At 35.6% G+C, this 72,089-nt stretch overlaps 5 protein-coding genes across 7 annotated transcripts in view; 4 read left to right on the top strand and 1 right to left on the bottom strand.

Annotated features, from left to right (window-relative positions):
• Positions 1 to 2,457, top strand: part of znf592 (zinc finger protein 592) — a 14,438-nt gene extending 11,981 nt beyond the window's left edge. The window contains exon 9 of the mRNA XM_056478140.1: positions 1,220 to 2,457. Coding sequence (XP_056334115.1) covers positions 1,220 to 1,684 — 465 coding nt within the window. The 3' untranslated portion in view covers positions 1,685 to 2,457. The remainder of the gene's footprint in view (positions 1 to 1,219) is intronic.
• Positions 2,458 to 4,548: 2,091 nt separating this feature from the next.
• On the top strand, positions 4,549 to 14,009 carry sec11a (SEC11 homolog A, signal peptidase complex subunit). Its single transcript, XM_056478879.1, has 6 exons — positions 4,549 to 4,743; positions 5,158 to 5,267; positions 6,973 to 7,122; positions 11,048 to 11,167; positions 13,507 to 13,564; positions 13,642 to 14,009. Exons 1-6 carry the CDS (start codon positions 4,693 to 4,695, stop codon positions 13,690 to 13,692), a joined length of 540 nt encoding a protein of 179 aa, XP_056334854.1. The 5' UTR covers positions 4,549 to 4,692; the 3' UTR covers positions 13,693 to 14,009.
• Positions 14,010 to 17,638: 3,629 nt separating this feature from the next.
• Positions 17,639 to 18,570, top strand: nmba (neuromedin Ba). Its single transcript, XM_056478822.1, has 3 exons — positions 17,639 to 17,878; positions 17,963 to 18,159; positions 18,253 to 18,570. The coding sequence occupies exons 1-3, from the start codon at positions 17,722 to 17,724 to the stop codon at positions 18,307 to 18,309; spliced, it is 411 nt and encodes a 136-aa protein (XP_056334797.1). The 5' UTR covers positions 17,639 to 17,721; the 3' UTR covers positions 18,310 to 18,570.
• A 2,531-nt stretch (positions 18,571 to 21,101) lies between these two features.
• On the top strand, positions 21,102 to 31,683 carry kti12 (KTI12 chromatin associated homolog). The gene is made up of 9 exons (XM_056478443.1): positions 21,102 to 21,326; positions 21,527 to 21,578; positions 24,187 to 24,239; positions 24,423 to 24,478; positions 24,572 to 24,651; positions 28,166 to 28,325; positions 28,421 to 28,483; positions 28,633 to 28,703; positions 31,450 to 31,683. The coding sequence occupies exons 1-9, from the start codon at positions 21,176 to 21,178 to the stop codon at positions 31,589 to 31,591; spliced, it is 828 nt and encodes a 275-aa protein (XP_056334418.1). The 5' UTR covers positions 21,102 to 21,175; the 3' UTR covers positions 31,592 to 31,683.
• Positions 31,684 to 43,960: 12,277 nt separating this feature from the next.
• On the bottom strand, positions 43,961 to 71,319 carry alpk3a (alpha-kinase 3a). Of its 3 annotated transcripts, none has more exons than XM_056477819.1 (15): positions 71,057 to 71,319; positions 70,310 to 70,591; positions 68,239 to 68,262; positions 67,617 to 67,738; positions 67,249 to 67,366; positions 63,290 to 64,721; positions 54,371 to 56,804; positions 52,124 to 52,271; positions 50,669 to 50,796; positions 50,512 to 50,547; positions 48,824 to 49,098; positions 48,194 to 48,282; positions 46,159 to 46,376; positions 45,970 to 46,018; positions 43,961 to 45,894 (listed from the first exon to the last, which is right to left on the bottom strand). In XM_056477819.1, exons 2-15 carry the CDS (start codon positions 70,444 to 70,446, stop codon positions 45,552 to 45,554), a joined length of 5,553 nt encoding a protein of 1,850 aa, XP_056333794.1. In that variant the 5' UTR covers positions 70,447 to 70,591; positions 71,057 to 71,319; the 3' UTR covers positions 43,961 to 45,551. The 3 variants fall into 3 exon arrangements, with proteins under 3 accessions (XP_056333794.1, XP_056333795.1, XP_056333796.1); XM_056477820.1 differs by having other exon boundaries at positions 70,310 to 70,586; XM_056477821.1 differs by lacking the exon at positions 68,239 to 68,262 and having other exon boundaries at positions 71,057 to 71,318.
• Between the last annotated feature and the right edge of the window lie 770 nt (positions 71,320 to 72,089).

Here is a 72,089-nt window from a genome sequence, read left to right as displayed (position 1 = left end):
TTGAGATGTTTCAACAGCTTAATTGGAGTCTCAGGGTTGACAGTGCATGGCAAAGCACAAACCAAGCATGAAGACAAAGGAATTGTCTGTACACCCCCGAGACAGGATTGTTTTGAGGCACAAGGCTGGTGAAGGTTACAGAAAAATTTCTGCTGCTCTGAAAGTTCCAATGAGCACAGTAGCCTCCATCATCCGTAAGTGGAAGATGTTTGGAGTGATCAGGGGAGAAGGGCTTTAGTCAGGGATGATACCTCAGACTGGGGTGATGGTTCATCTTCCAGCAGAACAGTGACCAAAGCACACCGCCAAAATATCAATAAAGTGGCTTCACAACAACTCGGTGAATGTCCTTGAGTGGCCTAGCCAGAGCCCAGACCTAAATCCTATTGAACATCTCTGGAGACATCTGAAAATGGCTGTACACCATTGCTTCCTATCCAACCTGATAGAGCTTGAGAGGTACTGCTAAGAGGAATGGGCAAAGATTCCCAAAGACAGGTGTGCCAAGCTTGTGGCATCATATTATTAAAAACTTGAGGCTGTTATTGCTGCCAAAGGTGCATGAACAAAGTATTGATCAAAGGCTGTGAATACTTATGTACATGTGATTTTTCAGGTTTTCTATTTTTAATAAATTTGCAACAATTTAAAAAAAAATCTTTTTTCACATTGTCATTATGGGGTATTTTGAATAAATGAAGTTTAATTTATTTTGGAATAAGGCTGTAACATAAAAAAATTTGGAAAAAGTGAAGCGCTATGAATACTTTCCGGATGCACTGTAACGTAAAATACATTGCTCAAGGTACATTTGGTTGCACATTTCCAATGATTAATCTACTAGAGTGCACTGTCTGCATTTTTCCTAATCTTAAATATGTTTCTTAAGGTACTTTTTGTTGTACATTTCAGATACATGTCCACTAGAAGGTGGGGCTTGTCAACTAAAAATGTACTCTATTTAATAAAGAACTATTCTAGAGAAAAAACTACTCAATTATAGTGATTTCAGTATATCAAATTTATTAGTGTCTGCGTTTCTGTATTTGCACCTGGTGAACAATTGTGTGAAGGAATGATATTCAGAGCCAATCACAGTCATATCTGTTGAGCACAGAAACTCCAATTAACTCCTATTTTGATGTTTTAAAAATTGTAGTACCCCATGTTTTGTTTTAAATCAATGCATTTACACTGAAATTACATTTTTCATTTTTAGAGGCCAAAAAAGAGAAGAGCAGAACACCTAGATGGAGTGAAAGGAAATGGAGAAACATCACACAACGGCCCATCTAAGCGAGCTAAGTCACTTTATCGATGCGCCAAATGTGGCTTTACCGCTGAAGCCCAGTCCCAGTTTCAGGAGCACATACCTCAACACAAAAGTGACAGCAACACACCCCAGTGCCAGCACTGTGGCCTTTGTTTCACATCTCAGCTAGCACTCAGCAGACACCTCTTCATTGTACATAAGGTCAAAGAACCAGAAGAGCATGAAGACTTTAAAGATGGAAAAAAACGAGAGAACTCTACAGAGTTGAGCGATAAAACTGTACCTCTTTTGCGAAATAAAACTGGCCTGTCCACAGCAGAGGAGCTATTAGGACTCCACAATGAGCTCACAGACACTGATTACAACACACAGACATCAGAAACCAGTGGACTAGAAGATAAAAAGGCCTGAAAAAAGAATCGACTCTTATGGAAAGCTGCTAATCAACTTAATTGCAAGCAAATGATTACTGATTATGCAGCTGATAATTATGGTACTGCAAACATGTTGCCTTACAGTGAAATTCTATATTATCTCATGTCATATATCGCATATATGAAATAATGTTTAAAACGCCGCATTATTTGGATTAACTTATCTGTTCATGCAATCATTTTTTACTGCTTATACCTGTACATCCTATATATGTGGATAATCATAATTTATTATTGTGTAATGCAAAAGCATCATGTCAGTGTGTTATAATGTTTCTGTTCAAGTACCATGTCAAATCTGTCTTGGGTCCATTACAATCCAGAAAGTGTTATGTATGTTACACATTGTAGCCATAAGCGAAGCAATTGTAATAGGTCGACTGTTTTCAGGGTCACCAAAAAAAGAATTGAGAACCATGGATGGTCATTTTTTTGGTGGTGTTAATGCTGGTTTTGAAGGAGAAAGGCATGACTGATGATGTTTATTTTATATTTATTAGGTAGCGTGCTTGTATCACGAAGCTAAACATCTGTAACAGTATTGCTACTTTGGAGATTACATTATTCTGAAAGGTATTCCCTTAAACCCAGGTATCTGCACTCAGAGAAAGTATATTTTCATATTCATTCCATGTAGAATTACTAGTTTCAATTACGTTTATATTCAATGAGCCATTCTTACAATCAAATTTAGCACTTTTGTAAATGCTTAAATGGAAAAAATGCATATTAAAGACATCGAAGACTCAATTCTAGAGTTGGCTTTACTCGATTTTGGGTACTCGATACCCGATATTGTCAAACTGTCAGCGCAATAGCCTAGTGGTTAGCACGCTGACATATGGTGCAGTAGCACTTCAGGGCATCCTGAGTTCGAATTCCGGCTCGTGGACATTTCCTGTCCCTACCCCCTCTCCCACTTCCCTTTCTATCTGAAATACTGTCCTATCAACTTAATAAAGGCAAAAAGGCCAAAAATAAATCTTAAAAAAATAATAAATAATTTTCAAACTAAAAAAAAGAAATGCATACTAGTATTTTATCAGTATATAACAAAATATGTACAATATGTAGTGTTGAAATATCAAATAACGTCACGACCCGGCTCAAAGGTAATGACAAATTAAAGGGAGGACATACAGTACACAAGATGGTTTGGTATCAAAAAATATTTATTGAAACATTAAAGAATAAACAAGTGCTCACTTGAGGTTAACAAAAATCAAATAGTGACTAAAGCTAGAAAGAAACAAAATAAAATAAACAGGAGCAAAAGCACGGCTCTCCAAACGAAAACACTGCTGGCTTTTTATAGAGGGGAAACCAGGTGTTCCCAATTGCGCAGATACTGGTACGTACAGTATTTCAATGCTCATTTTTATAATATTTACTTTTTTGCCTAAAGAGATCTGAGGTAATACTTTAGGTACCATTATTACCTGCTTATTATTAAACTATTAGATGTTTATTAGTTCTTATTTACATTACATAGTCTGCATGACCTTATTCCACATCTCTTAATACCGAAACTACCTTAATATCTAATAATAAGCAGCAAATCAGTAGGCAAAGGTCATAGTTAATGGTTTATTAATACTGAGAACTGTAGGCTACCTTAAAATAAAGTGTGACCTAGATCTGTCATTGAGATATCAACTATTAGATTTTGACTAGTTCCCATTCCAGTTATTACTACTGTTAGACAGTTATAACTATTAACTAAATAATAGTACTTATTGATGAGCTATTAGTACTTAGTGGACTAAATATTAGCCAATAGACAGTATTTCAACACTTAGCTTATAATTGATAATAAAGCTTGTTTGGCATGCTGTCTGAGAAGAGAGCCTTGAACTTCCTCAAGTCCTGGGCTCCCTCCCGTTTGCAGGGCGAGAGGGGAATTTAAGCTCAGGTAGATCTCGATGAACTCCCCCTGGCTTATTTCTGGCTAATGACAGATATGGATATGTCTTGAAGACGAAGATATTGAGATAAGAAAACTTATTTATAGTGAGTTATGAGTCATCTGATTGGAGAATCAATTTTGAGCTTATGAGGGAGCAGCCATGGCCAATCATAAGCATGTGATCCTCTAGAAATTAGTTTATAAATAAACTTCACTTAATTGAATAGTTACTGGCCGTTTGAGTCAACTCAAAACATAAGATTTTGTGTTGTCACTAGTTAGATAGAAATTGTTACTAGTAATAATAAAACTGACTTGTCAGGGACCCATCACTCCAAATACTAGATGTTAGACAATACTATTAAATCTATATTTAAAAAATCTATTCATAGGCACAATTACTTAATATATTCAATTAAATTCATGTTCATTTATACAGTGGTTTTACAAAGTAGATTGTCAAAGCACCTTAACATAGAAGTTCTAGTAAATTGAAACTGTCAGTCCAGCGAGGAACAATCTTCACCAATTGACGGAAGTGAAGGAAAAAAACCTTGAGAGAAACCAGGCTCAGTTGGACACAACCATTTCTCCTCGGGCCAAACATATATTAGGAAGACTAATACCTAATGAATAAATACTGGTATGCAACAATTAAAAACTAGTATATAATTATTATGTAAAACTATCAAATCAAGAACTAGGATAGCATCTAAGTAAAATAAAAAAGTATACCCGAATAACTATTACTAGAAATACTAAATACATAGGCTACTAGTCAGAGCTGAATAGTTCATATCTCAATGACATCTTTATATATATTTATATAATTATTCGTTTATAACAGTTTATCTAATGTGCTGTAGAAGTAACTGTTTGAAAAAGAAACGACAACCCATCGCCACCTTTCCAATCGTGTCCCCCAACACCCCTCCTTTCTCTTACCGGAAGTAACGCAACCAGAAGAGTCGCCGCGTATCCGCTAACTACAGCAGTAGCGGCAAAACGTTTGCACCAAAATCTAAATTTTGCAATTGTTTCGATTGACTTTTACCAGGCATATTTAATCTGCAGACAACATGTTATCATTAGACTTCCTCGACGATGTGCGGCGAATGAATAAGCGTCAGGTATGTGTTTATTTAGCCGGTTAGCTCGGCGCTTCCTCTACACTCTTTACTACACGTCAGCCTGAATGACAGCGGCTTTAACGTTTCACACATATATATTCTCCATTAGTGCTTTTTATTTTGAGTTATACTTTTACAATATGGTTTGAATTACTTGAAATGTAATGCTGTTTTGTGCTGGTGGAGAAAATAATTAAAACGAAAATCGCTTTTTTATAACAGCTGCTATTCTGTTGTTCCCTGCTAACGTTAACTGTTGTACAGCAGTTTCACTTTAAGCCACTGCAAAACCAGAGATCTGAAAATTTGAAGTCTACATCAATCAAAATCTTTACAAACAAAAAAACTTGAAATGTGAAAATGATACCTGGAGACAGAAATAGCCGTCTGAGCATCATGCCTTGTGTCTTTCAGCTTTACTATCAGGTGCTGAATTTTGGGATGATTGTATCTTCAGCCTTGATGATCTGGAAAGGCTTGATGGTTGTAACTGGAAGTGAGAGTCCAATTGTTGTTGTTCTCAGGTAATGTGATCTTGCTCTTATGTTTTACATGATCCATTGTTGTGCTGGGTTGTAATTTTGTGTACATTAAAGCTCATTTTAAATTATTTAAGATAAAAGCTAAAGTGTCATTATGGGTTTATAGCAAAAACAAACTAGAAAAGAAATGAATCATGTTTGCAGTTTCTTTATGCTTGTGTTGTGGCTTGCTGCATTGTAAGAACAGATCTGCAGAAAAGTTACTGATATTTAAAAAGATATATTATGTTAACTTTACAGTAGGGCTGCACAATATTGGAAAAATCTAGCATTGTGTTATTTTTTTATTTTGCAATATGTATTGCAATATTAATATTAATTGTATATTATATGTATTGTATATTAATACAATTTCACTATATACCTTAATATCTATATTTGGAAAATTTATAATGTTAGATCAATTGGGATGATTCTGCAGTGGGAATGCATGTCCATAAAAGCTAATAAACTATCTGTAAACTTTTTGGGGTCCCCCAACACATTTTCAATGTGGTCTGCTGTTTGCAGTGCATTTCTGTATTTGTATGTTGTGAGTATTTTCATGCATAACTATCTATAAATACAGTCAAGATAAAGATACAATTGAAAAATGCCTGATTTCTAATGCCTGATTGCTTTTTAAGGTCATTATACAATCACAGGAATCAAAAACAAACATGAATGATGAATTATAATACAGACTCAATCATTGCATATATCCTGCGATGTGACTATTGCATAGGATCACATTGCGATATCGATGCTGAAATGATATATTGTGCAGCCCTACTTTACAGGTTTTAACTGTAAAGTGCAACCGAGTTCAATTTGTGAATCAACATTTGAGTGTAAGAAATAATTTTAAGTATTAACACACATTTCATAGGCCTGTTACAATAATCAATATATCGACATATCGCACAACACATGGACATGACCTCAATCATTTTTGGTGATGCAATATATATCGCCCATACAAAAAAAAAAAACATTCTAGCAACATTTTAGCTGATTGTGCAACATTTCTAGCTCTATTGGAGGTGTCAGTGTGGTTAAAAAACACTAGTATTTACTATAAATTACTATAGTATATTTTCATGTGGGTGTCGTACAACTGAAAATAGAGCTGATAGCAGATATCGCAGTCACTGTTACTTTACCTTGCACTTTATTATTAACATTTATTATTATTTATTTAGGATATGCATTTTCAATTTCTGATTCCAATGCCTTATTATTAAGTTGTTAAAATACTTGCAATTAAATATTCTTATCTTTCAATGGTCTTAAAATGACAATAATATCGTTTATCGCAATATATTTTCGTGCAATATTTTGTACAACAAAAAAATTGATATCGTGACAGGCCTAACAGTTTATCACACTGATTTTACACATTGTAATTGTGAGTAACTTTTCAATATGCTGATTTTGTTCAACCTGAATGTTTCACATTCAAAATTGGTTTATTCACTTTTGGTTTTAAATGTCATCTTTAGTGTTTAGGTTATTCTCCAAATCTTGGTACAAATGTATGGTAGTCATTTTATTTTTATTGAGAGTATATATATCATTTTATTTATAAATTTTTTTATGCTTGACTCAGATCTCCCCAAGAGCAATATTAAAATGAACTGATGAGTTTCAAAATCGAATTATTGTCTACTGAAGTGAAATATAATTGTTAATATGGTTATATTTGTAGTGGAAGCATGGAGCCTGCGTTTCACAGAGGAGACCTCCTCTTTCTCACAAATCGTGTGGAAGATCCAATCAGAGTTGGAGAGATTGTTGTGTTCAGGATTGAGGGAAGAGAAATTCCCATTGTACACAGAGTCCTAAAAATTCATGAAAAGTAAGTGTGCTTGCAAGATCACTAACAATGCATATGATTCCAGAATGACAGAGTGTTTACAGAAAAGATGTTTACAAGATATTAGCTTGGAGGAAGTTATGATATCATTTCTTATAGTTTTGTAAAAATATTGTCAAAGAAAATCATAATATTTTAACTTAATAAAACATATCTTTGAGGTATTTTTTGACATTGATAAATAATCATTTGTTTTTGTGCTAAAACCTTGGCTGTTTATGCCTGTCATGGAAAAATATGACCATAAAACCATCACTAGGTGGTGTGAGGTTTCTCTTATTTAGCGATTCATATATTTATTTAAATGATTCTTTGAAAACAGCTCATTCATTTAGAAACAAAACAAGTGAATGTGTTTATGAATGGATTGTTGAATCATTGGTTCACTCGAGTACTTCAATTATAAATTAAATCCCAAATCTATATGAAGAAAACTATACTATCGAGGTGCTCTGAGACACACAAATGTTTTGCTCTGATTTTGTTTATAACTTTTTTCATTGGCAAAAACAGCAGAAGAGAAACAGACAATATTGTTTTAAAACGTAACTCACTCAATACTAACTTTGTTCAGCTCTTGTATAAAATCAATATCGCATTTGCAATTGCACTTGCACCATTTTTCATCAAAGCAGCTCTATGGCTCGTGTGGTATTACTTAAATAAATCTTAGAAATATTAAAAACAAAAACCCATATTGAAATATTATTTGCCTTGCTCATAAATAATATCATATGGTCATTTTAACTGCATTCCATTAGACTTAATTACAAAGTAAATGCTTTTGTTTTGTTTGTTCTTTGAGTGACACTACATTAGAGGGATGCTAATAGTGAAATTTGACATTTTTGGATCCAAAATGGGGCTCTGTGAAGAACTTGTCAAAGATTAGTGTTTATGTGCGACAAAACAGCACAGTATCATTGAGCTCAAAGGGGTAGTTCACTTCATCCTCTCATCATTTACTCACCCTTCACTTGTATCAAAACTATTTTGTGTTTTGATAATGTTAAAAACAAAAGCTGTAAAGGTAGGGTGAGTAAATAGTGAATTAATTAATTGTTAATTGATCGATCCCTTTACACTAATCTCACCCTCACTCAAAAAAAATTCTGCCTCCCAATTCGCATACTTATACTACTCCCTAAAAGTATGTACTTTTTTATGAAGGAAAAAAATATACTTTTGAGTGTTGAGTATGCAAGCTTTGGGACATACGACTTCCTCGTTAACAGATCGTTGTGTGGCTTAGTTATGAGCCCTTTCAATCATCCACATTTCTATCATATTTAATTTCCTACCTTACTGAAGAAGCAGCAGCAGGTTAATCTCTTAGTCTTATATGCAAAGAAATCTCCTCATGTCTTTGGATAATTATGTATTCAGATGTTAATGTCCAAACATGTCTTCATATAAGTTCAGTATTGATATTGCAGATGAAATATAACACAGAAAACGCGATTTAAATATTTTACAGTTGGCTGGATATTAATTAACAGTCATACAAACATCTTTACCGAAGCCTACTTGACAGTTAGTCTCGCGGGTCCATCATGTTTGTAGTTTGTTTACACTTTTCGCCCGAGATTGTAGTTCTAATCGAATTCACGTCCAACATGCAATGTACTGTGGGCAACATCAGCCGTTAGAGTATGGAAGCTTCTACACTGAAAAATTTGATCGAAAATAGTAAACCATCTGGGAACCTTTGGCCTACTATATTCAACATACTGCGATTTGGGACACACTAATTCTATTTTCAGATATTAAGATAGATTTTCAGATAGACTATTTAAGATGGATAGTATGCAACTTGGGACGCAGCAAAAGACTTTTGCTACATGATCAAACTACTTATTTAATATTAGTTGAAACAATACAATTCTTATTTATTTTTTGGGACAGCTTAATTGTTTTATGTTCAATCCATTTCAATCTGTTAAAACAATTAAGTCACTTTACTAATCTTAAGTTACTTAATTAATCTATTTGTCTTGAGCCAATATGAAGGAATTGTGTGAAACCCAGCATTTTTACAGTGCACATTGCTTGAAATCTTTTCCACAGAGATCGAGGTGAATTTATTTTATTTTTTTACCTTGCATGTAAAATAATGAAGATTATTATAAAATTTTGACATTTGCTTTTAATCTTTCAGATGAATTCAAGTAAACAGTATTGTTATTCTGGCCACGTGTAACCTGTGCAATTTCAGAGCACATACTAATTAGTCAATATGAATATTTACAGTGAAATGCATAGAATCTGTACTTTTCTGGCTTACTTTAAAAGGGGTAGTTCAGCTAAAAGTGAACATTCTGTCATAAATTACTAATGCTCCAATCTTGTCAGACCTTTGTTCATCTTCAGAACACAAACTAAGATATTTTAAAATAAATTCAAGAGCTCTCTGATTAAAAAAAAGTCCAGAAAAGCAACCAAAAACATTGTCAAATAGGCATGGAACGATAACCGTTTTCAAGGTATAGCGTGGTTTGAAAAAGTCAAGGTTTTAATATTGCCAAAATTTTCTGTAATTCTGTTCCTATGATATATGTAAGTTTTTTGTTAGTTTGTTTTGTTTAGTTTTTTTTGTTTGTTTTGTTTTTAAGACAACTCTAGCAGAAAATATTTCCTAGGATGTTGTTTTAAATTGTAATGAAATCTGTGTTTTTGAAACTAATGAAATCAGCAGAAGTCAATGATTTATTTTAATTAGCCTGGCATGTTTACTGTTCCAAAATATTTTAAATGTTTCTCAAAGTAAAATATATTGTGTTCAAAGGGGAAAAAAGCTTTTGTTGTTTACCCAGACATTTAAAAAAAGAATATATTTTCGAGCAGTGATCACAATACCATGAAACCGTGATATTTTTATCTAAGTTTATCATACCATCAGAATCTTATACCGGCCCATGCCTATTGTCAAGACATGCCATGTCACTTCAGTGGTTCAACTGTATTTTATGAAGTTCCAAGAACAATTTTGTGTGCCATGAAAACTGAAAAAAAAACTTTGTTTACCATTGCTCCTATATCAAACCAGGATTTACTGTGCATTACTGTGCTATGGATAAAAGACGTTTACATGTTGCGCTGCTGACTCTAATGGTTAAAACTGTACTGCCCATAGTAAACACATAGTGCGCACACTGACCTAAGGTAATAAAGAAGAAATAGGCATTCAACACACTTTTTCTAAAGAAATTTGGCACACCAAGTGCCACTGGAGTTACATGGAGTATTTTGATAATGTTTTTTGTACTATGAATATTTTGGGACTATTGTTATCAATGGAGTATCAGAGAGCTCTCAGTTTGTTTATAATAGTAATAAACATGTACATACACTTGTCAATTTGTATATTGCATTCACTACTTGCTTCTATTTTTTAAAATATATTTATTATCTGTTTTTTGTCCTCTCTCTGTAATCCTGTTGCACTGTAGAAGATCTGTCACGAAAACAAATTCCTAGTATGTGTGAACATACCTGGCAATAAAGCTCTTTCTGATTCTGATTCTGATAATATCTTAATTTGTGTTTCTGAAGATAAACTAAGGTCTCAGGAGATTGGAAAGACGTGTGACTGAGTAATTAATGACAATTTTCATTTTTGGGTGATCTAACCCTTTAAAACAGTCGTTTCTAAGCAACAGATAAGGGCTCTCTGGTTTGTTTGCTTTGAAAGTAACTAACACCAGTGTAATAACAATGACGTAACAACAAAGCTGCACATCTGCCATTTTTAACAGGGGTGGGGGACTCACATCTGTCACTCTTTTTCACCCATAATGAGTTTGCATTCCTGTCAGCTTAATTATACTTTTATGTAGCATGTTGGGTGTAATAGGGTTGGTTGTCATGCCTTGTTCCTTCCAGTAACATTAATTTATATTAATTTCAGAGAAAATGGCGATATCAAGTTCTTGACGAAAGGTGACAATAATTCTGTGGATGACAGAGGCCTTTATAAGCAAGGACAGCACTGGTTGGAGAAGAAGGATGTGGTGGGCAGAGCAAGAGGGTACGATCAAAACCCAATTTGCTGTATTTTTGTATTGTTTGGATGTTTAGGTGCATCCCAAATTGCATAATTATGCACTATTCTATGCCACTTTGTAGTGTAAATAATATAAGTAGTGCATTCATACTGAAATATTTGTTTAATTCTAAAAAGAATAAGTGCAATTATCCCGCATGGTGCATTTATTTAACATCACTCAACGGCTGCAGCTTTGCTCACGTAGTGGAAGGGCCGGAGCTTAGAGTTGTCACGATACTAGAATTCGGTACCAATCGATACAAACATTTTAAAATCATCCATTTCCCACTAACATTTGAGGTCTGTTGAGAACGTTTTTAAAGTCCTCATGAACCGGAAGCTGCGATCGTTCTTTTTTTTTCGTATTGTGACGCAGTTCCTAGAGAAACAGAATATTAAATGAATTTACCACACGCTGAATGGATGTAGTAAAGTAGGCATTTCATTCAGTCAGATCGGGAAAGGGATTTTAGAAGAGTTATTACAACCTAACAGACTCCTCCTGCTTACCATTTCTGTTTGTTGTTGAAACTGACAGTTGAACCAGCATGGTTAGGTATGTTAGCCATTCCCATTACCTCAAAATCACATAATCTGATAATTTAATGGAAATCAAACAGGAAGGGCATTTTAAGATTTCAGTTAAATATTAGAAGGGCAAACTCTTTTTTTTTTTTTCTTAATAACATGCACAGATGAATTGTTCACCACAAAACTAGCAATGCGAGCTAACAAAACCAATTGGTACGTTTTGTTTTCTTGTGGACTTTAAATGGCGCTGATTTGCCATTTTGTTCACGTGCTCAACAGAAATGACTGATTGGCCATGAAGGTCATCAGTTTATCGAACTCACCACTGTTTACTGAGTTTAACCACAGATACAGGAACACTGGAGCATTTTAAAGTCACAATTCATCAGCACATTGCTCGTATGTCAGCTTATAGACAAACCAGCTGATCGATGTGACTTTGAAACGCTCCAGTGTGCCTGTATCTGTGTTTACACTCAGAGGTGGACTGATGACCTTCACGGCCAATCACAGTCATTTCTGTTGAGCATGTGAACACAATGGTTTACCAGCTGTGTTTAAGAATGTGCTATACAGAGCACAAATATTTGCGGGAAATGGACGTTTTTAAAATTTCAGTGCCGAATGCCAGTATCGTGACAAACCTAGCGGAGCTATCGAGCACTGATGTTGGTTTACTATATTTACAATGCATTGTGAAAGCAAAATTATCCTACGTAAGTGATTATGCCTCCTCCTGATGGTGAATGCGGTTGTACCCAGGGTAGGTACTATTTGGTAGTTTAGTCATTTATCACGATCCAGGGCTCGAAATTGCGACCATTTTAGTCACATATGCACCCAAAATTTTATCTATGGGACCTCAAAATATATTTGGGAGCATTTGTGCAAATGCATAATATTGTTGCCGTTTGACCAGTTATACTGCAAAATGTTTTAGGACACATTCACGCAGAATGCATCTTAGCACCTGAAATGCCAAACGCAACTCTCAGGAATAGTTTAAAACCGTTGTCATGCTGCAACTGTAACTTGCTGCGTAAACAAAGCCTGCAATGCTTGCCCCGATTTCAAGCTTTTCTGATTGGCCCACAAGTCTATAACTGAACTCGAATGGATTGGTTAATATCAGCTGCCAATCACTTAGTCAATGCGTTCAGCCAACAGATGACAGGGAGTTACAACTGCGAAAATATAAAACGCTGAAGATGAGAAAATGGAAACGACAATGACAGATTTTGTTCTAGAAACCGCCTAAAGTTACAAATAATGCCACATCTGATTAGTAATCATGTGATGAATGTTAATCCACCATTTACACATTTCAAAGAGTGGATAAAAGACTTCCATTGGGTTCAAGTCCACTATGAAAATGTCTAAAGCATTCACTGTAAAGTGAGACAGAGTTTGCAGGTAAAAGCAGGTAATTAGTTTTGTAATTAATTTTGTTAATGCGACACAATTTTCGCTGGTGCGAAAATTTTTAAAGTTAGGAGCACCAGTGCTGCCAAGCACAAAAGTTAATTTCGAGCCCTGCATTCACAAAATTTGCAACTGTCAAACATCATCTAGGAAACGGTTTGAATTTCCCATTAGTAAAAAACGTTCCAAAACCAAAAGTGTTCCAATTGGGACATTAAAATTCATATACTATGCTTTTGAGCGTGTAAGTGCACAAGTAGTGCATAGTGTATAATGTATCATTTGGGACGCAGTGTTTGACTTTTTTTTTTTTCCCCTATAACATTGGAAATTTTGTATTTTTTATTTTATCACTCTTCTTCTGACAGGTTTGTGCCTTACATTGGAATTGTCACAATTTTGATGAACGACTACCCCAAATTTAAGGTAATCCTTGAAATATTGAATTAAGAATGTCCTACTTTGCATTTGGTCTAACACTTGTTTTTTGTTCATTTCGACAGTATGCAGTGCTCTGTTTGCTGGGGCTGTTTGTTTTGGTACACAGAGAATGAAGAATTTCAAGAGAAACGTGGTCAGGGAACGCACATCCCTTTTGTGACATGTTTTTATGCTGTTTATTTTTGTGAAGGTCCTGCACTTGCTCTTAGAGATAAAGGTCAAGTTATCATTTTCTCTGTTCAGTGACAGTGCAAACACAAGGAGTACTGGATGAATTTGTATTTGTTCCTTTTTTCCATGTCATACCAAATTCGGTTTTTGTTTGATTTGACTTTACAGCTGTACGTGCTCCGTACATCCGGTTCTGTGTAACTCTTTCTTAAAGGCTACAAATTTTGTAATGAATAAAAATGTTCAGCCAATTTTGAAAGTGTGTTAGTTTCTTTCTTTTAAAGTCATTTTGCATCATTGTATTATGTTAGGAGTCACAGCCATATCCTTTAAACAACAGCCAGAAAATATTAAATTAAAAAATAAAATTTTATTTCTCCTATAACTATGTACCTTTAAAATGTTTTATTAAAAAATTTTATGCTAGTACCCTGAAAACTGTAGTATGGGGCTTTCACTCAAAAAATGCTATAAGGGGAGAGTGTGGCACATTTAAATAAATATTTTTTTTAATAGAAAAAGAAAATGGTAGCTTCTTGAAAACAAAAACTTTTAAAAGTCATTTTACCATGTTTAGATTAGTATCTGATAATTCAGCTATTGTTCACAAACACTTAATTTTTGTATTCAGTAATGGTAACAATTCCAATATGGTTTCATTGGTTATTGTTATTTACAGCATGAGAGATATATTGAAAAATCTGGGGGAAAATAGTAGCCATTGACTTCAATAGCATTTTTTTCTTATCCAATTGATGTAAATAGCTATTGGCTTTCAGAATTCTTCAAAATATTATTTCATAAATGATAATATGTTCAACAGAAGAAGAAAAAACAACTCAAAAACGTTTTGAATCACTTGTGATTCATAAATGGTGAGTAAATTTTCATTTTTTGGGTGAACTACCTTTAACAAATTTAAGCTTATTACAAGATAATAAACTCATTACATTATATACAGCTTTAGTTTAGAAGTTTTAGTAATGTACTTGACTTGTTGATTGACATAAAACTAAAGGAATAGTTCACCCAAAAAATGAAAACTCAGACAGAATTTACTCCACTTTTTCCAAACCTGTTTTTAAACAAAACAAAAGATTAGATTTTGAACAATGTTGAAAAATGGTAGCCATTGACTTCTATAATATTTTTCCTGCTTTGGAAGTTGGTGTCCATTGGTTACCATCATTCATCAAAATATCCCTTCATGTGTTTGTTTTCAAAAGAACAAAATAAACCTATAAATGTATGAAACTATTGGAGTAAATGTTCTTTTTAAACTATCTTTTTAATAGACATGTAACCTATTTTTCATTGTTGCCTCATATTATTCACAAAGTTCACCCAAAAATGGAAATTTACTAAATATTTACTCACTAAAACCTTTATGGCTTTCTTTCTTCTGTTGAACACAAAGAAAGATATTTTAACCTTTTAACTGCCCCACAAATAATTTTTTTTTATTTGGATTACAAACTCAATCCATAATTTTTAAAATATCTGCCTCTACCAAATGGTAGATGGTAAAGAACTAGAATTAACCCTTAGACCAGGATTAGCACGGTGTCACCATATGTCAACATGATACTTATGTTCATTTCCCTGCCACTGTTTCTTAAAGAACCACAAATTAGTTTTTTGTTGGAAAGAGAAGACCTTAGAGTAGCCAATGATGTGCTTTGGTTAAGTCACATGATGTGCTGTGTTTTTCTGTAGCGCAATTTCTGAGAGACTGGCGTTTATTGTGAGTAGTTGCTGAATGCAAATGTAAACATCAATAAAAACAAAGGATCAAATTATGTCAGATCCAAATTAGTTTCTTGTAAATCGATCAAATGTATGTATTACCAAATGGCAACACTGTGCAACAGTGGAATGTGCAATATTGCAATGGGTTAGCAATGTTGATTAGTTGTATGTTAATGACATTTGCAATATGGATAAAATCTAGTTTCAATGCTACTTTTGAATAGATATGAATACAGGGAACAGTGTATTGGCGAGCACCACCATGTTATATGGTAAGTGAAACAAGAAAAGGACAGAACTGGCTCTTTCTGCTGAGGAAAGTGAGGATGAGATGGGTTTTAGTGACCATGAGAATGATGCAGACTGTACATTTGATAGAGACAGTTCAGGTAAGTTAGCTCAGAGCCAGATAAGACAGGCGTAGTATATAGTATAATATACATAAACATTGTTAGCTAGTAGCTACATTATTCTGATGCATCTGGGTATACTAGACTTGTTATTTATTTGTTATAATATTTACTGGAGAAAATGTTTATATTTACTGTATGTTGTATACATGATAATACAATACTAGGTTTGTTTTTAATATTATTTAGCAAAAAAGAATGGAATAAATGAAAGCTGTTGGAATATGAGTTGTTGAAAAGTGTGTATAAGGTGTCAGTTATAAGTTCTGTGTTAAAGCTTATAATACTGCAACAGCAACACCAATTAAATCAGTTAATTCATTCTTTTTTTTTTTCGGCTTAGTCCCTTTATTAATCTGGGGTCGCCACAGCGGAATTAACCACCAACTTATCCAGCATGTTACGCAGCGGATGCCCTTACAGCCGCAACACATCACTGTGAAGTTTATACACCCTCATTTGCACACATTCCTACACTATGAACAATTTAGCCTACCCAATTCACCTGTACCACGTCTTTGGACTGTGGGGGAAACCGGAGCACCCGGAGAAAACCCACGCAAATGCAGGGAGAACATGCAAACTCCACACAAATTAAATAATTTCAAACAACAAAATTATTAGTTATAAGGAAATATTTAAATTTAAAATTTCTAAGTTAGATCCACTGTTGGACGTTGTTGCCATATGGCAATATTTTATAAAGTACCTTAAAAATATATTTTTTTTCCAATTTTTTTTTTTACAGCACTTCAAGTTAAGCCATTTTAAGAAAAGAAAAACAGTCAAATATTTATTTAAACAGATTTGTCATAATGCGTGTGGTAGAGGATTAATACATTTACTAAAAACAATCCTGAAAATAAGAAGAGTAAGACCAATTTATTTTAAAAAATCAAAATAAAACATTTTTGAACACTAAATCATCTTTATTTTTTAAAGTATGCCATAAAATATTTCAGATTCTCATTTAACATGCTTAACAGCTAGAATAACATCCAGTGCGTAAAATTTATGCAGGATAAGCTGTTCATTCCGCTGTGGTGACCCCTGATGAATAAATGGATTAAGCTGAAAAGAAAATTAATGAATGAATTTAACATTTTTTTTTACAATAAAACCAAATTCAAGTGTAGTAGTGCAACATGATTGATTTTCTTGTAACCCAACAATGCTGTGTGTGTAAACCATTACTTAAATTAATCAAAATATGGTCAAGCATTTGGTAGAGCAGACAGTTAAAGGGTTAAAAATACTATAAAACCTGTAACCACTCCCATAGTCGAAAAAACAAATAGCCTAGTATATCCAAGTAAATTGTTAGGCCAACAAGTTTCCACCTTTTGTTAAAAAATATCTTCTTTAAATAACCCAGACAGGTGGAACAAGTAAAGGGTTAGTAAATGATGACAAATGTTCAGTTTTGGGGGAGGTAATGTAGAAATTGAACTTTACTGTAAAATCTTATTAATAATGAGTCAGATAGTTCCTCAGAACCATAGTTTATCTACATACTCGCACATGCGACTCATAACTATTGAAATGTAAGATTGAATTCGACGCCTCAAAACGTTTTTCCATTCTATTAATTCTATTAAACTGCATGCGCGCACAGCCAACGCACGTCACAAAGCGTTTCCCATCCTCATCCAAACAGACCAAACACTCGCGGGCGTTCTGTGTGCATTCAGTGACTAAAACTGTGACCTCAGAGCCCGCTGGCATCACACCCCACCGACGGGGTATAAAAACTGGCTGCAGAAGAACCAGCTCAATCTGACCGGAGGAATCCGCCGAGAGTTACCTGAGAAGATGGCTGATAATGGATATTGCAAATATACATTGTTATTCGCGCTCATTATGCTTTTCAATGTTTCACTGAGCACTTCAGTCAGTCTCGATTTAACGGAGCTCCGAAATAAAGTTTCGAAAATAAAAGTTCATCCACGTGGAAATCTTTGGGCAACAGGTATGTTGTTGTTTCATTGTATATTCTTATATTGTCACCATAAAATTAAAACTATTGCTAAAATTACTTAATTCCTTTATTCAGGTCATTTCATGGGCAAGAAGAGCATTTCAAACAGCCAGCTCCACGATTCTCCGTTCCCCGTAAAGCCTGATAGGACTATTATGGGAGAATCGGGAAGTTCAGAGGATTTGAAGGAGCTCATCAGTCAGGAGATGCTGAAAGTTGCTCTTCAGGCTCAGCTCGAAGATCCAAAAAGGACACGAGATGTTTATAATCAGGTGATTAGAGAGATATTTAAAGAATTGGCCAATAGGATGTGAATAGTTAATTGAATGTAAACTGTGATACATTTTATTTCTTCTTTTTTTCAGGAAACAGACTTCATGGTAAAGCTTATGAAAAACTTAATTGAAAAAATACATCTATAGTGAAAGTGCAATGGATTTACTTGTAATAAAATTGACTAACCTTAACATTGTGTACCAAATGTATATGCAAGTCTGCTTTTAATGTTTGTTATAGACTTATTAATGATGTATTTTGGCAGCTGAAAGTGTCAAATGTTAAAAAAGCAAATCAATATTTTGCATTAAGATGTCTGTCTGAATATCCCAATGGTCAGATGAGTGAGTGAATTGACTGATAGATGAGTGAATGTATTAAGTTATTAAACAAATCTGTATTTTGAAAAATAAACATGAAACAGCAAATCAGTCTCATTTTGCTTTATCATGTCTGTAAAGTGGAAAGTTACAGATGTAATCAGTTGCACCTAAAGATTTTTTAAACTATGACTAAGCAGGAATTTCATAGAAACAAAACAACAGTGGAATCATACTCTAATTACAGTAAAAAGCTCCCACTGAGAGCCGCTTATCCATCCCTTGGGTTTGCTACACTGAGGTAACGAACCTTAACCTTTAAAACTCTCATTGGGTAGTAATGTAAAGTACGATTAACACTATATTGACATATTTTAACATATTTGGATATCAAATTATAACAAGGGCAGAACAATAAATCATAATAAAATACTATAATATAATATTGTTACGATTTTAGAATAACAAATGAACAATAATGCAACATTAACATCAATAAAGCTGACTGAAATTCATTATTATGTTACCACTTCACTTCAGATCGGCTCTGTTTGTGTGTGTGTGTTTGTGCACATTTATGAATATGGTACTTATGTGAATAAATATATAAATACGACATAAGTGTTTACTTCAGTATATTTGTCTCGTTTCCAGTGCAACTGTCATAAGATTCTTAAATCAAAAGTACATGTGAGTCTTGTTTATGTCAAATTGATCAAAATGTTGCAACTTTATGGTTACATAAATATCAACAAGTGTTTCTCTGAAAATCTTAATTCAAACAGGAAAGTAAATTTCCACATTGACAATTTGTTCTTCTTTTAATTTAGCTTAAATTTCATTGTTTGCAGTTTGAGCAAATGTATCGTAATTTAAACATGTTTAGACATTTGGATTGGAAAACAAAAATAGTCAGATGTAAATTTTTTGCAGTGCATGCAGTATTTATGGCACTAATTTAAGATGTTCTGCTCTGATTTACAACTTTTCTAAGGGTGAATTAAGACTTTATACCCCTCAAAAAAAAACATTCACTTTATTTAATTTAAAATGGCATATCAAATAAAGTCTTTTATTTGGCAAATCTCTACACTAAGAAAGACCATAAATATCAATTGTTAGGTTTAATAGTATCTGGATGCAGCCTGGATGCAAGCTGAGATTGCATTTATCAGCGATGCAGCCAGACTTTTTTTTATTAATTCCAAGAAACTGTATAATACAATTTAGAGTACCGTAAAAGAGAACGGTTCTTTTACACAATATTCACATTAGATAAACAGAATAAAGAGCAAAACCAAAAAAGTACATAAAATAATAATAATGCAATTAAAAAAGAAAAGATAAAAATTCAAGTAGCTTGAAAAATCTTATCATTTACTCAAGATAGAAACACATTTCTTATTGTCAATTAGTTAGTCAATTAAATGTTCTATTTCACATAAGAAGTTTATAAAAAAATAGATTTTTTTAAGGAACCTCTGTTTGTGAAAGTAAAATTTCACAGCAAGTATAAGAAAGTTCACAGTATAGCTTCTAACGACTTCTTTTGGTTTTCAAAATAACAATTAATATCCTTAAGGTGCAAATTACCATTAATTTTAACCTTAGAAAAGCAATATGAACTTAAATCATTCCAAAATAATGATGATACATTGCATGAAAAAAGCAAGAGACAAATGTCTGCACTCATTTATACAAAAGTGTAAATATCAGTAACATTACAATATTTGGACAAAAGTGCGTTACAGGGGTAAATATTGTGCAAAATTTTGAAGTGCACCTCTTTTATTTTATTAGGAATACAAAATGTATATGGTATATAACCATGTTTTCCTCCATTGAATTATAGAACCCCCAAAAAACTTTCCTCTTGGAGTAATTGAGTTTTGTGACTGGGACACTTAATGTATGAACTTATTGCATTCGTTACCAAGAATAGATTTTCCTCCTAGGCATAACTGTGACAATTGTTTGGAAACGATGCAACGTCAGACACAATGCACTCTGATGGAGCTAGTGACGTCACTTTAAGGGGGGGTAAGGTTAGGTGAGCCCATTAAAAAGCATTGCATCCAGTTTAGATTGCATCTGCATCAGGTGTGCATCCAGTATTCAATTATTACAAAAAAAAAATAATAATTAAAACATGTAAACAAGTTCACAATGATTTTGCTAAACTAGTTTAACCATGAACCAAAACACTACATGCAGCCAATAAAATCAAGGTTATTAATAGACATGAAAACACATTTGACAACATATTAAAAATAGATACAAATGATTTCTTATAAATAAATGTCTAAAACTAAAAACATTTTGACAAATAAATCATATTTACACTCATGCATATTTACACTTACATACACTCAGCACTAGTTCCCAAAAATCAACATGTCTAGTGCCATAGCATTCCCAGTAGGCTCTTTAAACCGATTCACTTACCTCAGACCACTCAAATCAATTTAAGTACATGTAAAGTGTTATGGCAACGGTTTAAAAGAAATTAGCACTGATTATACGTTGACTGTCTAATAAAAAAATATAATCTTTCGCCTTTCGACCAGTGACCTGAAGAGGGCAGCAGCGCACTAACCTTACGACTTTGCATAAGCGCGAAGAAGAACATCATCTCCCGTGTAACATTACAGTGTAGAAAAGCATGGTATAGATATTACTTTTTTGCGTTAAAATGCCTTTAATAGTGATGTGTGGATACCCGTGCAGTGGTAAAACCAGACGAGCACATGAACTCAGAGACTACTTTACACAAAACACAGAAAGAAAGGTTCATATTGTTGGAGATGAAGATCAAGGAATTGACAAGAACTCTGTTTATGCAGGTGAGAAGCTTCTCAAAGTTCAGGCAACAATATTAAATGTATATTTAATTTTGAAGTCATGTGTGTATGCTAGTACATTACTAAACTCGTTTATCCATCTTGCTTACAAACATATTTCTAGTTTTTCTTACAGTGACATGACAAAACATTTTCATTTTGCATTTGAGTATTCTGGCTTCAGTCCTTGAATTGTTTTTTAGACTCGCAGAAGGAGAAGAACCTGAGAGGAGCACTGAGAGCTGAAGTGGAGAGGTGATTTATCTGGTCATATCGCATTCTAAAATCTCATAAAATTGTAGAAGAAATTTACTCAAACATAATGTCAATGATAAAGAAGAATAAAGATAATTTAATGCAGAAACGGGTAAAATATTCTTATGAGGCCATGTATTCATTTTGGCTTTACATAAATGGCTGCAAATAACAATATCATCAGAAATGTGATTCATTACAGTAATTCAACTCCAAAAGTGAAATTCATAAATTAAAGAGATTCATTATACTCAGATTAATATATTTCAAGTGTTTATTTCTTTTAATTTTGATTACAGATCATAAAAACTCACAAAGACAAATAATACAAAAATACATTTTACCAGAAATATTGGACTACTGAAAAGTATGAACATGTGAAGCACTCAATACTTGGTCGGGGCTATTTTTATTGAGGTAAAGTTGGTTTTATATTTGATTATTCGTTTATTTTAAAGGTCCCCTTATTGTTTACAATGCTACTTTGAATATTCAGTATGAAATTGCATGCAAGTATAACTCAAAACAACATGAGCACTATTTAATTGACTGTCAACAATGTTGTACTTTGATAGTCATTGTCTGCTAAAATGACTTCCCTATTTTGAATTAGCAAATAATACTTTTCTGAAATTATATTATTAAGGAGAATGTCAGAATGTGGGAATATAAAACCAACTTTACCCCAATGTGGCTTGGAGGCGATCAGTCTGTGGCACTGCTGAGGTGTTATGAAGCACAGGTTGCTCTGATATTTGTCACAGCTCTACTGTGTTGTTGGGTCTTTTGTCTCACGTCTTCCTTTTCACAATATCCCATAGATTCTCTATGAGTTTAAAGATGGGCAGGTTTGCTGACCAGTTAAACACAGGGAAACCATGGTCTTTATACCAGGTATTGGTACTTTTGGCAGTATGGGCAGGTGTTAATCCTGCTGGAAAATCAAATGAGCATCTCCATAAAGCTGGTCAGCAGAGGGATGGGCTTAATCCCTTATTTATCAGTGTCACCACGGTGGAATGAACCACCACCTATTATGTTTTATGCAGTGGATGCCCTTCCAGCTGTAACCCAGTATTGGGAAACACCCATACTCTCTTGCGTCACTCTCTCATGCACACACACACACACACAAAATGGCCAATTTAATTCAATTTTAAATTAAATTTTCTATTAAATTGAGCCATTATTTAAAACATGTTTGATAATTTTTTTAAGATTAAAAGCAAGTATCACTAATACAGATTCATGAATTTGGAAATTTAAATTGAAAAATTAATTATTAAAAAATGAATAAAAGAAAAAGATTAGGAATAAAATACTTAATACTTCAGCACAATTCCCACAATTTATTAGGATCTTTAAAAAGATCCTAAATCTGAGCATAAAGAATAGGAATATCTTAATTTCATTTTTGGTTTCCAGTACAAATATCTGAACGTAGTTTAAGGGCACCTATTTTACCCCTTTTACAAGATGTAATATAAGCCTTTGGTGTCTCCAGAATGTGTCTGTAAAGTTTCAGCTCAAAATAGTCATCAGGTAAATTATTAGCCTCCAGAATCTGCCCATTTTGGTGTCTGAGTACAGTGTAGCTGTTTTATAGCCTGTGGCTTTTAATCCAAATGAGCTGCTTCTCCCCACCCACCGTTCCCACATGCGTGTCTGCTTCTTCTGCATTACATCAGATAAACAGCAGTCAGTGACAGATACAGACACAGATGAAGCTGAGATACAGCTCATTAGTCAAAATATCAAGTAAGTTTATTTGATGTATTTGTGGTGGAGTTTATTCAAGCCCTTCTGAAATGATGAGTTTCACACAAATGGCGTTTGCAGTACACACAAATGTTAGCGTTTACTGATACCATGCGACCGTGGTGATTATAGCGGTTAAAATTATCATTGTTTTTGTTACAAACATGCTCTGTTTTAACTCTGAGAGTTGTAATATGTTTTAATCCCAGTTTTTTTGCAAAAAAAAATTCTGTTGACGTGTGTATTCATGTAATTGTAGAAATATGACACCTGTCAATCAATTCAGTGGCCTTCAAAATCACTGGGATTTGTATCCTATTTTAACATCGGAAAAAAAAAGAGACTTGTTTTGTTTATATTACTCCAATATGACTGTGGACACACTATACCTACACACAGTTCTGTCCAAACAGCTTACAAAAGATTATTTTCATTATAGGTGCCCATTAAATCTAGATATGGTTGCTTGAGATGCAGAAAATGAAATGTTATTATTTGAGGTATGTAAGAAAATTAGAAGTTTAGAAAGTTTAGAAATCTGTCTGTCTGTGGTATGAACATTATTATCCAGCTAAATTAGCTTCTGATCTTGTTTAAATTTTAAACTATGTCTGATTTTATAAAAGTTTTCAACATGACAGGTTCTAAGAAAGGCTTTAAGGGTGATATGCAAAGAAAGTTTACGTGTCAACAGAACATGCTTTTAAAAGTCATATGGGTGTATAATGAATTTTAATTATACACTCTTATAATTATAATTGTGCATTAATTGTAATTATGCACTTGCATTCTCAGAGTACTGTAAGCCATTTAAATTATTTAATATATACTTCTCTCTCTTTGCACATAGGAAAGTCAATAAAGACGACATTGTGATTCTTGATTCCTTGAATTACATTAAAGGTAAGAATAAAAACATCTGTGCTTTTGCTCTGTTTTGTTTAATTGTGTTTTAGAGCTCACCTTTAGAAGTTATTGTTCCTCGAAGTGAGATATTGAGATGATATACAGATTTTCAACAGCTGGCATTGCATGTGATTATATCCGGCTGCTATTAAACTGATGATTCATTTGTTTTAATTCCAGGCTACAGATATGAGCTGTTTTGTCTCATCAAACATACACAAACGCCCCACTGCTTGGTACGTAACCCTTTAAAACTTGTCTGCAGAACATATATATTTATTTATTTATTTATTTTAATACGTGATGCTATAATTGTATAACTCCTGCAGGTGTACTCTTTGACATCAGCTGACATGAGCTCAGAATGGAATAGAAACAAAGAGGCAGATTCTCAGTACACTCAGGAAATGTAAGCAAGTATTGTTTTGTCTAAGTGTGGTTATAATAATTATGTTTCTGTTATAAGATGTACACTAGTGTTCAAAGTTTTGGGGTCAGTAAGTTTTTATTTTTATTTTTTTATTTATTTTTTAAAGGCATTGATACTTCTGTTTATCAAGCAGTCAGTTTGTCAACTGTGTGACACCTCTGTTTTTGCATTTAGTTTTACAAAAACATAAATTTTGAGTAAATGTTGTTCGTTTGAACTTATGATTTCTGAAACAAATGTTTTTTGGTAGCTTCAAAATATCAAGCAGCATGACTGTTTTCAACATTGATAATAATAAGCAATGAAATAAGCAGTTTATTTTTAAAGAAAATGTTGAAATGTGTTACAATCAGAAGTTATTTCAAGTTTATAATATTACACGTTCTTACAGTTTTTATTATTGTATTTGTGATCAAATAAATCAGCCTTGTGTTATTTTATTATCACTGGCACATATAAAAAACACAGAATTTCAGTATTTATTTTATAAGAATTTTAGACTTTCATTTTTAAATACAAATTTATGTTTTTATCTTATTTAAATTTGTCACATTTGCTTTATTTTATTATATTTATATTTTAAAACAACTGAATGAAAACTGAAGGAAAAATGAGAACTATTAACAACTAAATGAAATAAAGTAAACGATTTGCATGCATTTTTATAATACTTATACTTTTACAAATATTAACAATTAAAGTTTAGCATTTTAATTTCTTTTGTTTTCGTAAGTGTTGAAACTAACATTAGTAATAATTACTAATAATAGTAATAATAATAATAATAATAATAATAATAATAATAGAAGTACATTTGATGTTAATATTACCTAATACTAGGGATGCTTCGATCAGGATTTTTGCAGCCGATACAGAGTACTATTGTCATAGTGATCGGCCGGTACCGAATTCCGATTCTGATGCTTCAAGCTTTATTGTGCGTTAAGCACATTTTCCCTCTAAGTATGGCCCTTAAGGGCCCAATCACACCCAAGGCACCTTTACGTTCCAAAAATGCGAGGCACACCACATTACCTTTTTATTGACAAGAAAAAAACAAGCATGGTGCACCTTTTATGCCGCTAGGTAACGACTGAATAAGCTTGTATTGAATCAATCGTATTGTGCACGAGAGTTGCTGTTGATGTTAATATAATTTTAATATGTAATAATATTGTGAAATTCAAGATTTGTGAGTCATACAGCACAGGATAGCTCAAAACAGAAACCACAAGTCTCTCCTCCATCTTCAAAAGTCTCCGTAGTCATCTTGACAACACAAACACTGCAGTCACCTCAGCGGAAACCCCGCCTCTGCTTTCATTTGATTGGAGAATGAAACAGATGTGACTGACGTAATGCGCTTTTTTGGCTCAGAGTTGACTTTTTTCAACTGCGAGCGCACAGCATGCAACGGCAAAAATGCTAGGCACAGCAAGCGGTGAAAACACAAGGCGTGCATAAGCAGCACACAAAATGCTCGCAGCCGTTAGTAAATAATTCAAAAAAGGCGCCTCTCATCGCAAAAAGCGCTTTTGGTGTGATCGGCCTAAGAGAAGATCTTGCCTTACCCAAGGAATAAATTAAGGATGCTGCATATAATTCCTTTTAAGCCTCCTGTCGTGTTCACATCCTGTCCCTTACTTTAGTGTTCTCGGTCAAAATTGACCGGTCTGTTTTAACTGCTCTTATATTAGCCCAAAAAGAATTTTTCTCCATCAAATTTTTATTCAACATTCTTTAGCTGTGAACATCTCAAAGTAGTGTTTAACATGAATTTACAGAATTAGACATAAAATATCTGCATTGAAAATAAAAATAGGCGCTGAAAATATATTACAGAATGAACAATAGATGACAGAAATCAAAATACTTTGTTTCATTACTAATAGACAGCTCGCTAAAATAACTATCAGAGGGTCTGACCAAAGAAATTGAAAATTTAATCCATCCAAATGATTTATCAACCAGCAAAGCACAAACAAAATGCTATCCTTTCCTGTGTTCTGGGTGATCGAATTTTCAGTCTTTCAAGTGTACTAATATAGGGAATAGTGACTGAGGGTATATACAGTGAGCATGGACACAGAACTAGATCTAGTTATACTTTGGTCATTTTTAAGCGATATAATAACGGTCTAATATAATAAAATAATTATTGCTAAGCTAAAAGTGCTCCTGCTAGACTCAGAGATTGGCTGAACAAAGATTGGCAGAAAGAAAGAAAGAAAGACTCCTTCTCTTTACTTCTTTCCAGAGAGAGAGAGAGAAATAAATAAATAAGCAAATAAAATAAGAATAATAGAATAAAATAAGAAAGAAAGAACAAAAGAAAGAAAGACACACATAGATGGATTCACATAACAGACACCTAGTCTGTGTGAAGATATAATACACTGTTTTATCAGGAAGTTGATTCACGTTGGAGGATCCAACGCTTTCATGGCAATTCATAACTTATTGGTTTAGTGGCTAATCCATATGAATTTGTACGATCTCATTCATACAGTTTTGCACAATTTGCTTATCCCCAATGATGGTTGGGTTTAGGGGTGGGGTTGGGTGCCACGCCTCTTTTTATAATTGTACAGTTTTGTACGACTGAACTCTTATGAATTAGCCACTAAACTGACAAAACTTAAAATAGTTGTTTCTTTGTGAGATCAGGCTGGAGGATCAGCACATAAGCTCATAAAAGAGATACCTGCAAAAGACATTGTTCAGTCTGAATTGAGTGAGTGAGTGAGTGAGTTGAGGTAGTATGTATGGGGATGTTTTCTGTCTGATGAATGAATATAGTCTGGATACCCATTCATTTCCTATGGCGGTCACTTTTGACCGGGAACACCACAGGTGTAACAAGGTTGATTAAAACACTCAAAATTCAATGAAAGAGATGATCATCACTTTTATATGTTCAAATGCATAGTGTGGAGGATATCATAACGCTTTGAGGCAATCAGATGTAAAACACAAAATTTATGAGTGATTTAAGTTTCGGTCAGATTTGACCCGAACACGACAGGAAGGTTAAACACGTCCCTTATAACCATTTAGGTGTGAACATGTCATGGCCAGAAGCAGCTTTACAGAAAACAATTCATTCATTAATTCTATTTCGGCTTAGGCTATGTATGATATAGCGCTTGTGAGTCTTCCTCTGCTTGTAAACTCATAAACAAACCCCTGCGATTGGTTCATGAAATAGGCCAGATTGGCCTGTACCGATCGTGTCATGAAATGTGATTATCAGCCGATACCGATCTTCGGCTAATTCACTTCATATAGTATCAAATGAGATCAAGTAAAGTATTACCATAGCTATAATACATCACTACTATAGGAACACTGTTTTCAAAAATATAAGAAATAAATGTTGTTGACCTCAAACTTTTAAATGGCCATGTATTTTCAGTTGATTTAAAAAAGTTCTAAAATAAAGATTTTTAAGATATTACATTCATTAACATTCTTTTCTGATTTTAAACGACAGCCTTGATGCGCTAATCCTGCGTTTTGAAGCTCCTGATTCAAGGAATAGATGGGATAGTCCACTCTTTACTATTCAGCAAGACGACTCGCTTCCATTTGAAGCCATCTGTGATGCGCTATTCAAAAGAAAAGCACCACCACCTAATCAGTCCACGAAGAGCGTAAGCATGCTCAGAATCCATTATTAGCATTAAAATGCATCTTTTGATTGCTCTAAGATGGATATTAAAACCTGTTTTCACTTTTTTTTTTCCAGCAACCACTCTCATCCACAAACTTTCTGTATGAGTTGGACAAAGTTACTCAAGATGTCCTAATGGTAGGATTTCATTCTCTTCAGCTTTTGTGTTCTGTTAAAATAGAAAGCATTTAAAGACTTTTTTTAGGTTCATTGCCTACAGGTTAATGTTTATAGATCGCATCGTTACCGTCAGTATCAAAAGTAGGTGTTGTTGTTTTATGTCTTAGGCTGTTCTTGAGTCACAGAAGACCAGCGTCCCTGGAGATCTCATTTCCATTCGTGGAGCCACAGAAAAGATATCCTTTATTTTTGCATCAGTTTGTGTGTGCATATGTGTATATAAAATGTTATAAATATTCAGTGAGGTACATAAATATTAAGACCAACACAATTCTAACATTTTTGGCTCTGTACACCAATGGATTTGAAATAAAGCAAACAAGATGGGCCATGGAACAGTTGAGAAGCCAATTGTCCTATTACTTTTGGTCCTTTAACAAGTATAAATACCCTCAAATTAAAGTCTGAAGTTAAAGCACATCTTGTCCGTTTCATTTAAAATTTGTCAATTCTTACAGTAGTTGTGTTTTGAGTAAAATGTTTTTTTTTAATCTTGAAAACTACTCCTGACATTCCTTCCTTATTTAAATAGAAAGGTTGTGATAAGAGCAAGTTTTTCATTAAATAACAAAAAGGTGCCATGTTATGTGTGACATTCAAATAAAATTTAAACTCAATATTGTTTGTAGTAATATATTATATATTTGTTATGAAGATTTGTTGTTCTCACCAATTGTTATTTTTTGAAGAAATAAATGCTCTGAATGACAATATTTTAATTTAAATTTGGACAAGAGAGCTTAATAGATTTTTTTTTTACTTAATTCATTACCAAATAAGCTGATCATGTTTAACTGATTTCTCTTATGTCCCCATGGCTAACATGTAAAGTTCTTGGTGAATTTACTATAATTAAGAAAATAGATCTATTTATATATTTTATGCTTTAATTAAAAAATTTTGTGTTGTTTTTTTTCCCCCACCTTGACAACAAAGTAATGTCCACAGTATTAAAAATGTTTTCAGCATGAAACCAAGATCAAGCCTAGCATTTGAATAAGCTCGATTGAAACATTTTCTGACAGAAAGTTAATCCGTTTAATGCTAATTGAAGATGTGTTGTAGTAATAAACTGAACCAGTTGGACGTATGTGCATGTATCGAATACACAAACATCAAAGAATGTAATTTCTTTCTGATGCAATTGCATTTTGCTGGCAATCTGAAACTGCTTTAGTGTTCAGACACATGGAGAGACAGATTAGCACAGGTGGCCATTTGAAATAATATGATTTTTTAATACAATTATTATTAGGAGTTAATTCATTCTCGTTTTTAGTTACCGTAGCAAGGTCTTCACTACCACTCAAAAACTTGTGGTAAGAAAAAAATTATTGCTAAATATTTTGTACGTTAATATGTTTAGACGTTTATTCCTGTGATCAAAAATAACTGCATTGACAGATTCTGAATAAAGTCTTTTTTTTATTCAGTAAGACTAAATCACTGTCGAGGAAAAATGCAGGAGAAACTGATAAATTAACACAACTGGACATTATCACAACAAAACCTGACCAACTGAAATGATGCTCAGGCTATTAAATACAAGAGATGATGAGTAATAAAAGCAAACATAGGTGTACATAGCCAATAAGTAACCATAGAAAAAGGAACAAATGAAAACAGGAGCTAACCGTTGACAAATCAAGAATGTACAGACATAGTTTTTTATTAATAACATAATTTTATTCTGAAATGTTTTGCATATGGACAATTCCAGAACTGTGGGTACATTTATCATCTCCTAGATAAACGGTCTATTTATTGTTTAAACTTTAACAAAACAATTTCTGAAAAAAAAAAGCGAATTATATCACGTTATCTCTGAAAATAATGTTCATATGTGTATTTATGGACATTTTGTCTTGCAAACATTGGCTAAAAGACTCCCACTGTATTTATTTCTGAGTGTCTGAGTGAATAGTACATTCAGATTCAATTATCATGAAATTATTAAGTGAAATTTCCATGTTTTTGTGTGTGTTTTGCATGAAACATCTATTTTCTGTTTTCGATTATTTGTAATATCAGTAATAATAATAATAAACATTTTGTGTCTTTACATTCTGGTCAGCTGTTATAAAACAGCACGTATCTGTTATCTGTCTAATGGTATTTATCTGTTTTAAAAATGCATAACAAAGTAAAATAAAAAAAAAACTCGAAATTATGGAAAATGTCAACAGTTATTGTCAACTCTGTTACTGGTTTTAAAAAAAAGTTAAACAAAAATAAGTAACAGAACCAAATGTTCTATTATATTTAATATTTTACATTAATTATGGTTTCAGTTCCCTGTAAATTGTACATTTGCTATATATGAAAATGCATGAAATTTACCCACAATTCTAGACTGAGTCATATAGACAGCAATGTTGCATGCATAAATGACTGTAAATGTTGAATTATTTGTGCCTTACCGACAATAATGGGATTGCTCTTGGAAGCTTGCTCTTTGAAATCTGTTTTCAAATGGCCCCCTAAACATCTTCAAAATGAACATCCAAACTTCAGTATCAGTTTTTATTTAAAGATGTTTAAAACCCCTTAAATGTAAAATAATAACTAAACAAAATAATTGGGAAGACTTTTTGCATTGTGAATGTCCAGCCTGATCTCACGAGAAAACGTTAAGTATTTTATGTTTTGTCAGTTTAGTGGCTAATTCGTATAAGTTCAGTCGTATGAAATTGTACGATTTTAAAAAGGAGGCATGGCACCTAACCCCACCCCTAAACCCAACCGCCATTGGAGGATGAGCAAATTTGTGTTGGAATGTCTACATGGTAACTTAATGAAAAAAACGGCAAAAGCCCTGCATCACTAAAAATGTTAATGATCATTAAACTGACATTATTTGTTTGATTTACCAATGCAACATACATTGTTGTACCTGCTTATTTTCTTTAACCTTTTTCATACATTGAACTCACCAGAAGTCTTAACATGGTGGAGCTGAGAAAACTCAGACGTCAGTTCATCAGTTACACCAAGATGCACCCAACAGAAAACATTGGACAGATTGCCAATATGTTTGTGCAGTATCTTAATAAGAGCATGCATTAGCAGGTGTTTTTCTTATTGTAATTATTCAGGTAATATTTATTTTTTAAGTTGCATTTTAACAACATTTGAGTGCAATAAAATGTAAATTCTTATGATGGCTTTCTATATTCACTGATGTATTTAAGTGAGATGAATTTACATTGAAATCACTCACTGATTCATCCTGCCTTCTCCCAATAATTCACTGTAAGAATAAAGCAAATATTTCACCATGCCGTTGTGCCCACCTTGTTACGGCAAACTTCTAGCAGAATAATACAAAACTTAAATTATTTCAAACTCTGTTTCTTGGATGTGACGGAGACTATCTATGATTGAGAAGCTTTGAGATCCACTGAAACAGATTTACTTTCAGAGTTCTGAAAGGTGAGGGTTTTAAAATCCTGATTGTAAACAAAAACTCTTCGCACATGGAATTACTCGCTTAGCTGGATTTGATGCTTGTTTTATTAGTATCAATTATAAATATTGAAATATTTAAAACATGATAGAAAACAAGATTTTTTTTTCAGGATAATTGAAATTAAAAATGTATTAGCAATGTAAAAAAGGGTTAAAATGTATACATCCTATAGTTGAATTCATATAAAAAAAATAAATAAATAAATAAATCAAACAATAAGACATTTAAAATAACCAAATAAATTTTACATTGTTAAATGATAAAATGTACTTGTAATTTTCGGTTAACCCTAAAACAATATAATGCAGTATAAAATGCATGTGAAGTCCTTCTATCACAGTAAATTATGCTCTATTTTTTTGTATTTACAGATTGTACTTTTTGTTGAGAAATTATTTATGTTAAAATTATTAACCATATTTGTATAATCGGGCTGATCACTTATATTTCGCTTTCATTAATAATTTTTCTTCCTAATTGAGTCTATTTAAATTGTTGACATTTTATTTTTTGCAATATCTCTTTTGAATTAATGTTTTATATTTCTATAACTAAAGATATTAGGTGAACAAAGTTTTATTTTAATGAATATAACTCGATAAAAACTTTTGTTAATGCATCAGAAATTATTGTCTATATTCACTAGGAACTAGATAAAAATATTCATTTTAAAAAGCGGCTGTACTCATTTGCTGAGCACTGTATATGTATTTTTTTCTCTAATCATGCTTTTTTTATCTCTTATCAATAGCCCCTTTCAATCATACTTCCGGAAAATTACAGTGGCATCCTTTGTTTACGTCCTTTATGTTTACAAATACAAGCGCGGCTGTTTAGAGGTCATTTATGATCGATGATGTCAGAATTTATCGTTATTTAGAAATCCTGAACGTCCTTGTCTGTCCTTGTCTCTTTGGTCTGAGTGAACAGCTTTTTTAAATTTACCTCAGACACACAAAGAGCCTTTATAATATACACTATAATCTATTTTATTTGTAGAGTTTATCACAAGTTTTAAAAAAGTGGGAACGGTCAAACTGCGAAGTAGAATTGTGAGCACCAATGGATGCCAAAAACATACCAGTTATAGGGTGAATTGGCATAATTTTTAAAGCGAATGCAATGTCTATTTTTGAGAGCCAAGCATTCTCAATTTAAAAAAAATAGCCAAGCCGGCTATTTTGATAAGGGAAATCACTTGGTCTATGTTGTGGTAATGTAGAGAATATTCGTTGATTGGAATGGTGGTATTTATGCTAGGTAGTGTGGAATTGTGTGGAGAAGAAAGGTCGATTATGAGGCATTTTTATCCTGAAAATTTTTAAGTAGCAATGCCTACTAGGCTAATGCGGGAAACGCTGAACGCCGGAGTGGAGAAAGGTCAGATCATAAAATTATTATCAATCTCTTTTTTAATAAGATGATCGACTGTCTCAGGATCGTTGGTTGCAGATTGTAGATTAGGACAGAAAAGATTAAATGAGGGGAGAGCTGAAACGCCTGGGTAGAATCTGTTGGTTAGACCTGAAATGAGAAAGAACAGTTAGTATGAGGTGAGAGCAAGGTGAGTAATATTTACAGGAGTCGATATATTTTTTTCTTTTTTTATTGTTAGCGCTCCATATAGAGCATATCATTTTGGCAGGAGAGCCATCGCAGTAGTTGCAAATATGTAAATATTTGCAAGGGTTTCTGAGACACTGCCTATGTTGAAGTTTTGGCAGATGTCTCGGTTGGAGGAAGAGGAGTGGAAGGATGAAGAGGGGAAAAGAGAAGGAAGGTTAGGATTAGGCGGGCGAGGGATGTAACTGGTGGATTTGGGGGTTGGTTTGGCTGAGTCGCAAGTAGGAGTGATGAAAGGACAGGAGGTACTGGAGTGAAAGCTAGAGCAGCAGACAGCGCAGGACAAATTACGGCAGCCTAGAAAGACTCTGTTATGGAGCTCAACGTCCAGAGGCCCCCAATTAGTTTGTTGATTCCATTGAGTCACGCGGATTGCACATTTAGCTGAAAAAAGCTTGTGGTATGTATAGAAATGTGTACCCCTTAGGAGAGCGCGAGCTCAGCAATGATGGCCATGTAGTCATTCAACTTGCACCTCCTATGGGGAAAAACGGAACAGATTATGTCTGTGAAACGTGAGAAGGTGATAGTGAATTCGGCTAATGACATGATACGAGATTGAGTGCTGGCGGATTGTTTTAAGGTGAGAGCGAATTCGGCACAATCGACCTGGCATTCTGCCGCGGGGAGTGAGATGGGTCAAAGGAGAGTGATGAGGTCTATATCTGCACCTGAGAGAACCTGGTTTCTTGCAGAGGTAGAGATGGGGGGAGGTTCCATGGCTAGAGCGTTAAATGGCATGGGAAGGAGCGTGGCTGTGGAAAGGGTGAATGGGGGGCATGGTGCAGAACCTTGCTATTTTCGACCTATCAATCTATTGATAGTACTAACGAGCGCTATCGACAAATCCCAAGTAGGAACCCTACTGGCGCAGGCAGGCCTCAACCTCCTGGATCCACAGAGGAATCTGACCACCACAGGGTCTTTCCCAAGACCATCAGTACGGTATGTGGACATTGCCGATACGTAAACTTTAAGCATTGACGGAGTCAAACCGAATTCAAAACGCTCCTGGAGAAATTCTAGCACTGACCCCACAGGGCAGTGGACTGGATCCAGGTGGTGGTCTGTACACCACGAAGTAAAAAGTTTTCACTTGGTGGCATACAATTTCCTCGTGGAGGGAGCTCTGGAGCTTAGTATGGTTTGAACAACCTCAGTTGACAAACCAAGCCCTACAAGGTGGGCTCAGAGGCCACACCCCCAGTTCCCAGAGGTCCGGGTGTGGGTGCACTGGGACAGTAGGTCTTTTTGGACGGGAATCTTCCATGGGGGACCGTAGAGGAGAGTCACTAGGTCCGAGAACCACACTCGTGTGGGCCAATTAGGGGCTACCAGCAATAGGTTGTACCCCCTTGACGGACCCTCTTTAGGACTCCCGGGAGCAGAGCGATTGGGGGAAAATCGTACAGACAAAGCCTCGTCCACGTCTGCACCATGGCATCCAGCCCCAATGGTGCTGGATGTGTGAGGGAGAACCACAATGGGCAATGTGTTGAGTTTTGACAGGCGAATAGATCGACGTCGACTTTGCCGAATCTCCGCCAAATGGCCACCACCACTTTTGGGTGTAGTCGCCATCCCCCAGGCTCCAACCTCTGTCTCGACAGGAGGTCCGCTCTCACATTCATCGGGCCTGGGATGTAAGCTGCCTTCAGAGAAAGCAACCTCCCCTGAGCCCACAAAAAGATCTGCTTCGCCAACCTGCACAGAGAGCGCGAATTCAGACCCCCTTGATGGTTGATGTAAGAGACCACCGATGTGTTGTCGGTCTTCTCTCACTTGAGGGAAGAAGTGTCTCAGAGCCTGAAACACTGCTAACATCTCCAAGCAGTTGATATGCATGTGGAGATGATGGTCCCTCCACTGTCCCGATGCAGGAAGGCCCCTCAGGGTCGCTCCTCAGCACTTGTGTGAGGCATCTGATGTCAGAGCCAAGCGCTGAGATATCACTCCCAATGTAGGGTCCTGGGACAGAAACCAGGGCTTTTTCCATATCGATAAAGCTCGTAGGCAACGCCGTGATGCTTTAATTGTGCGGAATGGATTTCCCCTCTTGGAAAACCCCCTGGTTTTCAGCCTCCACTGTAATGGTCTCATGTGTAGCAGACCCAATGGAATTATGTTGGAGGCTGCCGCTAGGAGACCCAACAGCTTCTGGAATTGTTTAACAGTGATGGCTTGTTGGCCCAGCCTGATTCTCTTTGTGGCTCCCTGAATTGACTCGATTCGGGTAGGGGACAGCCACACTAACATCGTCGTGGAGTCCCATAGCACACCTAAAAAAGTAGTCATCTGAGCTGGTACAATCACACTTTTCTTTGGTTTAGCCGCTACCCAAATTTCTTATGTGAGCAAGAACAACATCTCGATGTTGAACCGCTAACTTCTTCGATCGGGCTAGAATGAGCCAGTCATCGAGGTAATTGAGAATCTGAATCCCTTGTAGCCAAAGCGGAGCCAAAGCCTCGTCGACGATTTTAGTAAACGTGCGGGCTGAGAGTGCTAGGCCGAACGGAAGAACCCAGTACTGATACGCCTTGCCCCCGAAGGCGAATCTCAGGAACTTCCTGTGACTTGGAATGATGGATATGTGGAAGTATATCGTGACAAACCAGTCCTCGGACTGTATTTGTGACACGATGGTGCTGATAGTCAACATTTTGAACTTCAGTGTTTGTACTATGCGATTTAGCTGTCTTAGATCTAATATCGGACACAGCCCTCCATCCTTCTTTGAAACAATGAAGTAACGGCTTTAAAACCCTGACTCGATGTCTAGAGGAGGGATCTGTTCTATGGCTCTCTTTCTAAGAAGAGAGTCTACTTCTTGTTCCCTAACTAGAGCCTGCTATGGCTTCACTAGGGTATGGAGCACCTCGTTGAAGCGAGAGGGGCGTGAAGCAAACTGAATTCTGTAGCCCCTCTCTATGGTAAACTGGACCCTCTACGAAACATTCAGCAGACGTTTCCACTCTGCCATAAAATTCTACAGGGGTACCAGTCTCTCGAGACTGGCCTCTATGTTCCCCTGAGTAGCTAACTCTGGGAACTGAGGTGAACCCACCACAGGAGGCCCCTGAATTAACTGCTCTTGGACCCTCCGTAGAGGGGGCGAGTCCACTAACGCCACCACTTTTGGGATAAAGCATTTGTGGATAACGCCGGGGGTCTCCATGCCTTGAGGCACCAACGATGGGAAGGTTGGTGGATAGACCCCCTGTGGGCAATGAGAAGGTGGCCTTTGCACCTCGTTGGGGGCTGCCCAAAGAAGTCCTAATGCTAGGACTCCTTCTGATGCGCAGGCCGTTTCACAACGATGGTCCTCGGACCACTGTATGTTATGGTCTTTGCCTCTTGAGAGCACTTCCCACCCCATTTTCTTTTTGGAGACTGACGGGAAGCCACACTCTTTTTGCTCAGCTCTATACTGAGCAGATGAGCTGGTTGACGGCTGGGGTTGGTCCCACTGCAGAGCCCCAGAAGGATGCCCTTTCGGGCGAAGGAAGCTCCCGTTGGAGCCCGACCTCTTTTTCGCCTGCTCAAACGTTTTGGCGACTCTATCAATGCGTTCCTCCTTGATGTTCGCTTGCTTAAGCCATAAATGTCTCTCTGTTACCACCATGGCCGCTATAGAGTGGCCTAAAGATCTAGCCACTTCTTTAGTGGCACGGAGAGACAGTATTTCTCTGACTGTATCGGGCCTCAAACTCATCGGGCTCATCACACAAGCCAGTTTTCTGACGCTCTTCCTGCCTCTCCACTTCCCAGTTTATATTATATTTTCTTGTTACATTAGCCAGGACCTCTGCCAGCTCATCATATTCGGGGCATAATGGGGAAATTCAATTTTGGCCCCGATGACCTTCCATACTCTCGACTCCCTCAGAAACCGAGAGGTGGAGCAGCCGCCCATCAGCACAAAAGGGAAGAAGCCAATGAACAGGCTTTCAGCTCGCGGTGACTGGACCCCGATCTGACGGTAGAAGGAGAAGAAGAAGCTTTTGAGCTGGTCTCCATCCTTTCTGCCAGATCGAGCTGCGATCCCCACAACATTAATCGCCGCTCGGCCTCACCTGTGCTTCAGAAGATTATAAAATTGGGATGGTATCCCATTGTGTCTCCTAATAAAGACACAGCGTAGAGTTCCCTGGAGGGAACTCTGGTTATTTATAGTGAGTTAGGAATCATCTGATTGGATAATCAATCATGAGCTGATGCTGGAATAGCTGAGGACAATCATAAGCACGTGATCCTCTCGAAATTTGTTTATAAATAAACTTCACTCAATGAGAGTATTGTCATAATTTTATTAAAATCTCAAAAATGATTTCAAGCAAAGGTAATACTGAAAGTCTGTGCTAATTGCTGATATTGTCTTACAGGAGTACTGTATTAAATTGTAAAAATATATAATAATAAACAGTAAAAATCGTCATTTAAAAAAAATAATTTAAAACACATTAACAGTCTACACACATCTACAGTCTGAAAGTGGATCAAATCGAATATTTATGTACTTTTTTAGTGACTAATGTGTAAACTTTATGTACTAACATATACTTTTAAGATGACAATAAGATGTTTTAAATTCAAATGCATACTTTAGTAAAACATAGTAAAACTTACCTTATTTAAAAAAATAGTAAAACTTACCTTATTTACGATAAAACGTTTGTTTATGGTTACTGTAAGAAAACTATTGTATATTATAGTCATTTATACAGTTTTATGGTGCACAGAAGTGTTCTTGGAGCTTCATATGATTACAGTTGAACCACTGAAGTCACATGCAATATTTGACAATGTTCTTGATACCTTTTCTGGACTTTGAATGTCTCAGGACCGTTGCTGTTATGGAGGATGAGAGAACCTCACTGAATTTGTGTTCTGAAGATGAAAGAAGGTTTGAGGGATTGAGATGGCATGATGGTGAGTACTTAAAAACAGAGTTTACATTTTTTTGTTAACTAAGCCTTTAATGTTTTATCCATCAGCTTATACAAGTTTTTGACCGCAAAACTGCATCTTATTGTTTCCTCTGTGAAACCTACACTACATGACAAAAGTCTTCTCGTCGATCGCAGTTGTAAGAGCAACAAATAATAACTTGACTTCTAGTTTATCATTTGAAAAAATGGCAGAAGGTAGATTTTAAGATAGATCATTTGTTGAACTGCATCCCAATCACTACAAATACTGCAGAAGACATATTGGAACCTGCATGGACCCAAGATTCTTACAAAAATTTGTCAGGTTTGGTGAAGGAAAAATCATGTTTTGGGGTTACATTCAGTAAGGGGATGTGTGAGCGATCTGCAGAGTGGATGGCAACATCAACTGCCTAAGGTATTACAAACCACAGGAGAGGGCAAATTCTTCATCAGGATAGCGCTCCTTTTCATACTTCAGCCTCAGCAAAGCAGGTCAAGGTGCTCTAGTATTGGCCAGCCCAGTCACCAGACATGAACACTATTGAGCATGTCTGGGGCAAGTTAAAGGAAGAGGCAATAAAGATGATTCAAAAGAATTTTAATGAACTCTTGACAGTCCTGCAGGAATGCTTTTTTTGCCATTCCAGATGACTTTATTAATAAGTTATTTAAGTCATTGCAGAGATGTATGGATGCAGTCCTCCAAGCTTATGGGAGTCACACACAATATTAATTCCTTTTCCACTGCACCATGACTTTATATTGTATACTGTACATTATTACATTATAAGTGACAAGACTTCTGTCTAAGCATAGTCAGACCTTACTGTCCTAATTAAATAATACAAATCAAGGCATGATTTATTTTGGTAAAACAAGCGTAATATAGAGACATTAGCCTTTCATATAAGCCACTTCTGATACCAAATGATCAACTACAAATCAAGTTATTATTTGTTGTTCCTAAAACTTGGATAGAGGACAAGAATTTTGTCAGGTAGTGTACAGATGATTGTTCTTGAAAGCTGTGCAGCAGTTTCTAAAATACACAGCGTGTTACCAACAACACCTCAAAGTTAATCAATTGACCTTTTTTATTCATTGTAGTGCTCAGTTTGAACTTCAGCAGATCTTTTTCTCTTCTACAAGCTTAAATGCATTGAGTTTGTTACATGCTTGGCTGATTTGTGTCAACAAGCAGCTGAATAGTTGTATCGGCTGGAGAGGGTGCAGTTCATGTTTCATCTTTTTTTAGGCACCATTTCTCGTCATTTTCTTCAATGACAGGAAACACGCAGTGAAATGTTCAGTTACAGTCTGGATGTTTGTCTTCAGTGGTTCACAGACCTTGAAATGAGCGCAAGGTTTGATTGAAGTCATCAATGCGTATGTACAGATGTTTTTACACTTTAGACGTGGGCAGGCTAATGAAATGAACCATAAAACTCATTGAGACGCTGACTGTTAGTGTTTTTCATGCAAGACTTTTGTTTATGCCTCTGGGCAAATGCAAGTGTTTGGAGAGCCATACTGATTCTTACATTAGTTATTCACGAGGAGGATTCAGGCCAGCTGTTTGTGTGCAAAATTATAATATGATTAAAACAGGCACTCCAATAACTTCTGTCATGACCTCTCAGACTCTTTTACATGGTGGAAATAGTAACGGTGTATTTTTGTTCCATTTTTGTTCAATTTTTTCAATTTATAATCACAATGTTCATTTTATAATTCACAATTGGGTTATTAGTTAAAAAAAAATCACTTTCTTAAAGCTAATTTTATCAACTGTCACAAGATAAATAAGCAATTTTAGCTTTTAAAAGCAAGACCAAAAAACTCACTAGATTATTTATTAGAATAAATATAAATTTTCATTTATGTATGATTAATAAATGAACAAACCATCCTGCATATCAAACTAAAAGCACCAAAACATGTTATTTCACACCATCTCACACACACAAATTGTAGAGATCGAAAAAGCCTAGATCACCGATGCGTATAGCTTTAAGTAATGTGAAATATTAAATAATGGACAAATTTGTAACCAATAATTAATACTGTAATGTGATGTGGACGTTGACAACAGGGAGTGAGGATCCAAATGCAGGGTATATAATACATAGATGATCAGGCAACAACGGTCAAAATCAGGAGCAAACAGATCTATCTAGGCAAATCCAGAGTTGGAGACAAATACTGTCACTGTCACACAATGAAGACATGGATGGTTATCTCTTTTCATCAGTTTATTCAAAACACAGTGGATTGTCAACAGGAGATGCAGGTAAGTGATATTCTTTGATGGAGAGCAGACTAGTAACTAGTTCACAACGTAAACAAGGATCTTCATTCAACCATCAGTATATAAAGTCACTTCCCCTAATCACAGCATTTGCATCCACAGGTTAGCAGAAATAGGAGAAGGGAAACATCTACGGAAGAAGGCGAGCAAGGGAGAAGGTGAGGTGAACCATCTAACTTCGATTCCAGCCGTTGAACGAATGGAAACGAGGAGGCTTTATAGGGGACTGTGATTGCTGGTGCAGGTGAGTGTAATCAGTATTCAGGGGACTGCATGGGTATGAAGAGAGATGGCTGGTGGAGGAGAGTGATGATTGGGGCTGAGTGAATGAGATGGTGAGGGAGACTGGTGATTGGAGCAGCAGGAATGAGCAGAGGATGCGACAAATACAGAGGCGATAGTCAGTACGGGCAGGAAGCAGGCAACATAAACAAACAAACAAGGTGAGGGTCAAAAACACGACAAGACAAGGTAAGAAAACGCATCGTAATGTTCACAAACTGTACAACAAGATTCAGCAAATTCTGTTGCTGCGTCCAAACCGCATACTTCCATAAAATATAGTATGCTAAAATCAGTATGTGAGCCGAGTAGTGTGTCCAAATTCATAGAATTCAAAAATCAGTATGCGAGAAATACCTGGATGATCTACTACTTCCAGCAAGATTCTGAAATGTGCATCTCATGCCTGCTGCGCTATCCCATGATGCCCTGCGTGAGAATTCATGAATGTGAGTGAAGCGACGCAACCGATACAGGTAGGTCACATGACCATGACAAAATGGCAGATGTAGTATGTCCAAATTCCATTTATACTTCTCACATGTATACTGTATAGAACAGTGGTTCTCAACTGGTTTCCCATGGGACCCACATTTTTACATGGTCATCAAGCCGCGACCCCAATTTTTAGTAACTATAGTATAATTAATATAGGAATTATAATTAATTTGTATTTATTTGTTAACATACACAAGTAGTAAGATAAATCTTAAGAAAATCACCAAGACTTACAAATAAAGAATATTTTATTGCTATCATTTAACAAAATGTATGCACTTGTGATGCCCTCAGCTCTTGGAGTGGTCTTTGAAAATAGTCCAAAGGTTTGTCGTTGCAACCGGAATGTTTGGTTTCTAAATGTCGTTTTAATTTAGAAGGTTTCATGCTCTCTTATGAGAGCACCTCACTATGACACACTGAGGCTTTTAGCCTTTTTTGTCATCAATATATGTAAATTCATACTTTGCATATTTGGGGTCGTACTTGCGTTTCGACATATTTGTTGCTATAATTAAATAAAATTACACATGTCAAACGGTACGGTTGTTGTGCACGTATTTCAAAATAAAAGTCTGGTATAAGCAAAATAAGTAAAAAATTAAACTTTTTTTTGTTTGTTTTTTTTGACCACACACTCCGCGACCCACTGAAAATGTTCCTGTGACCCACTTTTGGGTCGCGATCCACCAGTTGAGAAACACTGGTATAGCACATACTTTTCTAATGGTTGAGTAGCACATTTAAATTTAAATGCAGTACCTACTGAGTCGTAGGCAGTTTCGGCAAAGCAATAATCAGTCCAACTAATCAGTCTGTAAACAGCTCCCAGCTGTGTGAGTGTAATCAAACAGGATCTGGAACAGATGTGTGTGGATGGTGCATGACTGGATCTGTAGTCCATGTAACAGCGGATTTGTAGTTCTGCACAGGCTGGATCGCTGGTGACTGTGACAAATACATTTAAAAAAATAAATAATGAGCAATGAGAGAAAGAAATGGGCAGGATGTTTAACACTAACAGCTCTGAAATTACTGTATTTTTAATAATTCAAACCATTCTGTTCCTCATTTTGTTTAATCAGTTGCTTTTATTAATCCACCAGTACTTTCACATTCGCATTCATTCATTCATTTATTCAGGTGTTTTGACTGTCATAATACATCAGGTTGACCTGCTGCTGTCTTGGTCCTTCATCTTAGCTGAGATCTGTTTACCATGTTTACTAAAAATTGTGCAAGGAACCCTAAATTCACTGACCAGCTGAACAGCAGTCTTGGATTGACGAACAACTTAATTACAAAACATCTCAACCCAGGCTCATTAAATATATGTGCCTCAGCCTACATTTTTGTGGAATATAAAATACGTTGCAACGTGTAAGTTTCGTAACTTGTTTCAGATCCTAAATCCACTAGAGGGCGCTGTGTACGTTTTTGCGAATCTAAAAATACATTACTTACTATATTTTGGTAAATGTACACATAAGCCCCTTTCACATATACAGACCTTTCCAGAAAATTACCGGTAATTGAGACGTGTACTCCAGCCAATCAGAATATTCAGACGCATTCACATCCGAGCTGTTCATGAAAATTAATGCCTTTGAATATTTTTCGAGACACATTTAGCTGCTAGATGTTAGTCAGATAACATTTCTATGTTCTTTCTGAATGCCAACTGTGTAAACAATTATCGATAAAATGCTTATGATAAACCACTGTTTGTTTACCTTCAAGCTCTGCTTCAGTTGCTTGACGTGTCTGCACGTGAGCATTAGCTCCTTTGCTCCAGTGAGCACCAGCACACACACATATTATGTACATTTCGACATGTGAAAGTTTTCCTTCATGTTTTCATCAATGTTGTTCACAATACTTATCCATCCACAGAATTTGTAATTTGTAGTCAAATGTGTAGACATTTAGCTGCAGTTCAAGCTTCTGCCTATGGATGTTTTTGGAAGGATCAGCTGCATGAATGCTAAAGCTTTAAATAAAAGTGAAACCATTAACAAAAGCTATGTTAACAAATACAAGTGCAGCCATTTAGATCTCATTTCTGGATAATGATGTCTGAATTTACTGATATTTTAGTATGGATGTGTGAATGATCTTTCCGCTGTGGCGACCCCAGATTAATAAAGGGACTAAGCCGAAAAGAAAATGAATGAATGAATGAATAGAAACATCTGTATACACTGAGAGCATTAGAAGTTTTGTGTGTATTTGGGTCATATTAAAAAAAAAAAAAAAAAAAGCAATCATGTCATTGCCACAAATGCTGCATTCATTTGGTCAAATATACAATGGTAAAAATGTTACAGCAAACTTAGAGTTTTAACTTTTTATTATTATTTAAAATACATATAATGCACTGATGTGAAACTGAAGGGTTCTAGAGAGTGATGACGCACAAACGTCTGAAAGACCAGCAGTAAATATCTTTACTGCGACAATAAAGCTAATGAATTTCCCTCTTCTGGATGACGCATGTAAGATAAAAACAAATACGCATCCATTATGATGCCCAATGTTTGCTCTACAACCAAGATTGGAGTGCTGGTGATGCAGATTTATGGCCGTACCTTTATGAGCAGAACAATCTACTATAAAAAGCATCTCAGTGAAGCTACAAAAAAGGCTGCATTTCTACACAGCTGCGACAGATACATCACAGATGTTTGACAAATCCTTAAAAGAGAGTCCCTCTCTTATGGTTTCTCCTCCACAGACACTTGACAGAGGAACATTTGAATAAACCATAACAAAGTTCCAGAGTCTATCTGAAAACATTATTCGACAGGCAGTCCTGCTTTTATATTTTTCTCCAGTTTTAGTCTTAAAAGGGCATCTAGCATGTGTTCAGTTCTTAACAAAAAAAGTGTTCTCAGGAGGTATTAATTGTGACTTAAAGCTGCAAAGCAGTTCACATTAATAATAAAATTGTGTGAACACCTCTGGTCATACACTTCTTTACCAGTGTTGGGGTAAAACAATACAAGTAACACGAGTTACGTAATCAAATACTTTTTCAAGTAACTAAAATAAAACATTACCTTCTCATTTTCAAGAAAATATCAGTTACTTTCTCCAAAAAGTAATCCCAGTTACTTTGTTTCTCATTTCATGACTGACTACTCTCACCTGTTGACAGAAATCAAGAGATGTGTTGTGTGCGATGTGTAAACTTGACGCTTACTGTAGCTTGTTCTAGCTTAAATGTGAACGTGTGTTTATTCATCTGACTTATACGAAAACAGATTCAGTATCCCTTAAATCAATTAGAAACTATGAAAGGCAAACTCTGAATGAATGTGCATCCACAAAGACAGCACAACTGAAAGGCTTGTTTGAGCTAGGCTTAAACTGTACAGATGCAAATTTACATTTTCATCAGCCTGAGGTTTATTCACATTTCACCTACACGTATCAGTGTTTTTATATTATAAACAGGCAAATCTAACCCAGATGAAAAAGTAACATTACTTTACTCAAAAGTAACACAATATTATTTGACACAATATTGCCATAAAAGTACCTGCCCCAACACTGCTGTTTACACACTTACAGAAGCACAAAAGCCTTCACTTTCAAATGCTGCACGATTGTACCTATAGGCTGCATATTGGTAACCTAGAAGTACAAATTAGTGTACATATTAATACCTCCTAAAAAGAACAAAAGTGCGCCTTTTGAGAAGGCACCTGCCCAGTGACAGCTTTTGTACATTTGTTGTGACTCATTTCTATAATAATTCTTCATTTGTTGTCTCATTTTGTGCAAAGACAATGGACAGAATCCATTTGCAGTCCATTTACAGTAGCTCTCGATAATTATACAGACTCCAAACTAAGTTTGGTTAGAACATCAACAAAAGTATGTCCTTGTTTTTTTGCATTTTGTTTCTCTCTACCTCATCCTGACAGTTTTTGGGACCTCCACTGTTTTATGCTTGCTAGAGGAATTGTTCTCCCCAGTTTCACCAGTCTTTTTAGCCACTTTGGGGCTTGACGTGCCTTTTCTGGTGGACTGTGGGCTGGTTCCTTTCTTCTGCAGCTGAGGGCTGGATGAGCCTGTAACTCCTCTTCGGGCCAGTAGAGGGCTCTTGGAGGTTTTGATTTTAGGCTGCTGGATGGAATCCATCGGCTTTAAGGGTCTGAGGCCCAGCAGTCCACAGTAGTAGTTGCACTGATGTTGAGCAATGAACTGATCAATGGTTTTGGGAGATCCTTTATCAGCGAGGCCTTGATACCTGCAGTATGGATGGCAATGTTAGGTTCTCAAGGAAATTAAAAATGGGCAATTTTGTATAGTAAAATATACCAACCCTTTAGATTTAGTGGCGATTTCAATGCTTGTGATCTTTGTATCGACACCTGAAACACAAGATATTCATTATACTTAACTTTGAGAATGTTGTAAAATATTAAATAACTAAAATGATAATAGAATTATAAAAACAACATCATGTCAGTTAACTGCAACTAAATGATAGTAGAGCAAATCATTTCTTTACCTTCTAACCGGGTAACCAGCAGGTTTCCATTGGTCCACTGATGGATCCAGTGTTGGAAAGTGCAACACTTCTGCTCCACCTCAGAGGCTGTTCTGGCGATCAGTCTTCCAGCATTGTCCATCAGACAGTATTTCACGTACACACCCTTCAGGTCGCTCTCAACTGATGCATATGGAATTGTATTGGCAGGCCGGTACATCAGATGAAGTGGAATCACCCTAAATTTATTCAGAGGAGCAAAGAAGACCTTTAGATCACTTTATTACAAGACAGTTGTTTGGCTATTATTCAGCTATATGCATTACAAACAAACATTCTTCAGCATAATCAAGGGGAAATCACTAGTTCAAATCCTTCATGAATGTCTTTGTTTGTTTAATGCAAATATATGTATCTTGAAGAATACTAGAATTTGGTGACCATTGAAATCCATAGTAGGGAAGAAGTACTGTGGAAGTTGTTCAAAATATGCTTAAAAAGAAAAAAGCAGAGTAGATGGAGGGTGAGTAAATGATGTGAATGTTTAGTTTTTTGGGGGTGAACTATCCCTTTAACAGTTTAGTTATGTACAGTGCGTGCAGAAAGTATTCATGGCCACATTTTTCCACATTTTTTTATGATACAGCCTTATTCCAAAATTGATTCAATTAATTTATTTCCTCAACATTATACACACAATACCCCATAATGACAATGTGAAAAAAAATTTTTTGTAATTGTTGCAAATTTATAAAAAAAAAAAAAAAGAAAAAAAAAAATCACATGTACATAAGTATTCACAGCCTTTGCTCAATACTTTGTTCATGCACCTTTGGCAGCAATTACAGGCTCAAGTCTTTTTGAATGTGATGCCACAAGCTTGGCACACCTGTCTTTGGGAATTTTTGCCCATTCCTCTTTGCAGTACCTCTCAAGCTCTATCAGGTTGGATAGGAAGCGATGGTGTACATTCATTTTCAGATCTCTCCAGAGATGTTCAATAGGATTTAGGTCTGGGCTCTGGCTGGGCCACTCAAGGACATTCACTGAGTTGTTGTGAAGCCACTCCATTGCTATTTTGATGGTGGGCTTTGGTTCATCGTCCTGCTGAAAGATGAACCGTCGCCCCAGTCTGAGGTCATAAGCACTCTGAAGCAGGTTTTCATTCAGGATGTCTCTGTATATTTCTGCATTCATCTTTGCCTCTATCCTGACTAGTCTTCCAGTTCCTGCTGCTGAAAAACATCCCCACAGCATGATGCTGCCACCACCATGCTTCACTGTAGGGATGGTATTAGCTTGGTGATGAGTGCTGCCTGGTTTTCTTCAAACGTAACGCCTTGCATTCACTTCAATTTTAGTCTCATCAGACCAGAGAATCTTGGTCTGAGAATTCTTCAGATGCCTTTTGGCAAATTCCAAAACTTCCGTCTGGCCACTCTACCATACAGGCCTGATTGGTGGATTGCTGCACAGATGGTTGTCCTTCTGTAAGGTTCTCCTCTCTCCACAGAAGAATGCTGGAGCTCAGACAGAGTGACCATTGGGTTATTGATCACCTCCCTGACTAAGGCCCTTCTCCCCCAATCACTCAGCTTAGATGGCCGGCAATCCTGTCTCGGGGGTCTAAAGACAATTCTTTTGTCTTCATGCTTAGTTTGTGCTTTGACATGCACTGTCAACCTTGCAACCTTATATAGACAGGTGTATGCCTTTTTAAATTATGTCCAATCCACTGAATTTACCACAGGTGAACTCCAATTCGGCTGCTGAAACATCTCAAGAATGATCAGTGGAAACATAATGTACCTGAGCTCAATTTAGAGCTTCACGGCAAAGGCTGTGAATACTTATGTACATGTGATCCTTCAGGTTTTTTATTTTTAATAAATTTACAACAGTTTCAAAAAATCTTTTCATAATTGTCATTATGGGGTACCATGTGTAGAATTTTTAGGAAATAAATGAATTGAATCCATTTTGAATCTATGCACTGTACACTGCCTATTAGAGACAATATTCATATTCTGAAACAATATTATATTCTGTCACCTACTCCAATGAGAATCCAAAGTTCTCGATCACTCTGGCCTCAGCTGCAAATATTTTGCAGTACTCCCGAATGGTATTCTGGATTTTACAATTCTGAAAAAAAATAAAAGGACAATAAAAAAGATAGTTGAAAAATTCCCAGGGTGATTATTTTTTATGTATAATTCCACAATCTGAAAAATGCTGGGTTGTTTAAATCCCAAATTTAGTTAAATATGGACAAACCCAACCACTGGGTTAAAAAGGAACATTAAAATCATTTAAATATTTAACTTAACAGACTATCAGGGGTTGTCTGTACTTGACCCTCACTTGGTTTGAAAATCATTTTTACAGCATTTTTTAACAATGCAACTTTTGTGTCTCTTAAATATTATCCATGTTTTTATTCAAACCTCATTATGTTCTCAAAACATCATGAAAAATAATAGAGAAACTTTATATGATACTTTTTATGGTCCTTTTTGGAGAATGACAGTATAAATAACAACTTTTCTTCAGACATTCATGCCAAATATCTCCTTGGGTGTCCAAATTTCAAAAACAAATTCTTTTTTGTTTTTCTTTTTGCAAATTTTGTTATGAATTGATATGTTTGCATATAATGTCATCTGTTAACTGGATAAATTCTAACCTGTTTGGTGATCTCTAGATTTCTCTCAGTCAGGTTGCTCTCCTCTTTGGCTCCGTATGCTATGGGATTTTTGACTTTAGTGATGCATGTACTGCCCGACTCAAAGATGGGGTCCAAACCGTAGATGACCTTTGCTCTGCAGGTCTTGTGTACACATCCTTCTCCGATCTGTACCTCTTCTGTCATGATACGACCAAAGAATTTCTCTCCCCAGTAACCCGAGTCTGCCAGGCCTTTGGTGAACATCATTGGTGTCATCTCAATCTCTTCTCCAACTGAGATGACAGAAATATAGAGAAACTCAGTGTCAGTTAACAACACTATTCTGAAAGTCTGTGTGATCTCAAAGTTTCATTTTAGTGTGATTACATTTTGATTAAAAATTACCCCCAAAAATATTTTTTAGACATTTTATATTTAGAAACTTAGACTAATCATAGCATCTATTGCTATCTACAGCTACTCTCTGATGATTTGAAGTGCTTTTTTTTTTACTTGTACATCTCTTTAGATAAAAGTGTCTGCTGAATGACTAAATGTAAATGTAATCATTGTACATTTTGATTTAGAATTTATGCCAACTTGAAGTCTATAACTCATCTGCTCAATTGTCATACGTATTTATTTAATCAACCGATCAAATGGCAGCAATGCAGGGATTTAGGCATGTAGATCATGTTATCTGGTCATGAAAATCTGCTGAAGCTCAAATCGAGTATCAGAATTGGGAAGGAATTTGATATAAGAGACTTTATTGGTGCCAAGCAGGGTGGTTAGTCTGGATCAGTATTTCAGAACCTGTTTTTTTTTAAATGCACAACCATCAGTTTACAGGGAAAGAGCTGAAAAAAAGAGAATGTCCACTGGGTGTCAGTTATGTGTCTGAAAATGCCATGTTGATCCCAGAGGTCTCAATTTCTACCATGACATTCACAAGTTAGGGACAGAATTTGGTGTGAACAACATGAAAGCATGAATCCATACTGTCTTGTATTAACAATTCAGACTGGTGGTTGTGGTGTGAGGAAGTGAATGATATTTTTGGCACTCTTTGGGCTCTTTAGGACCAACTGAGCATTGTTATACTGTTGTCAACTATGTCGAAACCTGACCACCATGAACCCTTCTTTTAATGGCCACTGTAAAAAGCGATTAGCTACTTAGCTAAAAAAGTGAGTAAACCCATTGCCTTAAATGCAACAAGTTGATTTTTCTTTAAAAAGTCTGCAAACCCATTGACTTAACTTAAGTCAACTTAACTTTTATAATGATACAGACAGTTTGTTTACCTAATAATTATAAGGCAATGAGTTTGTTCTTTTTTTGAGTCAACTAATTTCTTTTTACAGTCTAGCAGAATAATATGCGATTTCAGATTAAAATCTTATGGCAATGAGTTCATTAAACAACAAAAAAAAAAACCTTTGCTGTTACAATATCTCAATCCAGAGCTCCTCTGGGACGTGTTTTAATGGGAGATTCACATCATGGACTATGCTACATGCTACCATGTGAATAAGGAGCAGATTTCTTTAAGAGTATTTCCCATAAACCTATACTATAAAGAGTTAAAGGAGTTCTGAATGAATGGGGGTCCAATCTAGTACTACGTAAATATATCTAATAAAGTGACTGGTGTGTGTATAATCCATAACAACAAAACATTTGATTTGCTTCAGAAGTCTTACCTTCTAAATCCTCCCTCAAGAAAAATTCTGCCAGTACTACCCGAGAGAAAACAGAGGGAAGGAGAACATATTAAAATCACTTAAAGTAAACATTTTATTAAGCATTTTTATTCATTTTTAGCGTTCCTTATTGATTAATCAGAGATTTATAAATTACTGTCTGTGCTGAGTAAGTAATCGGTGATGTCAGTCCCATATTCATTTTTGATTGAGCAGCCATACACTCCACAGTCTCTGCTGGAAGCCTGGACTATGGCCAGTGCTACTGGACCCTCGTCTCCCGCACTGAGAGAAAGAAAAAACTATTTACAATACAATAAAAAAAAAACACTCATTATGCTTTGAGTTTTTATTTTTGTGATTTTGGGCTCATTCATTCATTCATTTTCTTGTCGGCTTAGTCCCTTTATTAATCTGGGGTCGCCACAGCGGAATGAACCGCCAACTTATCCAGCATTTGTTTCACGCAGTGGATGCCCTTCCAGCCGCAATGATTTTGGGCTGTGTCCAATAAATTCAAGATACACTTTTTGTTAAAGTGTCCTTGTACACATGTTCATAATTGTGCAATATTACATGCAGACAACCCAAGACCTAATTGCATTCTAACCTTAATATGGAAAGTACATGCAATTCATTTAGATTACTCGGTAGTTAAATGACATAAGACACTGTGACATGTATACCTTAAAATAAAGTGTAACCTAAAGTAGTAATAAAGCCATTTTCATTTAATCTGTGGGGAAATAGCATTTGGTTCCAAGCTACCTACATTTAATTTAGGCTAAATTTACAATGTATTGTTATTCCTATTTTTTACATTTATTTTAATATGTGTTATAATCTTTTACTTTTACTTCATTGTCATTCACATGTACGTATACACCGAACCAAATTTCGAAGCATATAATCCCATAAGTAGCATATACCCTGTATAACCCTAAACAATAAATAGTATAATATAACAAAAAAAAAAAAAGAAATCTGGTAAAATCCTGTACACCTTTATTTATTTTCTTTTTAAAGCATCTATTCATTTACAACCTTATTTTACACCTTATGGGTCCTTGCAGCCACATGAGGGCAGTGTGTTACACTTACACAGACGACACATTTGAGGGCGTATGCGTGTGAGTACAGCATTATTGTGCTGATACAGCACTGTGAGAAACAAATTTAGATTTTAATATCCCCTGATGGTGCAATTGAGCAGTGTTGGGTTACGTACTCTCTGTTTAACTAAAGCTTCACCAGTCACAGCTGTGGGGTTCATGGCCGAATACAAATAAGTGAATGACAAGTCTCAACGAAGCAGTCGACGATATTATTAATAACTTTTATGTTTACAGCATTTATCGCCTCTCACGGAAGGACAGATAATGCACAATGTCAAATCATATAAATCTTAATCAAATGTCATTTTAGATATATAGATACACCTATGTTCACCCCATAGAGTAGAGTTAACACATTAGGATTTTCCTAACTCTAGCTAATCTGTTGATTGACCCAGTAACTTTTAACCTCTATTTTACTATTCTCTTAGTTTTAGGATTGTAAGTTAACAGAGTTAAACATTTAGACAGTGTTGGAAAACAACAGAGGAATTTACCGTCTTTCCAGCTCCACGATTTCCTCTTCATCTCTGTACCACTTGATAGTGGAGTCACTAAGAATGTTGAAAAACTGGCACCACAGCTTCAAGTGGCCTGAGGCATCTGAGAAGGGCTCTCCCCTAATCTTACGGATAACCTGAGGAGCTGAATGGAAAAAGATCAGGGGTGACTTGTCACAGGCAACAAGGTTAAGATATGTACTCTCTAGTGTTTACTCGTCTCCTTTATCAAACAAACCCTTATCTCTTGGTTTCAAAAAGATGTCTGAAGAGTATAAAATTAGAACACTTGCTTAGAAAGTAACCAGAATGATGGTACCTAAAATAAATCACAATTAGTTAAGGATATTGGATACATATCACCCTGAAGCCCATGTACTCCCAATCATCCTCATCCACCGAATTGGCTGTATCACTGTCTCTCCACTTCACCAATAACTGGTGTGTAGTGATCGCACTAGTGCCGTTGTCCTGTGGCTGCTATCGCATCATCCAAGTGGATGCTGCACACTGGTGGTGGTATGGAGAAAGCCCCCTCATGATTGTAAAGCGCTTTGGGTGTATGACCATACATGATAAATGCGCTATTGAAATTCACATTTCGTTACATTAGATTACAGATTTAACTTTTTTTTTTTTAAATTAGGGGGCTTTCACACTTGCACATTTGGCTGTGTTCCTGGTTTTGATTGACATCAGAGTTTGGTAAAACACTATTGTATTGAACTTGTCAGATCAGAGTTTACACTTTCAAATTCTACTGTAATGTACTAAACCATACTGCTAGGTTGAAACAAGTCAATAAACTCTGATTTGCAGTATATACAAGAGTGAAAGCAGCTGTATTTTGTTTCAAATTTGAGTCATAATATAAATTTGGGGGCTCATCTGGGACTTGATCCTGACACTTTTTTATGCATTATGTTTATATGTATTGATATAATATGTTGAGGCAGTTTTTCTAATGCATAGTATGGCGTGGTTTGTTTCAGTGCAGTAAGGTTCACTTTTGAGAGATTTTCTACTGTGTTCCAAAACTAGTACATGATTCTGTTTTTAGTGCAACCTTGGGTGAGGCTCCTAGTAAGCTGTACCACTACCAAAATGTGACTAATACACACTGCTGATTGCCAATTAGTCCCAGAGAATTATCACTACCAGTGCTATTGAATTTGTGACACAAGACACCAAACCCTCTGTCATGAGAGGGGCATGCTCAATAGCCATGGGAACAGAATGGTCTCGATTCTCACAGAGGAGCAGAAGTGTAAAAAGAGGAGTGAGGACAGAGAAAGATGAGAGATAATCAGGCCTAGAGCTTGCATTTGGTTTTGCTTTCAGTTTGAAAGCTTATGCACTTCTGTTGACGCCCATTTATTTTTGTGTTTATATGGAGTTAACTTGTTAACAAAGGTTTTCGACAGTGGAACCATGCCTCACTTTTTCTCCTTAACCAATCACCTACTCCCTAAAAACTTATTTATGGCTGACTAGCCCTCTGGCACTGTTCTTCTGGTTCTCTCGAACCCACCCTCTATTTATTTGCTTCCCATTAACAATCTCATAACCCTCTTATCCCTACTAGGTTGAATCAGGGGGTCCAATCCCTCTATTAAAATATTACAGAGATGGTACCCCCATTCTGAGTCTCTGGGCATCATCGTAAGACGCCCAATCAACCTACCTACCTGTTCACTGTTTATCCTCTTACTTCCCCTCCCCTTCATCCCACTGTTCCCTTACCACCCCTTTCATCCTTGCATACCTACAATAAAGTCTAGCCCAAAGTGTGGCATGGTCCATGCTGGTGAATTATTTATTACAGTTATTGAAAGTTTGTCTGTTCTACACCTCTTCTTCCGGGAAGCTATAAGCCATTTACTTTATTAGAACCTTTATATTTAAATAGTCAACAGCAGGCAATTCTTAAAAACACCATTCCAACCATTGGCATACATTGGGTCTGTGTTGTGGGTTAGTTTGTGTTGCATATTTGTTTATGTCATGTTTATGATGATGTCACATCAGTAAACAACAATTCTACCCACTTTAAGCAGCAATAAACTGCAATGGAAATGCAAAAATCTGAAGTGAACCAAGCCATGTCAAACCATACTGTACAGCGCAGTGGACAGGTATTGTTTCTTTCCTGTGCAATTTTAAGTTCTTGCTGGAAAAATTGTACTAAAACACCTTTATCATAAACTTTAAGCAGCCAACCATCAGAAAAAATACATGTGCTACCTTTGAAGGGGTCTAACTTCTCCTTTTCTGCAGGTTTGCTTTCTATCTTGGTGTTGTCTGCCACCTCTGCCATCTCTTCTTTGGGTTTTGGTATTTCCAGTGTGGCCTTGCGGCGGGCCATCAGTGGTGAACGTCTTTCTGTGGGAGGTGTTTGTTGCCCACTTTGAAGTTGCAGGAAAGCCGCCCTTCGTGCCTGACTGGGTGACATATACGGACTATCCCTTTTACCCTGTGTGTCAGATCCCTCATCTTCAGACTTAGTTTTGGCAAGGTAGATTTTGCGACGAGCGCCTGAAGCCAGCTCCTCAGGAGTGGCAGATGGTATTAGGGTAAGACTGTCCCGTCGTTTCATCTTGGGGCTACTTTCACAAGATAGCGTAGATGTGGGTGTGCTTCCTCCACTCTCTTCTCCTTTTTTCTCACTTCCATCCACTGACGCAGCTGAGATAGAGCCCTGATTCTCTAAGTTTGGGTTATTCTTTGCCATAAGCCTTCGCAAACTGGCAGGACTTAGAGGAGGAAGTGTAGGTCCAACAGGTGCTGTTAAGCTAATTTTCTCTATGGAAGGCTTGTCCTTTTGAAGCCTATCAGTTTCAGGGTCTACTCTTGTGTCTTTTGGTTGAGGAACTCTGTCAGGGTCTTGGTTTGTAATACTCAAATGGGACATGAGCTGCTCCTTTGGCTTCTCAGAAGAAGCAACTGGGCGATATTGATCACTTTCACTCTTCAGCATAGGAACTACAGTGTCAAAGTCATCTTTTTTGTTATCGGCACTCCTTTCAACATTTATTGTAAAAATGGGGGGAGTACCTTGAGTGATATCTTGTGAGATTACTATGCCAGGAAGTAAAGACTGGCTGTAAGTTTGGTCTTGTTCAAGAGTGTTATCATCAGCACATGCTATGCTGATTGTAGGGATATTATTGTCTTCGTCTCTCATCATTCCAGTGGTGAGACTTCCTTGTTCTTCACCACCTCTCACTCTTGCTTCTAGACTTTGTGGTTTAACGTCCTGTACTCTGTCCCCGGAAGGTGAGGACTGAATGTTTCTCATAACCGCCAAATGATCTGGAAAAATTAAGGTACTGTTGGAGGTAGATTCTCCTGATGTTCTTGTTGCATCATCAATCGGTCTTTCCCTTTCTCTGAATATCTGCGCAACCTCTTGCGTTAAAGGTTGCATAACTCTTTCAGGCTCTAATTTCAGAATTTCAGATCGGGGTGCAATAACAGGTTCTTCACGTTTGACTCTTTCTGGTAATGTGACCTTGATTTCCGGAATAAGTGGTGTGGATCTTTTCTTTGCCACATTCTTGATAACAGTTTCTCTCGTATCAGGAAGTATTATGATCGGTTGTGCTGCTGATTGGTCCTTCTCTGTCAAACGTCTTTCGGCTTGTATTTTCTTCTGGAGTTTTGGTGTTTCTACTTTGTATGGCTTCAGCAGAGCGTCAGTAACCTCAGAATCACTTCGTTTTTGACTTTTGGGGATTTCTTTCTCTGGGATTATAGTAGATGCTTCTGTCTCTTGAACGAGATTCTTAGTTTTCTTAACATCATTTTTCTTTGGTTGACTGAAGTCGTCCTTCAGGTTTTCATCAATAACAGTGTTCTTTTTCTCATTCTCTTTTTCATTGCTTTTCTCAACATTATATTTTCCCTTTTCTTCAGTACTTGAACCCTGATATGAAATGCTTTTACCGTTCAAGTTTTCCTCCATATTGATATCATCCACTGTAGTAGAGCCAGAAACATTTTTATTCTCTGTTAAACTAAAAGTTAGTGCTGGTATAGATTTTTCATCTGGTTTAAAATCAATTTCCATTGCACTGTCAGACACAAGAGTGACAGATTCCACTTCTTGACTTAGACCCAGTGCTGACAATGAATTTTGATTATTAATTCCACATTCTCTTTGACTCACTACAATTTCCGGAATGATGGACTGTTTTAAGATAAAGTCACTTTCCGTCTCATTTTTGCCTACAGCAAAAGATTTCCCCTCTATTGCACCATCTTGATCTCTTTTTTTCTCTTTCAGGAAACCTCCCTCCAGCATTTTTATAACACTTTCCTCCATGTGAGGAATTACTTTTTCATTTGACGCACACAGCTCTTTGCTCTCTTCTTCCCTCAACTCCACTGACTGGGACTCAATGTGCACTTGGGTAGGGACAGTGTCGGCAGTCTGTGAAAGCTGAGACTCTGGCTGGCTCTCACAACACTGCATGCTTTCCAGGTCTGCCATGATGAGGTCTGTCAGAGGGGCAGCTGGGCCTCCCTGCTCCTCTTCAATATTCATTTCCTCAGCACCTTGCATGACCTCATGCACAGGATAGGTAAATTCTTGCAATTCAGTCCTACAAGGAGGATTGGCCAAGTCCACAGAGGCAGGAACATCAATTCTGTTGGGTTTAGCCTGGTCTTCTGTAGACTTGAGACATAAAGAGTTGCTTGTTAAATAGGTAACATTGGCTTAATTACACTAAGCACACTGCAAAACTGTGTCTTTTAGGGATGCATTACTGTTTTTCTGTAATATTATAGGTTAGTTAATTAAATTAATTAATGAATTCATAATTGTTTAAGTAAAAGTTAATATTTGGGGCTATTTTACCCTACTAATATTTACATATTGTAGGTTTGTTTGTTTACTTGTTTTGTTTTTGAAATGTGATATATAAAACATTTCATCTTCCGTTCAATCTATCAATATTGTGTAACTTTCTCTTCACGTATAGAAAAAACAACTACATAATATTTATGACCTGTCAGGGCCCCTGCATCTCTGCATGAGTGACAACTGATATGACCATAAAACTATATTAGTAATGTTCCAGAAAACACTTAATATTACTGAGGCTATTTAAATCGAGGTAAAGTAAATTATCAGCTATACACAATAAATGAAATATATGCATGGTTATTTTTTGACACAATGATTAACATTCTAACCTAATAGCCTCCCAATAGCCTAGTGGTTAAGTGTGATTCCCAGCTCAAGGTCCTCTCTGCTCCCCATAATTTCCTGTCAAATACAACTCTATCAATTCTATCAATTAAAGGTTAAACCACCAATATGAAATTTGGCCAAATTTGACCATAAAATGTTTTTTTTTATTTAATCACTGCTTCTATTCTAGCTAAAATTAAACAAATTAGACTTTCTCCAGAAGAAAAAATATTATCAGACATTCTGTGAAAATTTCCTAGCGCTGTTAAACATTATTTGGAAAATATTTAAAAAAGAAAAAAAATTCAAAGGGGGCTAATAATTCTGACTTAAACTCTCTCTCTCTCTCTCTCTCTCTCTCTCTCTCTCTCTCTCTCTCTCTCTCTCTCTCTCTATATATATATATATATATATATATATATATACATAAACTATCTCTTTAAAAAACATGTTAAACATGTTGTAAGCCAATGCAGTTAGGTTGGTTATGATCAACCCATCTAAAACAAACAGATTGGTGCCAAAATCCACTTGTAAGTACACACTGATCCTTTAGTAGTGTGAAATAGATGTAAAACAACTTCCTAAATAGAGGCAATATTTCTGTGGTGATATTGTCATTCTTACGACAAATTAAACAGTTTTTGTATCTTCCTTAAAGTGAAAGACCAGTAGCGGGAGTTTTATTTATGCAGTGATATATATTCAAGTGGGGCGTCACGGTGGGGCATCAATATATATTCAAATTGGGCATATATATATATTCAAATTGGCCGTAGTGTATGTGTGTAGCATAAGCGCCTCACAGCAAGAAGGTTGCTGGTTCGAGCCCCGGCTGGGTCAGTTAGCATTTCTGTGTGGAGTTTGCATGTTCTCCCTGTGTTCATGTGGGTTTCTTCCGGATGCTCTGGTTTCCCCCACAGTCCAAAGACAAGTGGTATAAGTGAATTGAATAAGCTAAATTGGCCGTAGTGTATGTGTGTGAATGCAAGAGTACTGAATATGGGTGTTTCCCAGTGTTGGGTTGTGACTGGAAGGGCATCTGCTGTGTAAAACCTGCTGAGTAAGTTGGCAGTTCATTCTGCTGTGCAACCCCAGATTAATAAAGGGACTAAGCTGAAAAGAAAATGAATGAATGAATATATTCAAATGATTATTGAGATTTTATATAAGCAATATCACACGAGTAGAAGTGCGATATGGCTGTATATTGGCACTGGTGGGAGGCATGCATTGCAGCCTCGTGCCTTTGTGTCCCATCAGTGACGATATGCAGCCATATCGCACTGCTACGAGTGTGATACTGCATTTATACAACAGTTTGACGGCATAATCGTGTATATAAAAAAGAAAATCCAGCACGAAGAGTCTAAAAATCCTTTTGTATGCGGAACTATCTTTTTCCACCATTCATTCACATCTGCAGCTGATGTCAGAACAGCAGATTACTATTTCTAATAACTAACCGTTACTAATTCACCAATGTCACTTTTGGGCTATTATTTGAATGATTCTCTAGTGTAATATCTAAAGTGATGACAAAACAGGTGATTTTGCTCACATTTATAAATTATAGGGCTGAACAACGTGAGATGCCATTAGTCTAGAGAGATTTCCCAGTATTTCTCTGTTGCAATCAGGATATCACAATAATTACCCTGAAAAAGCCAAAACAAAGCAATCACTACCAGATTACCATTGTGTTTTTGTGATAAGGTAAAACGCTAAACACTTGCGGGCATTTCTTTTTTCTTTCTTTTTACTGAACTAGTCTGCAGGAGACTCATTAGAAATAAACAGACGGCCAACCAAAAAGTAACTCAGGGATATACAAAGAGTGGCCAACATAAAATACATACTTTCATGATTTGTGAGTCCCAACTCACACTCAACACTTTACAATTACTATGGTATAAATACACTGCAACATAAAAAAATAGACTGAGTTAGAATGTCACTCACCAATTTTAAAATGTTTTGATCAGCTGTAGTTTGAAAATACACAGATATTTACATATTTATATATATTTTTATATCCACAGACCGTACATTCAACCATTGTAATTATACCATATACCATATATTATACCAGCCATATATAAACATATATAAATAAGTATTTGAATTAGTTTTTTTTTTTCAATACTTCCCAAATGACGTTTAACAGAGCACGGACATTTTCACTGTATGTCTGATAATATTTTGTCTTCTGGAGAAAGTCTTGTTTGTTTAATTTTAAGATAAAAAATTATTAGCCCCTTTAAGCTATTTTTTTTTATCCGATCTTCCGATACAGAACAAACCATCATTTTACAATAACTTGCCTAATTACCCTAACCTGCCTAGTTAATCTAATTAACCTAGTTAAACCTTTAAATGTCGCTTTAAGCTTTATAGAAGTGTCTTGAAAAATATCTAGTAAAATATTATGTACTGTCATCATAGCAAAGATAAAATAAATCAGTTATTAGAAATGAGTTATTAAAACTATTTTGTTTAGAAATGTGTTGAAAAAGTCTTCTCTCCGTTAAACAGAAATTGGGGAAAATAATAAACAGGGGTGCTAATAATTCAGACTTGAACTGTATTACAATAATTGGAAAAAAAACCCATGAAAACTGCCATTTTGCTGTATTTTGACATAGTTCAAATTGAAATTCAAATTATATGTCATACTGTATTTGCAATTTTCATATATTTCCATATTTTAGATTTCTATATAACATTCATTTACTATAGAAATAAGTTGAATTTTCATTCAACGCTACTTTATTACATGACGAATCACCTTATTGGTTTACATTCTTAGACCTTTATGATTAATATATCTAACAGCCATGCAGCTAAAATGAAAACAAAGTGACATTTCAGAAGTGTCAAGAAGCTTGTCACAAATATAGACCAGCCCTCCATAGGCTTTCTTTTAACAGAAAACCCTGTGCTGTGAAAAAGGACGCAGAGTTCAGCTGAACCTTCTGGGTTCCTCTTACTGACTTACCACAACAACTAACATTAACTTCCCATGAGACGCTGGGTGGTTGCACTTCCACTTTACATAGGAAATAAAACAGCTGAATATGTTGCGTGCCAGGTGCAAAGCTATCACATGTTTTGTCCTGTCTGACACTGTAAAGAACACGTGGTGAATTAAAGGTGACACATTCACCCTGTTGACTAACAAATGTGAATTTATCATTAGCATTAGCCGTTTATGGATTTAAGCGATGATGCAATCGCTAGGGTTCTGCATGCCTTTCTAGCAGCCTCATTTTCTCTCTAATCTTCAGCCATGGCATTTTAAAAATCATGTGAGGGCTAACTGAACCTCTGCCATGTGCACATTCTTACCAAGGAAGAGCTTAACTGCTTGCTATAGTTACCTGCAATGTAAGTAAACATGTTTGTAAAGAAACACAAGTAAATTCTAATGCAATGTGACTGAAAAACTGTAAAGGAAATGGCCTCTTTTAGAACCATCAGCTGATGCTAGATTCTGTGACATAATGCATACATATTTAGCAGTCAGTAGACATCATCTGTGTGGTATGAGGATATGTATGGCATACACTAGAAGCAGGTTTATTTTAAGAAACAGGGAACTAAAGAATGTAAAAAAAAAAAAAAAAAAAGGTTTTTAGTCTCTAAGTTTGTCTTTTGTGTCCAACGACTGTCATTTATTATTTCATAAACTGCATGAACATTTACATGCATTTAAAGTCTATATTGGTATAACAAAGAACTTACTAAAAATTAGATTAAAAAAAGTTTCATCCTACTTTTATTGAACTGTTGTACACTGAAGGGGCTAAATGGGGTTATCATTAACATTTCATGTCGTCTTTAAGATAACTAGTTGATCATCTTTTGAAAGGTGAATAATGAAGATCTACTGCATTCTTCTGTTCTTAAATGTTGCTGACACATGGAAACTCATTCTCTAACATTTCTAGCTGAAAATCCAGCTAGTCTTAGCAAGTCATGCTCACTATAAACATTATTGATTGCCTAGTTGGTGTTATTAAAATTCCTAGGAGGATAGCCGTAAATACTGTGAGACAAATTCACCCGTGATCCATGAAATGGATAATTTCAAACATTTTTCATAAAAAAAGATTTTCAACAAATGTAAAATTTACAGTAAACTATGTACATTATTAGTATATGTAAAATTTTTAAATGTGATAGTGAACATTTGATTGTGTTGCAAATTTTAAGAGTTGACAATAACAGAGTTGACATTTTCCTACCTCAAACCAGAAACCGCATGGCATGTCTAAAACAAAATTTTCTGCATTTTCATCATGTTATTGTTTTTTTAAGTGTGAGAAATTAACTAAAAATACCATGTAATTACATTGTAATTACATTTACATCTGTAATTACATTAAACATATCTCTTTATCCACCACTAAACCTACCCATAATACTAAGGTGCAGTATGTACATTTGACACCCAGTGGTTGAACTAGGCATTGCACTCCTTGATCAAAACACACTCAAGCGCAGGTTGACAGATTGACATGAGTCTGCCTGACTATCGAGCCTTACGTTTTTGTTCTAACCAACACCTGACATTTTTATTTTAGAAATGGCATCTATTTCTCACAAGTGAACAACAGGATAAACTGATCACCTCAGGCACACCTCATGAGCTTTATTTAGTGTTAAATGCTAATGTATATTATGTTAACATATTAATGTTTAATATGTATTCGTAGACAGTAAACCTTACCGTTTCACTGGAGTGCAGTGCAGTAACGCTATTCTGTACTTCTGAATGGCTGTATTTAAATTTCGTGTTTCACCTGGTGCAAACAGCCAAACTGTTTATCACCGCAAATGTCCTCACGTAGCGCGTTATTAGGACACGGGGTTACAATGTAACCTGCTCACCTATGTTTACATTCAAAAAATATGTATTATCTGCTAATTAATAACCACTTCATGTGGAAATCTGAATCTGCATCTCATTTCGGGGCTGTTACTGTCCACCGATAGTCGCATTTTGGTTGCTGAGGCACACTTTGAGAGCCTTACTGACTGAATGAATGAACATTCAGTCAATTCATTAAATTTTCCAAAAAAGGCATCTCGGGATGCTGACATATAAATGGCTAAACTGGCACTGAGTGGGTTAAATGAACAAAACTAAGACAGAAGTTCCAGCATGTAACACACATTTTCAAAGCAGAATATCTGACTTCAGCATTGTTTTTCAGATAAACAAGAATGTTCACTTAGTATGTTTCTTAAATATCTGCAAACATATGATGATATTGTTATGTTTTAGAAGAGTCAAAAACTTACATACAGCACCATTCATTTAAACTAGATTCCAGCTTAAAAGACATAAAAATGCTTCAGAAGAGAACATGAACATGATTAACATAAATTCTCTGACAAAGTAGGTATTTAAAATTATAATATTTAACAATATTATTTTTTATTACTTTATTAATTTAATAAATAACAAAATATACAGCAAACAATTATGAAATCTTATTGTCCCCAGTTTTTTGAAAGGTTGTAAACATGAAGTCCAGAATTTTTAGACCACATTAAAGAGTTACATGGAAAATAAGTTTGTAAATATTTGAAAAGTCATGAAATTCCACAGAAATTCAAAAAAGGAACTCTTCTCTGATCTCTCTCACTCTATTTGTGTCCAATATCTCAAACACTGTACTTGCAGTTTTTGCTTAGAAGACAATCGATAAGAACAATGCTGACTCCTCCAGTCTTTACCAGAGAAAGTCAAAGATCAAACAATCTTAAAGCTGCCTACTGTGTTCTCTGGGGTATAGTTTGTGTCATCATCTTGGCCAAGGACTGGTGTAATTAAACTCAAGTCTTGTCGCACAGATGTACTCTCTATTAATAGCCCCCATGTGCTGTGGTGCAGGAAGCCCTTTGCTACAGATGGACAAAACCGGCAGGTTGTAATGTGAGTAGTGCAATAAACTCACCTTGAAAAGCGGCGAATGTAAAATCTGCACAACTTCCTCTGAACTGATGTACTCCTTAGGCATTTTCTTCTGCTCTACAGAAAGTCTAGGTGTTGCCCCAATGTTTTCAGGATGTCTTTCAGGACTGGAAGACTTCACCTCAGGTTTGTTTGATGGTAATTCAGAAATACGCTCAGGTGATTTGGAGTTTATAATATCATTGGAGATGGCTGACTCTTGTATTTGTGGTAAAGAACCAGTTTTTACTTCCAGATCTGCTGTTTGGGAGGATTCTTCAACCAAACTTGGTGACTTTTGTTTTGAGGCTAAACTATTTGATTTTACTTCCAAGTTCACTATTTGAGAGGATTCTTCAATTAATTTTGATGCCTCTTGTTTGAAAGCCAAACTGTGAACTAAAGACTCTTGAGAAGGTGTTTTTGAAGAAATAAGGTGTTTCCCATGTTGAATTTCTTTATCCACGCTGCTTCTTCTCGTAGACTCAGATGACTCTGTGGACTTCTTGCTTTTACCAAAGAATATGTCCTTTAAGGAGTGAAAAACCGAGGTTAGAGCTGACTTGTGTTGAGGTTCTTGCTCTTTGAGTGAGGCTGCTTTGGTTGAAGGAGCAGATGCAGATGCTTTTTGTTCTTGTTCAGTGTGCCTGATTTTCTCTCGCTCTCTCTCTTTCTTTGTTTCTCTGTTTCGTTCCCTCTCCTCTTCTTTTAATCGTTCCCTTTCTTTCTCAAGCTCTTGTTCTTGTTCTTTGTCTTGGATAGGACCAACATCAACTTCCATGAGCGCAGGACTGTGATGTTCCTCACTAGCTGGAGACTGCACAGACTCTGCTAAGTATTTTGCCAAGCTAATTCCTTCATAACCATCCTCTTGTTGTCTGTTGCCCTGGGTGGGGGTAACAATTCCCACCTCATCAAATCCATTGGTAATCCGCATCTTCTTTTCACCCGGTTTCTCTTTGGCAGACTGCTTTGCGGCAGCCAACTCCATTGAATCACAGATGTGGTTGAGTTTCTCAATCCCATTATCTGTTTTCATCTCGGTAGTTCCTACAGATGCCTGTTGTGTGGTATTTTCATTATTGACTGCAGGCTGTTCTTCTTCAGCCCCTTGGGATATCACGTTCTCCTCTCCATCCTGGGTTGTAGGAGAGGAGCTTGACAGTTCATTCCCAGCAGGAGTCCTACGCTTCCTTAGCAAGCGCTCCTGGTTAATAATGTTTAGTTGTTCTTTCTGAATGTTCTCTTTCCCACGACGTCGACTCTCTTCCATCTCTCGTCGCTTGTTTTCCGCTTTCTGCTTCAGTTTGGCGAAGAACCTTTGGTGGATCATGTACTCGCTCATGGTCCCCACCTCCAGCACCCCAGAACAGGAGACGATTCCTTTACTGTTCCTTGCTGAGGCCTGATAAATTGCAGCATCTTCTTCTGTACAGCTGCCAAATAAAGAAGATGAAGTTATAATCCCTGTGAGAGTACACTTGACATTAAGAGTCATGGTCAATCACAAGTAGACACAGGTAGACACATTTCTGTTTACACACAACCTGATCTCACAATAAAAATGAATTAATTATGCATAAATGTTTATGTATTGTCGCCACTGGCTTGCATGGTTCGGGATCTGTAGAGCTGCGCACCGTTGGATTTGCTCTTCAGTATTTGGACTCTCAGTAGTGATTTTTAAACCACACTGAACTGAGCTAAACTGAACTGAACTTAAACACTAAAAACTGAACTACACTGTTCCAATTTACTATGACCTTTTATGTGAAGCTGCTTTGACACAATCTACATTGTAAAAGCGCTATACAAATAAAGGTGAATTGAATTGAATAGTATTGGCGAAAAGTGTCTATAATTTATATGAGTTCATTTAATTTCATTCATTCAAAAATGTACATTAACATAACGGATATCTATACAGCAGTGGATATTAACGTGTATCCTGTCACATTTGCTGTGCAAAAACAGTGCACAGTTAAATGAACGCACTGTGTGTGTGTGTGTGTGTGTGTGTGTGCGTGTGTGTGTGTGTGTGTGTGTGTGTGTGTGTGTGTGTGTGTGTGTGTGTGTGTGTGTGTGTGTGTGTGTGTGTGTGTGAACTTTGTAACAACATTATGAGTGACTCATCGTTGCAGAAAGGCTTGGATTAACTTCACAACAAACACATCAAATAATCATTGGGAAAGTTCTTACTGTAATGTACTTATTAACTATTACACTGTAAATCCTAACAGTGAAAATTAAAAATAAAATAAATAAAATAATTTAGTATATATAGTATATTATAATATATATATATTTAAAAGTTACTTTGACTTAACAAAAAGAGTTAAGGTAACGCATAAACTAATGACATCTAGCAGAATCGACGAGTTATGAATTAATAAATTCAATTTTTATTTGTTGACTCAACTCTAATGCTAGCAGCTATACCATATCATTTGAGTAGCTAGAGTATATAGTACATTGTTTGAACTCAATTCAGTGTAAGTTACTCTAAATGTTTGACTATATAAACACAAATAATATATCGTCACCTTGGAATTATAAGGTTCTGTCTGCGTTCTGAAGGATTTTGAGATATTGAACTTAAAAGTTTTTGCATTCCATATAGCGAACATGTGTGCAAGATTTGTTTTTTAAATAAAGTCTTAAAATGTAAAAAAACACCCCATAATGTAAATAAGTTGTCATTTAATAAGAATATGTCAGTAACTCAGTTTTGACAAAAATGTCAAATAGAACCTTATAATTCTAAGGTGACGATATGTGTATATCACTCAATATATATAGTACTCAAAACATTTGGTTTCAAAACTTGTTTTTTTAAATTGCTGCAATCAGTTTCCTCAGTTTAAATTAACTTAAATTATCAGGTTTTACAGTGTAATAGTTAATAGTTTGTTAATACTGTGAATTGTGACGTAAAGTAAAGTGTTACCCACAACTTTACTATGAAAAGAATTCCCAACAGCTCTGTCTGGCTTTTGTTTCACAACCAAATCAATGTGAGAACTGCTAAAAATAACAAACAAGTTTTCGCATGACACTGAAAATGGCACCCTGTTGTGGTAGGCTACATCTCAGAAAAAAAACATTAAATTAATATGGGTGCTCCTTTTTCAAAACTTCATTTTTGGGGTATAAAAAGACAAAGCAGGCAAAACACCTTGCAACAGAATCAATTCCTGATGTGGTCTATATCGCCTCTGCTAACACCCCGCTGCCCTGCATTTCACTCTCTCATTGGCTGCAGGTTATCACTGATAAGTTTTCAGTCAGGACTATTTTCACACAGCAGGCAGGTCCAGATATTTAACATGCCAAATATTTCACAGGCATTGGAGACACATCTGCGTTTCTCTCTGATCATGTCTTTGATAATTCAAACTGCATGACTGTCGCTCACATTAACGAGCACCAATTTGCCTCTGATTTTGATCATTTGTCAGCTGTTTATAACAAACTTGGTATCATTCCACACCTAAACCTACCACTCACTGTGACATGAGCAAATCTGTACAAATGAGATCATACAAATTTGTAATTATTTGTGAACCTGGGTCTATAGGCAGGTGTAAATATGTGGTTGTAATCAAATTGAGCACAGTAAAACTCAATAAATGAAGAGAACTCAAACCAACTGAGTACTCTAAAACCCAATAAGTTAAGGCAACTCAAACAGTTTGAGCAAACCGATTTGAGTTAATAATCTAATCTATATGAGTACTGTAAACTTACTCCAGTTAAGTTTAATTAATGAGGTATTTAATAAAATAAGTAATAAAAAGTGGACCAAAAATAAACAATCAACAATAATAAAAATACACAACTAAATTTAAAATGACAAATAAAACAGAAAATATGAAATGAAAACCGGTTTTTTATGTATATTTATTAATATCTTAAATTTGAAAATGTCAGTGATTAAAAACAAGATATATCTAGGCAACTTACTTGTAGATGTGGAGTGTGTGAGTTTTTCCATTGCGAAATATTTCATATTTGGGAAGACCACAATATCGATCTAACTCCATGTCATCTTTGTACCAGGTCAGCTCAGGGCATGGGTAACCTGGTCAATATGTGCAACATTAAACACATTTGCTCTTATTTAACGGGAATAGAAACAACAACAACAACACAACAACAAAAAAACTTATTTCAGCCAAAAACATTTTATAGTTTTGTTTAATGAAAGCACTTTAATCTAAACTTGTATTTTACACACTGAACTATTATCTAAAGCTTATTTGAAATGAACTTAAATTTAATATAGTTACCTATTTATTTTCACACTCGAATATTAAACCCGCTTAACTCACCTGTGACTACACAAGAGAATTTAACATTGCAGGATTCTGACACTGCCTTCGATTTAATAGTCGTCTCAAAACATGGCTGGGTCTCCTCAGTCAACTGAGCCATGACGGTACATAAGGTACTCCTGGAGATAGCAAATAAAGAGTGTCAGCTTAACAACCAGCCTACATATAATTCATCTCAGAAATGTCAAATTATTCCAGTCATTAATATAGAAATTAATTAATAAGCAACGTCTAAAGCAGGGATTTTACATTGAGACAAAAGTGTATTATTTTTAGCAGTAGTTAAGTATAACAGTACGGTTTAAATACTGGGAAGAAAGGCTGCAAGGTATTAACAGGGTAAGAGGATATTATTTTAGCTTGATAACATTAACAGCTTGCACTTTTCCATGTACAATTTACAGTGGTTATTTGGGTGGGATCTGGAGGATTAAAAAATAATCTTATATTAAACACAATATTGTCATAACCACGCTTTAGACAAATGCAAATTGCGACAGTTGGGTATTTCAGAGACAGTAAAACAAACCAAAGGGGAAAATAAAGCATGTTGGGGGATAGAAATTGTTATTTGAAGTGTAGTTAGTTTAGGATTGACCTTTTGGGAAGCTTTTATTACCTCGACGGCCTGTAGTTTGAATACCTGTGAGTTAAAAAGCTATTTAGACAAGAAGCAAATCAACACTCAACAAACAAGATCTAATCTTTCACTGTGTGACCCTGATTTTATTCACAGCCGGAGAATGTGTTATACACTCATGCTGTACAGTAAATGCTGTTGCTAAAGGTGCATGTTGTGGTCTCTTTTGGCAACAATCATAGTTGAGCAAACACAATATGAGCGATGTGGCAACCACAGTTACATCAGAGTTCATCAGCAACAAACAAATTACGCTGATAAAAAGTGGATTTTGTGGTTGTATTCAAATAACTACATGCTTAAATGACGTCCTTTGATGAAAAAGGATCATTATATTCTAAATTCAATGTATACTATTGATGCTCAATTCAACTCTATTCAATATTATTTCTATAGCACTTTTCACAATAATTATTGCTTCAAAGCAGCTTTACAGAAGGTGCACTTTATTGCATTTCAATCTAAATCAGAAAAGTTAAGGTTTTAGTTACCACAACTTTATTAGTTACTAATAACCTACAAACTAATAGTTTTTAACAGTTAAATTTATTATATTTAAACATAGTTAACATGTTGTTGTTTGGTATGTCTATTTTATCTCTATGTCATGTATATATATATATATATATATATATATATATATATATATATATATATATATATACATACATACACATTTACGTTTTACAAAATTAGTACTTTTAGTACTTTTTAGTACTGCCTTTTGTCTTTATATACAGTGCTCAGCATAACTGAGTTCGCCCCATTTTGAAAATTAATATTTTTATCCATTTTTATTAATACTTTTAGGGGTGTAATTACAGTTGAAGTCAGAATTATTAGACACCACGTTTTATTTATTTATTTATTTTTTAATATTTCCCAAATTATGTTTAACAGAGCAAGGAAATTTTCACAGTATGTCTGATAATATTTTTTCTTTTGTAGAAAGTCTTATTTGTTTTATTTCAGCTGGAATAAAAGCAGTTTTTAAATTAAAAAAAAAAACGTTTAAGGTCAAAATTATTTTTTGTAAATATAGCCCCTTTAAGCTATATTTATTGCCAGATAAAAACTACAAAACAAACCATCATTATAAAATAACTTGCCTAATTACCCTAACCTGCCTAGTTAACCTCATTAACCTAGTTAAGCCTTTAAATGTCACTTTAAGCTGTATAAAAGTGTCTTGTAAAATATATAGTAAAATATTATTTACAGTCATAATGGCAAAGATAAAATAAATTAATTATTAGAAGTGAGTAATTAAAACTATTTTGTTTATAAATTAGTTGAAAAAAAATCTTCTCTCCGTTAAACAGAAACTGGGGAAAAAAATAAACAGGGGGGCTAATAGTTTAGCAGGGCTAATAATTCTGACTTCAACTGTATAAATGCTGAGCACTGTATACATTATACTTTATTTTTACGTTTCAAGTACCTTTTGTTAAAGTTATATCTTAACATATGAGTGAAATAATGTTTCATTATCATTCAGATATAAATTTTGGTTAATAATTAAACAACATTCTTATACTGTATTCTGACATGAATGTTGTAAAATATATAAAATATGTGAGCATACTAAATTGTATTGTTTTTGAAATTATTAAAAACTTAACTCTGGACAGTGGCAACAAAAATTAAGGCTAAAATTACAAATGTATTTTGGGGCTGTCATCCTGTAAAATAATCTTTTAATCTTTAAAATTTTTTTTAATAATATTTTACATTTTAATCTAATGCCAAAATATTTTGGTATATAAATTATTGTTACACTAAATAACATTTTGTTGGATTTCTTGGCTGCCAAAAGTGACACATGCTCTCGTATGGAAAAAAATCTAACTGTATTACACTTTTATATTTTCAAAATCCCTTTTCATCTCTGAATCATGTATTAATTTCACAAATATATATTAAAATGAATCTCTAAGCCATCTCAATCTTCCAAATCAACACCCAAAATGGATAATTCTTATAAAACCATATTTTCCCTGTTCAAACTTTAGCATAAAATTCACATACAATCACTTTTTTTTATTCTTACCTGTTTTCAGGCCTAACATTGGAGAGGTAGTTTCGGCTCTCTGACCTTCCACTTGGCGATGGGACATCCTCCCCATTTTGGCTTCCCGATCTCCCATTTCCAGAGTAAGAGCGGGTCATGGGCCTCCTGGATGTCATTGTCCAAAACGAAACAACTTCAACAGTCCAAAAAACCCACCAGTCACTTAAAGTGGGATTTTCTGTAGAATAAAATCAACTTTTGTCTCCAGGCTTTCGGAAACAAATTGGAGAGTTCCACTTGGTAATCAATCGGAGAGCTATACTGAAAAAAGGACAAAAACAGTAATCAAATATTTGAAAAAGCTACTAACAATGTTAATAAGCAGAAATTTAGTCATTTAGCACATGCTACAAATTAGGATAGTTGAAGCACTTCAAGTCATGAAAGAACAGCGAAATATAAATACCAATACAAGTACCTAAAGTTGATTTAGGTTTCATTTTTTAAATCATACAAACAGTAAAAGAATATCTAGTAAGTGTTATTGATAGTCAGTTGAGTGTTGACTTAATATGGTTTAAAAAGAACTGTATTCTGTTTTGAGGCCGATCGGTCTCAGCAAGCAAACCCTTTGAACAGATTTACAAGTTATAAATAGGAACTTCTGTTTGTTACTTTTAATTTGATCAAACGCAGTCATTAATATCTGATTATGAGCCCACATATACATTGTCTTACTTCAAATTGCTCCAAAATAGTATAGAGTTTTAAACTTTAAGAACTCACCATGAGTGTGTTTCTTTGCCTGTTCTTTGGAGTCTGCTGTCCCAGTAGCTCTAGAATTGTCAATCACAGCAGAGCATGTGTTGCCAGCAGGACCCTATTTATAGCAGGCTACAAATAGGCGCAAGAGCACATCACATTTTCCACAACTAGCCATTGCTCTGAAGCCACTTGAAAGCAGCAACCAAGAAAAAACAAGGCAAAAACTCCTGGCCCAATTAAAAATAATTTTCTAATCATCCTTGATCACAAGATCCTGTCTGTGACTGACTGATCATGCCCTTTAGAGATTTGTGGAAAGAAATGCAACTGAATGCATCCAGTTTTGTTAAAGTGCTGTGATCTGATGCATATGGCCCTTGATGACAACTCTTCAGACAAGCTCAAAAGCGTGGTTCTGGTTTAATTAGGACAGCCCCCTCTGTGTCACTCTGTCTGTACAGCCTCCTCATAACAGTCAACAATCTCTCCCACCGCTCATGTGTCATTGCATCATTTTCCAATCATAAAAGGGCTCTGGTTACAGGCTGTCAAGCGAGCACTCTCACAAACATACCACGCATCATTCAAACAAGAGATGACATGCATGTTCACAAATAATAATAATAATAATAATAACAGAGATGTAACCACTAAACTCTCTATGCAAATCAAATTAAAAAAATGTATTGGCACTGGACTTAAGGATTCTTTAAATTAGGGTGTCTTTTATGGGGCTTCAAGATGCGTTACCCTTGATGGAATTTGCATTTTTTTTATCATTTAATAGTGATGATAAAGTGAGTTCAGCAAGTAGCAAGAAGGTCGCTGATTTGAGTCCCGGCTGGGCATGTTTATGTGGGTTTGCCCCACAGTCCAAAGATAGGTAGAATTGGTCATTCATTCATTTTCTTTTCGGCTTAGTCCCTTTATTAATCAGGGATCGCCACAGCGGAATGAACCGCCAACTTATCCAGCATATGTTTTATGCAGCGAATGCCCTTCCAGCTGCAACCCAGTACTGGGAACCATCCATACACTCTCATTCACACACATA

Source organism: Danio aesculapii, chromosome 18, assembly GCF_903798145.1.
Source record: "Danio aesculapii chromosome 18, fDanAes4.1, whole genome shotgun sequence".
Taxonomy (NCBI): domain Eukaryota; kingdom Metazoa; phylum Chordata; class Actinopteri; order Cypriniformes; family Danionidae; genus Danio; species Danio aesculapii.
The sequence above is the reverse complement of the archived record's forward strand: the minus strand, read 5'-3'. Positions and strand labels throughout refer to the sequence as shown.

Bases quoted from the DNA above. Each gene is read 5' to 3' on its own strand.
- sec11a (XM_056478879.1), top strand. From the start codon at position 4,693: ATGTTATCATTAGACTTCCTCGACGATGTGCGGCGAATGAATAAGCGT. The intron at 5,268-6,972 runs GTAATGTGATCT...TTATATTTGTAG, and splicing joins CCAATTGTTGTTGTTCTCAG to TGGAAGCATGGAGCCTGCGT. The intron at 7,123-11,047 runs GTAAGTGTGCTT...TATTAATTTCAG, and splicing joins GTCCTAAAAATTCATGAAAA to AGAAAATGGCGATATCAAGT.
- nmba (XM_056478822.1), top strand. From the start codon at position 17,722: ATGGCTGATAATGGATATTGCAAATATACATTGTTATTCGCGCTCATT. The intron at 17,879-17,962 runs GTATGTTGTTGT...TCCTTTATTCAG, and splicing joins TGGAAATCTTTGGGCAACAG to GTCATTTCATGGGCAAGAAG. The intron at 18,160-18,252 runs GTGATTAGAGAG...TCTTTTTTTCAG, and splicing joins CACGAGATGTTTATAATCAG to GAAACAGACTTCATGGTAAA.
- kti12 (XM_056478443.1), top strand. From the start codon at position 21,176: ATGCCTTTAATAGTGATGTGTGGATACCCGTGCAGTGGTAAAACCAGA. The intron at 21,579-24,186 runs GTGATTTATCTG...CTTTGCACATAG, and splicing joins CTGAGAGCTGAAGTGGAGAG to GAAAGTCAATAAAGACGACA. The intron at 24,479-24,571 runs GTACGTAACCCT...TAACTCCTGCAG, and splicing joins CACAAACGCCCCACTGCTTG to GTGTACTCTTTGACATCAGC.
- alpk3a (XM_056477819.1), bottom strand. From the start codon at position 70,446: ATGACATCCAGGAGGCCCATGACCCGCTCTTACTCTGGAAATGGGAGA. The intron at 67,739-68,238 runs GTAATAAAAGCT...TGCTATCTCCAG, and splicing joins TCAAACTACAGGCCGTCGAG to GAGTACCTTATGTACCGTCA. The intron at 49,099-50,511 runs GTAAGACTTCTG...CTGTCATCTCAG, and splicing joins CTTGAGGGAGGATTTAGAAG to TTGGAGAAGAGATTGAGATG.